The sequence below is a fragment of the Taudactylus pleione genome, unplaced genomic scaffold (genome assembly GCF_031769625.1).
Source record: "Taudactylus pleione unplaced genomic scaffold, aTauple2 ptg000179l, whole genome shotgun sequence".
NCBI lineage: Eukaryota > Metazoa > Chordata > Amphibia > Anura > Myobatrachidae > Taudactylus > Taudactylus pleione.
The window spans coordinates 304,868-376,956 of record NW_028284581.1 but is presented as its reverse complement, the minus strand read 5'-3'; the positions used below and the strand labels follow the sequence as shown (position 1 = coordinate 376,956).

General features: G+C 42.5%; 1 protein-coding gene across 1 annotated transcript; it reads right to left on the bottom strand.

Moving 5' to 3' along the window:
* Positions 1 to 36,993: 36,993 nt before the first annotated feature.
* Positions 36,994 to 66,218, bottom strand: MYLIP (myosin regulatory light chain interacting protein). The gene is made up of 7 exons (XM_088475829.1): positions 65,826 to 66,218; positions 60,581 to 60,771; positions 48,075 to 48,260; positions 44,926 to 45,123; positions 43,574 to 43,738; positions 41,595 to 42,009; positions 36,994 to 38,799 (listed from the first exon to the last, which is right to left on the bottom strand). The coding sequence occupies exons 1-7, from the start codon at positions 66,048 to 66,050 to the stop codon at positions 38,710 to 38,712; spliced, it is 1,470 nt and encodes a 489-aa protein (XP_088331955.1). The 5' UTR covers positions 66,051 to 66,218; the 3' UTR covers positions 36,994 to 38,709.
* Positions 66,219 to 72,089: the final 5,871 nt, after the last annotated feature.

The following is a 72,089-nucleotide window of genomic DNA, read 5'->3' as shown; positions in this document are numbered from 1 at the left end:
TGTGTGCAACTGAAGTACATTTTAAAGCCCATAAGAGATACTGTTTCTTAAAGGGGTTCAGATTGTGGAAGCAAAGACTACCAGTTAAGGGGAATTCTGATTTCAGTTGTCAGAGAAATGGCTGTTGATAACAATTATTTTCAGGTGGGAAGTAGTTAAAACCATATGTGCCTATATGTGTGAACATAAAAGCCCATGGACAGGAAGCATTAACCATCGCATTCTGGATGTGATGCATCCCGCCAATCATCATATGCATACCGGCGTTTAGTAACGACGCATGCATGATGATTTAAGCAAAGGACAGCTCTCCCGATAATAGCTGTCCTTTGTGGTGTGGGGACTTCCAGTTTTATGACCCGGTAGCCCCTCTGTGCATGCGCGAGCCGCAGGGGATCCCTCTACTGGAAGTCTCTCAAAGGAAGCCCATAAGATTCTATTAGGCATCTCCATCTATAGATGGCATTACCTTACCTATCGGGTCCAAGCTTGGTGCATATGGAAAATGTGGTAAAACCCCCGAAAACTGCATATTCAGAGGTTTGACTACATTTTTAGTGTTGATGCATCCCGCTCCATACAACAAATAGGAGCTTTGCTAATTTGCCCTCCCATTCCTTGCTTGTACAATAGGTAACAGGGTGATATTAGTTTAAATAGTGTTTGTAATATTGAAGCAGCAGCTGTTTGGATTTAGGTTATAATGAGGGTCCTCAAAAGAAATGAGACTTCTGAAACCTAGAGACACCCAGCTGTCTATCTGAGTGAAGGTTCTGGTTGACTCCACACCTTCAGATACAAATTGCTTGCTTTACAAATATAATTTAGATATAATCACCTATTCATATCTTTACATTTAATTATACCTTATTTTTCACCTATCCATACAAGTTTATATATCAGTAATTTATTTATTACTATTTTTAGTACCTTTTGATGACATGTATACTTTGAAAAATTTCATAATAACTAATTTCTCTTCTATTGTCCCCTCATATCTCTCTCATTGCCAATCTTGTATATCTAATAGTTACACTCACTGATCCGCCCCTCACCCCATTTAACTTTGATAGGTAATTCTGCTACCACTCTGCTCATTGGTCCTCAGCTGCACACACATGAATTCAGGAAATACAAACACACTGTATCTCTGAGCACGGCCTTCTGGGATACTTTGCAAGACATATTCTGCTCTGACAAGGCTCCAAGGAGACTGTACTGAAGTCACAATGGCCTCATGCATGTAAAAATGCACGAGGCTAAAAAGTTTCTAGTGCTTGTTCCTCTGTTGTAGGTGTTGTAGGTCCTTTGCGGCCTGGCATGGGTAAACATCAAGCTGGAGTGTGGAGATGGCAAGTGTCTAGCCCAGCCGGTTGGGCATATTAGTTTATTTTAGATCATGAAACATTAATTAACAAATATTAGTAGTCAACATGAGGAAAATCATATTCAAATTTGTTACATTTGACAGACAGTAATATGATGCTAATAAATACATAATTGAGGAGCATGAAAAAAAGGTTAAAGTATCAACATAAGTACACACCCACATTCCTCCTAAATGAAGTAACTCTTGCAGTCTCATCTCGGTATTTCATTGTGTCCATGGATTATATAGTGAAAAGTATATTGTACTGACACATATACAGTATTTGTCCAGTCACTCCAGCCTCAGATGAGCTCTCAAGAGCAGAACTTGACATTCTTACACTGCAGTATATAGTACACCCTATATTGTATTACTGCATTTGGTAGTTTTTGCACTATTTAGAAACCATATTTACCCCTTGTGAGCATCAGAATCAACCTGACGGTCTTGGGGCATACTTGTGTGTCATAGTACAAGAAATGGTCGGTAACAGTGCCATGGTTATGTGCAATAGGTGTTGCTATTTCTATCCCTGAATTACTCCTATTTTATTCATAATGCCAGCTCCTAGTTTATTAATAACCATATGCAGAGAAGATGTTCTGTGCACACATTATGTACTCTGTATTGCTTATGTACTAGTGCTCACATTGGGCATTTGAGGGAAAACAAGAACACGGTGTCCATATAATTACTATTTACAAATAGCTCATTTCCTTTAAAGATAAAACACAGTGCTTGATTGTTACTATTTATTAATAACACTGTTCACAATACAACACTGAGACAGAGTAAGCAAGCATTGCCACAGAATAAAGGACACATCTATACAAAAAGTGCTGTGCAACAACAAGACTACTTTCATGCATCTCTTTGACCTCTGCTAGTAGTCTGAGTGGTATTAGCTAAAAAACTATTAGCACACATCATAAATTTGCAATTTTATTTTATGGCCTTATTCAATTACAGGCGAAAACCCATCTTTTTCGCCTATTGTAATTATGTCCGTATTCAATTACAAAGACTTTTCGCCTGTGCGAAAAGTCTTTGTAAAAAATGGGGATAAGTTTTCTCCAGTGTTTAGCTGGTGAAAAAAAGTGCAGAATTGGGGTTTAGGGGTGCAGGCTTAAAAAAAATAGACTGCACCCCTGGGAATACCCCCTAAAAACAATGTGTGTTAAAAAAAAGTAAAAAAATAAAATCGGAACACCCCAAAAAACATATTTTAAATTTTAGGGTTAAAAAAAAATAAAAATAGGGAAAAAAAGGTAAATTCAATCCAGAGGGGTTCCAAAGTATGCGGCAAGTGTTTTCTTCAATGCGGGTGATAGCGGCAGGTGCATTTTTGCAGAAATTTTAAAAAATCATTTTAGGGACTTAAAAATATGCTTGCACCATTTTCAAGTACCCCAAATTTGATGGGCATAGTTATTTTTCCCCCAAAAAATTGCTAAATGCTCTTCTGCATCACTTTCTTCAAAGCTGCATTTATGCACCTGCCACGGCTGTTTAAAAACACGACTTCCCTTCTGGATGCAAAAACGGGGGTACCCATAGTGATCCCCCATGTCTGGACATCTTTAGGGGGGTCCAAGGATGATTTCCCGCAAATTTCCATTTTTTTCGCCGCTCCCAGTTTTGCCGGGTCCCGTTTTCGCGTCCTTTGAAATTGAATACGGGGATAATCGGGCACTCTCGTGATACTTTTCTGCCTGGAAAACAGGCGAAGGAGGCGAAAAGTCCAGCAGGCAAAAAGTCTGGACTTTTCGCCTCAAATTGAATACGGGCCTAAATGAGCAATAAAAAAATCATAAAATGAAACAAACCCCATAAAATTAATCAGGTGGTACAAAGAAAGGTGATCTAAAGAAACACATTTAACCAAATGTTGTCTTTGTAAAATATCACCTATCACTGTATAATATAACCAAGAACATGTTAAAAATACAACACAAACATCTGGTTACATGATTTATATATTTTAAACTCACAACATCTCAAAAAAAATAATCACAACTCTGTAACAAGGTTTTTTTCTCTGGCACTGCTAATCCACTCCCACCACCACCATGCTGTTTCCACTATATAAAGGAATGGTCTCTTAGTAATACACCTACCTCCTTGCAGGTGCACCCTTATCAAAGCTTGGAGAGAGATAAAGTACAAACCAATCAGTTCCTAACTGTCATTTTTCAAACACAGCCTGTAAAATGACAGAAGCTGATGGGATAGTACTTTATCTCTCTCCAAGCTATGACAAATCTCCCCCTGGACATTGGTGTAGCTACCATAGGTGCAAGGGGTTCAGCTGCTATGGGCCCAGAGCTGAGGGAGGCCCATCTTCCTTGTCAAAGTTACATGTGTTTTCTATATTTGTCACCATTGGGTGGTACATAGGGGGACTTACAAACTTTTGCTATGAGGCCTTCCAATACTTAGTTACACCCCTGCCTCTGGATAATTAGTACTTTGTGTCATCTTCCATGGTTGAAACACAGGTGACCCTTAGCCACTTATCACGTTAATATTTTTTTCAAAAACTGCTCAGAAATTGAAGGGCTTTATGAATGAATTAGATCAATCACATCTATTTAAAACTATCCAACATAATTTTATTAAACAAATGTGTTTTTGCTTGGCGATACATCGGAATATCAATCTTTGGGACATCGCGACTTTACATGATCAGCAGCATGGCAGTCACTGAGGGAGGTTGCAGGGATACAGTGGAGCCTGCTGGAGGATTTTATTCCAGCATTCGCCCAGTGGACATTTCTGACTGGTCGCATTGTTTGCGACCATGTCAGGTAACACACAGCCTGGCATGGTCGCAAACGAAACGCCCACACCAAGCAAGTGGTTAAGTGACTGTGACAACCCAAGAGACATTGTGGGTCCCGAGTCTGGTGTTAGAATTGCGCTGCAGAATTGATTCCTAACTGTTTTTGTCCACCACAGTGTACTTATTCAAATGCAATGGTTCATATTTTATTTGTACAATTATATGAATGCAAACTTACCAATAAATTACTTTTACTGAATGAATTAAATTCTTACTTCAAAATAAATGGTGGAATTGAATTAGCCTGGGGTTGACTTTGCAGCTAATTACCCACGCTGCATTGGGAAATGCTATTTAATTAAAGAGCTCACAATAAACCAGGGGTTAATGTGCACTAAGCATTAACCCCCATGTGGGGGCTTATTCGCAGAAACTTTTTCTCGTAGCTCCAAGGAAAAATCCACCTCTGCACTTTATCGCGCAGGGAAAACCCCACAAGTTGAATTTCCTGATGCGCGTAAACCCAGCGGAAAATCGCATTCCCACCAAAATGTCCATTTCCTATCCACATTTTTTGCTATTAGAAAACATTAGAATGTCAGCTCATAGGGCTTGTAAATATGACCCAACAAAAAAGCAACCTTATTTGTGTTGTTGGACTTATTCTAAAAAAACATTTCATATAACTACAATATATAATCATAGGGAAGCATGGTGATGCAATTATTAGCTTGGGAAGTCTTGTTAGGTTCATTTGCCACCAAGGATCGATCAGTGCTCTGGTTTTCTCCTACAATCCACTGGGGCAGGGACTGATATGAATGAAAGTATTCTCTGTACAGTGCTGAGCAATACTGTATGTGTGCGCTCATAGGAAAACACAGGGGGGGTTCTGGTTGCCTGAAAACCCCCATCCTCAGCCCACACCATGATGACCACAATATAAATAGCATATAATACTAAAGTAACATGTTTTTAAGATCCCCTCAGTGTCACAAATTAAATAATTAGCATCACCTGTAGATCTTTCAAAATGTGTCAGCCAATGAATACACCTGTGCACTAGGCTTGCCTACCCTCCCGATTTGGTCGGGAGCCTCCCGAATATCGGGTGCCGCTCCAGACCCCCCGGAAAGGCAGACAAGCCCCCCGGCTACCGCCTACCCCCCGGACTACTAGTAAAAAACCCTGCAGCAGGGGGAGCCCTGAATCGCGTCATCGTGGCTCTGCCCCCTGCTTCACAATGCCTTTTGTTTCGGCATTGTGAATAGGGGGTGGGGCCATGATGACGCGATCGTGTGGTCACGCCCCTGGCCCTGCCCCCAAAATGGCATCATAGCCCGGCCATGCCCCCCACAGAATGCAGGCATTCAGCTCCCTCCCGGAAGGAGGGAGCTGAATGTCGGCAAGTATGCTGTGCAGCAGCTAGGAGATCTGGAAAACATGCACAGTTAGGGGTGCACTGATATAGATCATCTATAGGATAAATTATTAATACTGTATAATAATACACTATCCAGTGTATAGGCATAAGGAGACCAATCAAATGTTCAGGGCAGTGCTACGTTCTTTTGTTGCTCCCTTAGATTCCAGAACTTGCTCAAATGATCTGGAATGGTGTTAAATCATTCAGCTCAGGGAGGATGGCCCTACTTCCGCATATAGTGGCTTATTGTGATCGCTGGTCCTGTATATGTCAGAATTATTACACTATAATTCGTATGACGTATATTATAACCGGTTAAGTGCTGATTAAGCCCTCTACATGGACTGGCCACACTTGCTTTAAAATTTAAGCATTTGGAAACCCCCTCTATAAATCCTGTGTTTGCAAATAACTGTTCATATGTAACTAATGCTTTTCTTTATTCATTGGAAGTACTGTATAATGCTGGGTACATAGTGGCCAACATACAGTCAGGTCCATAAATATTGGGACATTGACAGAATTTTCAGATTTTGGCCTCTATTCACCACCACAATGGATTTGAAATGAAACAAACAAGATGTGCTTTAACTGCAGACTTTCAGATTTAATTTGTGGGTAATTACATCCAAATCGGGTGAACGGTGTAGGAATTACAACAGTTTCAATATGTGCCTCCCACTTTTTAAGGGGCCAAAAGTAATGGGACTATCAACTCAAAAGCTATTTCATAGACAGATGTGGGCTATTCCCTCGTTATTTCATTATCAATTAAGCAGGTAAAAGGTTTGGAGTTGATTCTAGGTGTGACATTTGCATTTGGAATCAGTTGCTGTCAACTCTCAATATGAGATCCAAAGAGCTGTCACTATCAGTGAAGCAAGCCATCATTAGGCTGAAAAATCAAAACAAACCCATCAGAGAGTTAGCAAAAACATTAGGTGTGGCCAAATCAACTGTTTGGAACATTCTTAAAAAGAAAGAACGCACCAGAGAGCTCAGCAACACCAAAAGACCCGGAAAGCAACGGAAAACAACTGTGGTGGATGACAAAATAATTATTTCCCTGGTGAAGAAAAACCCCTTCACAACAGTTGGCCAAATCAAGAACACGCTCCAGGAGGTGGATGTATATGTGTCAAAGTCAACAATCAAGAGAAGACTTCACAAGAGTGAATATAGAGGGTTCACCACAAGATGCAAACCATTGGTGAGCCACAAAAACAGGAAGACCAGATTAGAGTTTGCCAAACAACATCTAAAAAAGCCATTACAGTTCTGGAACAACATCCTATGGACAGATGTGACAAAGATCAACTTGTACCAGAGTGATTGGAAGAGAAGAGAAGGAAAGGAACTGCTCATGATCCAAAACATACCACCTCATCAGTGAAGCATGGTGGTGGTAGTGTCATGGCGTGGGCATGTATGGCTGCCAACGGAACTGGTTCCCTTGTATTTATTGATGATGTGACTGCTGACAAAAGCAGCAGAATGAATTCTGAAGTGTTTCGGTCAATATTATATGCTCATATTCAGTCAAATGCTTCAGAACTCATTGGACGGCGCTTCACAGTGCAGATGGACAATGACCATACTGCAAAAGCAACCAAAGAGTTTTTTAAGGCTAAAAAGTGGAATGTTATGCAATGGCCAAGTCAATCCCCTTACCTGAATCCGATTGAGCATGCATTTCACTTGATGAAAACAAAACTGAAGGGAAAATGCCCCAAGAACAAGCAGGAACTGAAGACATTTGCAGTAGAGGCCTGGCAGAGCATCACCAGGGATGAAACCCAGCGTCTGGTGATGTCTATGCGTTCCAGACTTCAGGCTGTAATTGCCTGCAAAGGATTTGCAACAAAGTATTAAAAAGTGAAAGTTAGATTTCGGATTGTTTAGTTTGTCCCATTACTTTTGGCCCCTTAAAAAGTGGGAGGCACATATAGAAACCGTTGTAATTCCTACACCATTCACCTGATTTGGATGTAATTACCCACAAATTAAATCTGAAAGTCTGCAGTTAAATCACATCTTGTTTGTTTCATTTCAAAGCCATTGTGGTGGTGAATACAGGCCAAAATATGAAAATTCTGTCAATGTCCCAATATTTATGGACCTGACTGTATCTGCTGTTTCATTGACCAGTCGATAGATATCAGTGTGTACAGAAGATTTGTCAGCCAGTGCAGCACAGCCGATGGGCAATATATCTGCAGATATATCGGCTCATCGTGCTGTGTGTACGGGCGGTCAGCCGACTGCTCGTACACTTGCAGCTGAGGCCGCAGGTAACTGACATCACAACTGGGGAGGCACATGCAAATGCCCGCCCAGTTGTGACGGCATGTAGTTATGAGACCGGCGGCCGCAATACCGTCGGTCTCAATACTGACAGGGGAATCCCGACAAGAGATTTAAGATAGGTGTCAAAATACCGATGCCTATCTTCATCTTGACGCCGAAGGACACCAGCCCGAATGAGGTAAGTCCGGGGCGCCCTTAGCGTTAGCCGTGGGTGGGGAAGGTTAGGTTTAGGGAGCGAAGCGGGATTAGGTTTTGGGGGGGAGGTTAGGGTTAGACACCCCTAGGGGGAAGGGTTAGTGTTAGGCACCACTGAGGGGGTTAGGGTTAGGTATTAGGGTGGGGATAGGTTTAGGCACGAAGGAGGGAGGGTTAGGTTTAGGCACTAACGGGGAGTGTTAGGGTGCGAGGTGGGGAAAGTTAGGGTTAGGCTACAAAAAGGGAGGGTTAGGGAGGAAGGGGGGAAGGTAAGTATACTTACCCGATCCCTGCCAGGATACCAACCATCGGGATGCCGCTGTTGGTATTCTGACAGGAGGCATCCCAACAGCCGGCATTACATACCGATTCCGTTGTGACACTTAGACAACATTTTAAAAGATTTTGCCGATAACGACACATCGTAACGATAAATTAGTTTTATCATCCAGTGTGTAAGCCCTTGATCGCTCGTGATACGCGCTACCGCGGGTCGCTAACGACATCCCCAGTCGTCTGTATTTGCAGCCCAATCTGGGGATGTCGTTAGTGATGCATGGTGCCGAATATAGCGTGGCCACACTCCTCCACACCGTCATTCCGTTGTTGCCAGCATCGGCAAGTGTGTATGCACTTGTCGATTCCGGCACCCCTACCGGATAGTGTGTACCCAGCATTACACATGTGCATAGCATTGTTTGTTTAGAAGAATGAATATAGCCTTCTAAACAATACATTTGTTTAATCCAGTGTACATCATTTGTTATTTGCTGCACTACTACAGTACAGAATACTCAGGGACCAAATTACTTTACAATACAGAATTAAATATCTTAAGCCTAGATGTTTAATTAAATTGCATGACTGAAACATGCATGTAATTGTACTTTATGGGATTTTCTTTGCTATGTGTCTTCCAAAGGTCAAAGACTATAATAAACCTTTGCTCAGCTTTTCATCTGAATCATTGTAAAATAACGTTCTCTTGTGTAACACGTCAGTTTTTTTCATGTTTCATACAGTATTTTCATTATTTATAATGGGCTTATTTACAGTTTTATTTCCGTAGCATATGCATTTACAGTATGTTTGTATGTATGTCTATACATATTTGAATATACAGTGCCTATATAAAATCATCATGTACTGTCAAAATCCTTACCTTTTGTCACATTACAGCCTGGAAAATAAAGAAAATTAAGTCAAATGTTTTCCAGCTTTATTTACACATTTCACCTTAGAACATTCAACGAATGAAAAAAAAAGGCAGCAGCTCTGAAAATTAATTAAAATGAAAAACTAGAATCACACTAGGGGGAGAGATTAGGTTTAGGGTGCGGGGAGGGAGGGATCTGACTATCAGGATCACGAGCACCGGCATCCCGTACCCAACCCCATTTGATTTACCATATATATATATATATATATATATATATATATATACATATAAAATCATATATAATCGGCAAGGGTTGCCATGGACATCAGATGCAGTCTCCATGCACATGACTTACCGGCGCTGCCTGCTGCATGATGTCATACAGGCGGGACGTGCGAGCCCCAAAACGTTGGATTCATCCGGATTCCTTAATATACTTTGTTTTTTTGGAAAGTCTCTGAGTGCCGCTGTTTGTTCTGCACAAGGTTGTCTAATTATTCCCTCCAGTGGGCACTGGAGTGTTAATACATGATACAGGAGTGCCGGGTTGAAGACGACATTTATATATCTTGTTACAAGTAAATTAAATGCTGGGGTAGCCACCAAAATAGATCCACAAAGGGGCCCAAATGCAAGTTCAGAAGAGAGAGTACACTCAACAGACGTAAACAGCGTAATGACGTTTATTCAGGAAGTCCCATCATGCAGAATACAATCGACGTTTCGGCCCCAGTGTGGACCTTTGTGAAGACAATTACATGGGATATATGTCCAAATTAAATATACACCACATATCATATAGCCGCACTCCCTAAACATTTGGGGGTAAATTTACTAAAGTGCGAGTTTTTAGCAGTGAGTTTTAAAGATATGTTGCCCATAGCAACCGACTAGATTGTACTTAACATTTAATTAGCACCTTCTAGAAGATAATAGCTAGAATCTGATTGGTTGCTATGGAGAATATCTCTTTTAAAACTCACTTATAAAAACTCTCACTTAGGTAAATTTACTCCCTTGATGTGTCTGTTTTGATCTGTGTGTGTGTGTGTGTGTGGTATTACAGCCACAATGGTGAAACTACTGTTGTACATATGGCAGTAAAGTCTGCATTGGTGAGTGTGGTTTGATGTGGTTTTTTGACAAGTTTCTTTTTCATTTCAAGCTTTTCTGAATATGACTTTGATTGCCTTGTTGAGAATTTTGATGATGTTTGAATTTGTTGTATTGGGTGATAAAGTATACACAATCCCTATTGTTGCTTGAATTCCCACCTGGAGAAGCTGTTCTTTGTCCATTTTTGCTGTGTCTGTACATGCCTGTTGTACCATTGTTGGATCACATTGCTTGTCTGTAAATTGTGTACTAAGGCCCCCATTTACTAACGAGCTTTATCACCAAAATGAGTGATAAATTTCACTGTGGGCTGGAAGTACATCCTGCCATGTCTCGCATTCCTACTGATCGCATATGTACTAATATATGCGATCAGTAGCGCAAAGGACAGCTCTTCCAATAAGAGCTGTCCTTTGCGATCTGCTCGGTGCCGTAGACTTCCGGGTTTTGCCCCGGAAGTCTATCTGCGCATGTGCAGTGTGACGCGGCGGCTGCGGGGCATGCTGGGAGGAATCTGATCGGATCCCTCATAGCAGTGCGATGCGGTAGAAGCCCATAGGCTTCTATAGGTGCATCGGAGACCCGGCGGCCAGCTGATAATACATACGAAAAATGCGGTAAAGCCCCGGAAACTGGGTTTTTACATCGTTTTCCGTTTAGTACATCCCGCCCTGTGTATGATAATGGTGCTCCAGCCAATCAGCTCCCAAATGTCATTTTTCTAATGTAGTTGACTCGTTAGTAAATGAGGCCCACAGTCTTCAAATTTGGAGCAAATCCTTCTGAGTCTCCTAAATTGCCCTTTTTATATGTTGTTGAGGCAGGTTTTAAGGTGGCTTGCTGGAGGGGCCAAGCGGGGGCCCGAGTCTTTCATCACAGCAGTGTGCTGGGCTGCACTGGGAGACTGTTCGCGGCTGCTATGAAGCAGCCACAGCAGTCTACTATGCCTGTGGGGGGAGCGATCAAGCTGATCGCGCTCCCCACTGGTTATGCGCCAGGCTGAGGGGGCTCAGAGCGCCCCCCTCACCAGCGTGTCGGCGCTGCAAAACTTGTTTTTCCCGCAAATGGGGCGTGGCCATGCATCCCGCGATTAGGCCACACCCCCTTTACCCAGGCCCGCCGCGGCTCTCAGCGGGCCTGGCTATTGACGTATATAACTTTTCCTGAATGTCCTGATGTGTACCGTGTTGTCACTGATAAATATTTCTAAATCTAGAAATTTGACTCTGGGCCTGATTCAGGGTGTTTGTTTTTTTTTAGTTTCGTCCTCCAGGCCGCTTGCATAGCTGTGGGTGACCACCCACAGCTTTTGCAGTGGCCTGGCGATGGTCGCGATCATCGAGCTTGCGAGGAGACCCTGTGGTAGGGTCTCGGGTCTCGCAAGCTCGAGTGGACTTCCTGGTCTAATAGAGCAGGAAGTCCACTACTGACATCACTAGTGATGTCAGTAGGTTCTCCCACAAACGATAGGCGTTCCTAAGGGAACGCCTGAGTTTGTGCAGCCACACCCCTCCCCACCTACAAAACGGGGTGAGCTGTCAATCAACATCGACAGCCTCCCCATCTTGTAGTGAGCCCCGGAGCGACGGAGCTGCCGTCGCTCGCTGGGGCTCGCACATGCGTACGCCGGAGCCGGTGCATGCGCAGGAGCCAAACATCGACCCGCTTGTGAGCGCTATGCGCTCGCGAGCGGGTCTGAGTCAGGCCCTCTATCTTTACTGACGTGTGTTGTGAAGACTGACGGCTTGATTCAGCAAGGAATGCAGTTGCTTATACGCACGCAATCGATCAAATCGCACTGCGCATGCATATGCATTGCGCGTGCGCGAACTAACAATTGCGATGGGAACTGCGTCTGCGGAAGCTACGCAGATACAGAGCAGAGTGATTGACAGGAAGTGCCGTTTGTGGCTGGTGACAGGGGTGGCCGGACAAACGCAGGCATGCCAGTGCGTTTCAAGTTTCAGCGCCGTTGCATGGGCGTGCATAAATTAGCCGCTGCGTTACCTGGCACCTCCTGAGGACTCATAACGTGTGCAGAAGTTAGCAATTCCTGAGTGAGGTTTGGGCTTCCTTAAATGTGCGCATGGGTCCGATGTTACCGATTGTTTCGCTATGTTGCCCTAGTATCCGGATGTGAGTGAGGGAAAGTGGGCGTCCTTATGTCAGGCTGCCTACGCAATGTGAATGCACACATTTAAATAGCACCGCTGATATTAGCAATGCAGTTGCGTGCGTATATGGAGAATTGCGATCCATGCTGAATCAGCTCCTCAGTTCTGGTTGTTCGTTTTACCTGTAGTCTAAAGATAGAGGGGGTCATTCAGACCCTGTCGCAATCGCTGAGCGCTCGCAACCGGGTCGATGTTCCCCCACTGGGCATGCGCAAGTCGGAGCTGGCTCCGACGTGCACATGCGTGAGACCCGGCTAGCGACGGGTGCTCCGACGCTAGGGGTCTCGCACCAAAGGGGGCGAGTTGTCGATGGTGAGTGACAGCTCGCCCCGTTTGGGAGGCGGGCCGGGGGCGTGGCCGGCCAAACGGAGGCGTTCCCGAAGGAACGCTTGCCGTTTGGGGGCGGCCCCACTGACATCAGCAGTGATGTCAGTGGGGAGCTTCCTGCTGGATCAGAGCAGAAGCTCCCTGAGGCTTGCGAGTGCCGAGACCCAACCTTAGGGTCTCGTCGCAAGCCCCGATGGTCGCGATGGTCTTGACCATCGCGACCATCACCCTGGTCGGTCGCTAGAGCTGTGGGTGGTAACCCATAGCTTAGCGATCGACCAAGAGGAGGGCAAGCGGCCGCCCTCATTCAGAGCGACCGCTTGCATCTAACGACTGCCTCTGAATGAGGTCCAGAATGTGTTGTCGAACCAGACATGTAATTGTGATGCAGTATGATGGATGTTATTATGAAGTCGATTTGTGTTTGTGCCTATGAGTATGTCCCTCTGTAAAAAGTGTCTGGTGATGTCCAGTCCTTGTGTGTGTTTGATTATGTTTTATAATGATGTGAAGTTGCTTGTGACCAGTCAAAAATCTGACTGCCACTCGATGATTTGTAGGGTAGTCAGTACGTTCATTGTGTCTCTAATGTATATTGGCAGGTCTGTAACTATGTCCTGTAAGAAAGAGTCAGCATATTGTGAATTGTGATACATTTGCTGTGAGTTGATACCTGAGACTGTAGGACGTCCTGGTTAATAAGTCACCCATTTGTTTTACCATTCCTTTTTTGTTAACTTAACTTAAGCCTAGAAATGAACACACTGACACATGTATGCCATTAAAAGAGGTCACAGCCAGAATTTATTAATCGAATTGAAATTAGAAATAGGTGGCAGGAAGAAAGCACTGCTCTGAGGCTACAGCCCTATGGAAATCAATAATAAATAATAGGGGCGGATCCCCGCCCCGCGCAGACCGACCTAAGGCAGTACCATAGCCCCTTAATTGGCACAGCCTTGGCCCTTCCCTTGGACAGGGACCAGGTCCCCCCTTTGGGCAGTGACCAACTTGCCGCTCTCAAAGGAAAGATGCTCCCCCAAGCAATCCTGCACTAATAATAGGCCGCCCAGGAGCACTGCTTCCCGCCAAAGCCCGGTTCATAGAACCAGGCCCGCCACCAAACTGTGACCCTTTGAGACCTACAGGAAACTGCAGAGGTCGCTGATAAACAGCTTTAGCCCCACTCCCGTTAGGTGTACCCGGTCAGTCCTATAAAAGCTCTCCTCCTCGTAACGCAAACGTGGGTGCCATATGACGCGGCCCCCCACACTAAGGACAAAATGGCCAATTTCCATATTGACCTTCCGACGAACTCCATCCAATGCCTTGCCACCCTGGGGTTCTCGCCAAAATCGACGTGGAACAATGTCCAACCAAGCGACGCCGACATTGGGCCAATGGTTAATTAGCACTTGCACCCAACAAAGAATTTATGTATGAACTTTGATCCAAGGGTGAATCCGGAGATGCATACATTAGGGAAGTATACTCTGATGATAAAAATTTTCATTTTTTCATCAAGCGCAATTATGCCCAAAAAATTTTGTTGGATATATTTCCTTGTTGTGTTACAATTTTTTTAAGGAGTGCATTTCTTTGTTAGTGAGGTTGGGACACATTCACTGATATGCCTTTTATGAATCATATCTCTTGCAGGTGCTGGAGGGCTCATGCAACAATGCACAATGATGATATTAATGTATTTTAGGGGCACCAGCGAGGCGATTCTAATTGGCTGTGCTTATGGACTCCTCCAGCTGATAGAGCATTAATATTGTGGCTCTCCTATATCTATATTTTATATTGGTGTTGACAGTAACAGATTAAGGGGTCTATTTACTAAACCTTGGACGGAGATAAAGTGAATGGAGATAAAATACCAACCAACCAGCTCCTGTCATTTTTCAAACACAGCCTGTGACATGGCAGTTAAGAGCTGATTGGCTGGTACTTTATCTCTGTTCACTTTATCTCCATCCAAGGCTTAAGGCACGCATTCACTTGCCGATTTCTATGAGCGATTGAACGATATCGTTATCGTGCAATCGCTCATGAATCATGCATGAATCGGCCACATTAATGTCAGAACCGACCAGCGATGCGCGCTCCCACTGGTCATTTCCGACATCAATCATCGACCGAACATGCTGGACAATCTGACGATAGCATTAGGTTGAGCATGTTAGGGGATGATTAATGTGCCTACATGACTGCTCGTTCAATGTAGGCTCAGCACAGACTGTGAAACAACTGCACGATTACAATGTCGTTTTTAGATCTGCTAGTGGATGTGTGCCTTTAGTAAATAGACCCCTAAGCAACAAAAACACTGTCATCTGTAATTCCACAGAGCTGAAACAGTATTTAATGTACACATTCAATTTAGCTCTGCCAGGGATGGAACGCTAAGTGTAGTACATTAATTTTGTATGCTTTTTGGTGGTGGTATAAAAATCTGGAGTTACATTTTTTTTAAATTGTACAATTAGATTGTATTTGTAACCCACTTCAGCAAGTATTACTTCATAATTATAAATGCAAATTAATCATTATTTTTTTTTTACCTCTTTATCAAAATGTATTACAGTCTGGTATCCATACCATGATCCTGGACCTTTGCTGTCAGAAGTCTAGAGGGTGGTAAAGCATATTACACAACACCTCTTCAGTTGTTTATATTGTTAGAACCTGTTGATTGTATAGGTAGCAGCGGTGTTTGATGGAGGTCAGTTCACACTATAGATAACTTAACTAGGTCTCTGGTTTATTAACCAGGTACAACAGGTTTTAAGGATGACACAGGATTAAAGCAGAAGCTATGTACAATGTACATATAATGGATGTATTAACAGAGATGGTGTTGGCAGCAGGTGATAGTGTAAACTGTCACAATGATGTGCTTATGAATTTGCTGAGAGCAGTAGTTCTCCAGAACTTAGAATTGATACACCAGAGTATAATACAGGGAGTTCGGATAGTACCTCCACAGTGACTCTGTGCTAAGTGTGTGGTAGTCCAAAATTCAAATAAGGAGTCACAGGCATTAGCTAAAGATATATCCGAGTCAGAAACTCAGGGCCTGATTCAGAGCCGAACGCTCTGACCAGAGCACTCGCTCTGAATCAGGGCCCTCCTCCATGAAAATGGAGCGGCCTCCTGGCCGCTCGCATAGCTGTGGGTGACCACCCACAGCATATGCGAGCGTCCACGATGATGGTCGCGATGGTCTTGACCATCTCGACCATCGGGCTTGCGATGGAGACCCTGCGGTAGGGTCTCGCTGCCGCAAGCCCAGGAGTGATTTTGGCTCTATCAGAGCCAAAATCACTCCCACTGACATCACTAGTGATGTCAGTGGGGCCGGCTTCAGACGGTAGGCGTTCCAATGGGAACGCCTCCGTCTGGCAGGCACGCCCCCAGCAAGCCCACCAAAGAGGGCGTGCTGTCAATCAACATCGACAGCACGCCCCCTTTGGTGCGAGACCCGGAGCGATGGAGAGCCCGTCGCTCGCCGGGTCTCGCGCATGTGCACAACGGAGCTCCCTCCATCGTGCGCATGCGCAGTGGGGGAACATCGACCCGTTTGTGAGCGTCCTGCGCTCGCGAGCGGGTCTGAATGACCCCCTCAGTGTGGAAGTTAGTGTAACATGGAGAAACTTGAAGGGAGTGGGGAGTGTTAGAAAGCAGTGCACTCCTGCACTATGGACCTCATTCAGACCCGGTCGCAAACGCTGCGCACTCGCAACTGGGTCGATGTTTTGGTCCTGCGCATGTGCAGCGGCCACACTGCGCGTGCGCAAGCCCCGGAGCAAGAGAGAATTTCTCTTACTCCGGCGCTCACTACAACAGGGCCGGTTGTCGATGTTGATCGACAGCTCGGCCCGTTTTGTAGGCGGGGTGGGGGGATGGCTACACAAACGGAGGCGTTCCTGATGGAACTCTTGCAGTTTTGAGGGCGGCCGCACTGACATCAGCAGTGATGTCAGTGGGGAGCTTCCTGCTCGATTACAGCAGGAATCTCCTTGGGGCTTGCGGTTGCCGAGACCCAACCTTAGGGTCTTGTCGCAAGCCCCGATGGTCGCGATAGTCTTGACCATCGCGACCATCACCCTGGTCGGTCGCTAAGCTGTGGGTGGTAACCCAGAGCTTAGCTAGGGACCAGGAGGCCGCACTAAAAAAGTAAGCGGACGCCCTCATTCAGAGAGAGCGATCGCTTCTTGCGACGGCCTCTGAATGAGGGCCTATATCCTAACTGTGCATACATGCTGGGCAATAGGACCCTGAGTCTGCAGAGAGGTTCGAACTCCAACCTGATGTGCTACTACAGAAGTCTCCTATACCCCTTTCAGATCGCAAGAGGCGAGTCCATCCCAGGTGCAACCTGCCTGAGACCCCTTTGGGTTGATGATGTCACCACCATTTCTGCTGACCCGACGCTTGGAGATGATCTCATCTCCAAGCGCCGGCTCTCCCTATGCAGTGAACGGAACCCGATCGCCCCAATTCACAACGCACCACATGCCGGGTCGAACTTGTGTTCAACCCTGCTCGTTACCCGGGTTGAAATGCCGGGTCGCTCGATCCAGGATATTTCAACTGGGCCCTTTCACACTGTACAGTAACCTGTGTTCATGTGCAATAACCCAGGTTACTTGATGGCAGTGTGAAAGGGGTACTACTTAGCTCTTGGTTAATACCTGCACTGCTATCCTTTTGCAGCATACACTCACCAGCTCTGCGCCAGTACTAGTGTACTGAATATGGCTGGCAGTGGGACTTCCGGTTCCGGTGCATAAAGCAGAGATCCGCGAAAAAGTATCGCCGATTGCGACTTTTCGCCTGTCGGAAACTTATCTCTGTATTCAATTCCATCTGCTTATCGCGTACGCACAAGTCAATGCAATGTAATAGGCAAAAAAGATTTGCCTCTGAATAGCAGGATAAAAGAAGTGCAACATTTTGGTTTTGGGGTGCAAAGGTGGGGGAACAACCCTTGGGACAGCCCCCCAATTTATAACTGCATCAAAAAATTCCTGAAAAAAACTTAAGAACACCCCGAAAAAGTACATTGAATTTAGGGGCAAAGAAGCACAAATTGGGGGGACAACTTCACAAACTAGCGAAATAAGGTTCTGGGGGTGCACTAAGAAGGGGTCAAGTGTTTTGGGGAGTGCAGGTGCTTTTATGAGTTTGGAAATTCACATTTATTAAAGCTTCACTATAGAGACATTAAAAGATGCTTGCACCCATTTTAGGTACCCCAAATTTGCCAGGACTACTTATTTTCACCAAAAAATACTGCTTTATGCCATTCTCCACCACTTGTGCAAAGACGCTAAATAGAGGCAATTGTGCGAACTTAAGTGCCCCAAACAGTTTTATTAGGACTAATTGGTCACTATTACATTGATCCCCAATGTTTCTGCATCATTTTGGGCGCTTCAGGCTGATTTCCCTGATTCTGACACCACTTTCCGTCTGTTCTGACTTTCGCCGTTTTCGAGTACTGTGGAATTGAATAGGGCGAATAGCGTGTATGTGCACGATAAGTTTCCGCTGCTAAAATATGCAATGTATGCAAAACTTTATCATGGATGCGAAACTAATTGAATACCTTCCTTAGATGGGGATGGCAGCAGCGTGAGGCTGCACCTCTGTGGCCGCGGTGAATCCCCTTCTAAAGCCCGGTAAAGGCCTTCCACAGCTGAACCGCCACCACCGCTACCACCGCTGACCCTAGGAACCCCTTAAGCATGGCTTGGCCATGGTGAATCCCCCCTTTGTGCACCCGGTAGCATGCTGAACTATCACCACCGATACCACCGCTGACCCGGGGAACTTTTCAGCAGTGCATGGAGAGGTATCTGCTCACCCCTCCATGCCTAATAAGCAGCAATGCCAGCGCCATGAAAAGCAAGAACGTGCCCATAAAATGGTGTCCGTGTCCCATTTGTCCTCCCATGCTGTGTCTCAACCTTCGTCCCCAACTGCTGAAACGAACAATGCCGTTACTGACCCTATTTCTCCTTCTTTGGCTTTATATGAAAACATTGTGAGGGCTATTAAATCTACTATGACCCCACTGCTGCAAGAAAAGGCTGAATCCTTCAGGTAAGCAATAAAGGAAGCCAATACAAATATCATGCAGCTTACTCAAAGGGTGCAGTCCACAGAGATTAAGTTGGGAGAAGCCTTTCAAGATGTTTTTACTTTAAAACAAGTAAACAACAATAAGAAGATTTGCATAAACAGTATTTACAAGTATTGAATAAAATTGATGATCTGGAGAACTGTTCCAGAAGGAGCAATCTACGTATTGTAGGCCTCCTGGAATCACATAAAGGGGAAGTGCTTACCCAATTCCTCACTTATACCTTGTTTGGATTTGCTTAAGGTTCCTGTACAAACATGACTAAAGAAAGAGCACATCGTATTGGTCCCCCAAGTAATACGTCTGATGCAAGACCGAAAGTGATTATTTTCCGCTGCCTTAACTTTCTTCATCGGGAGGCTCTATGTCAAGCATCACTGAAACAATGCTCAGTGGTCTGGGAAGGTCATAAGTTGCTGGTGTTCCAGGATTACTCGGACAAAGTCACCAGAGCACGTAAAGCTTTCTCTCAAATTTGCACTGGATTGGTGAAGTCTGGTCGTCGTTTTGCCCTTTTGTTTCCAGCTAGGTTACGAATTTTCACCGAAGACTCATTCGTAGAGAGCTAAATGATGATAATTTAATCCAACTGTACTGTTCTATGAACACTTGTTTGTGATGGTGATGCTTAATGCATATTAAAGGTTTACTCTTTCAGCTCTCTTATGTATTAACTTCTGACTATTTGTTTTTTTGTATATTGCTGAATTAGCTTTTTACCCCCTTTCCCTCTCCCCACTTGTTAGTGATGTGTGGTGGTTCACTGATTTTTATTTACTGCCAGAGATTTTCTATCTCTATGTTTATTTTATATAATGTTATGAAACTATTGTCTAAGTTGTAGAAAACGTCGACTTAGTATCACTGCAACCCCTTGGGTCCTTTTCTCTGTCCTCTTATTTGTTCAAGTATATATATAAAAAATGTAGTTTTATAGGAAGTTTGCACTTTTTGGCCCTCGGTACAGTTGGAGGCTCCTCCTCCCATTATTGCACTGTTCATTTTATTTTTATTTTTTATGTTTCCTTTTTTTCTCTGGTTTTTCCTTTTTCTAGCCCTACCCATACTCCTCTGGCTACAATCTTATGATCTCAATGTGAGGATCTACATTCATCCTTCATACCAATACTCTTGTTAGATGTTATTGTGATGTCTGCTTCTTTTTGCTACTGGTCATCTGGGACATGCCTGCTGCTGCCTGCGGAAGATATTTGTCTTTTATTTTTTCTTCTTTATGTGCTAGGCTAGGATTTTTGATGTTCATTGTTATTTACATATAAATCAATTTGATGGTATATAATTTTTTTCTAATAGATGTGATATTACGGCCCCTTTAAAAATGTGTTCTTGGAATGTAGGGGGAATACAATCCCCAGTTAAGGGGGAATTTTTTTTTCCATGTACATTAGTAAATTGAATTTGGACATAATAATGTTTCAGGAAACACACCTTGAAATTGAATGTTATGGGGGTACTCAATGCTATCCTCTGCCTCATACACTACCAAAAAGATATCCCCAATTCTTCACTCTTCAATTAGTGATCCTTTGGGTCGATTTGTTATTTCTGAAGCCACGTTAGCCAATGTTAAATATATGCTTTGCAATTTATATGCTCCCAATGTTTATTCTAAGCGTTTTATGCAATGTATTATAGCTGCACTGCCCTATCACAATGATGCTAATATACTAATTGGGGGAGACTTTAATTTAACAGTTTCTCCTTAAATGGATTGGCAACGTCCGTCACACCATCCCTGTCCCACTCTCTCATTGGGAATTCCTCAATTAGCCTCTTTTCTTCAACTGGTGGATGTCTGGAGAGCTTTTTACCCTACTCACAGGGAGTAGTTGATTGTGGCACATACACACCTTGGAGGTTTCCGTATTACCTGGCTAATATAGGAAGGATGTTGCTAAACTATATCAGCAGGTCCAGGCAGACCTTACCCAAGCATTTCAAGATTTTAAAAATATGCCCTTCGCTTTCCACACGAGAATTGTTTCAGAATGCTAAATGTCAGTTTGATGATAAATCAGGTAAGGTTTTATCTGATCTGCTATGGTCGCATGGGGCTACTTCTGCCATCTTTTTTTTAAAGGCTCCTAATGGTACCCGTATCCAAAAGGGCAAACATATAGTTGACTCTTTGGGGTCTTATTACACCGACCTATACTCTTCCCCATCTATAAACCATTCTTTACCACTTAACTGACAATTTTTTTTTTCAAAAAACCACTCTGAAATTGTCGTTTTTTTTAAATTACTGAATTAGGTCAAGAACATCTTTTAGCATTGATCAAGACACGGGGGACAGACAGGGCAGGAGTTATAGCCAGAAGGAGGAGCCGGGGACAGAACACTGGATAGTAGCCTGGCCAGGGGAGGTGAGAGTGGTGCTGCAGGCTGTGCAGCCCAGGGACAGAGCAGTAGCCACCGCGGCTGCTGCTTCTGTAGTTGTTTCAAGTCATAGGCAGCGGCGCCGGGGAAGGAAGGGGTTGGAGCGGCCGCGACTCAGCCACGCTGGGGGAGAAGGATGTGGAGGTCCCGCCGGCTGCCTGGGCCAGGAAGACAGCATGGCAGCCACACTGGGAGGGGGTTCAAGTCAGCAGCAGGCATGGCTAACAGGAGCCTCAGCTGCTGCTTGCTTCTATTGAAGACACGGCTGCCTGCAGCTGTGCTGGGAGTGGGTCCCGCTGGGTGTCCGATCACTGTGGCCAGCAGTGATCGGGACACACTAGAGGGGAATCTGAGTAAGCAGAGGGACCAGCAGGTCAGTCTGACATAGGCGGCTGCGGGAAGATTAACTTTCCACAGCCACCTAGAGGGCATTTCTGACTGCGACCATATCAGGGAATCCTGGTGTCTGGTGTGGTCGCATCTGATGCGACTATGCCAGGCAAGTGGTTAAAAGAAAACGACATATCCCTCCCTTTGATTAGCTATGAACATAACGCCCTTATGATTGCTCAAATATCGGTGGTTGATTTGCTTCAAGCAATTAAAAAATTGAAGTAATTAAAAGCCCCAGGACCTGATGGGTTTTCCGGGGAATTTTATAAAATTTTGAGTAAAGAGAAATGTTTTCCCTTGCTGAACACCTTTAATGCCATTATTTTAGAAGATACTATTCCCCGTTACTTTAATTCAGCAATAATTAAAGTAATACCCAAATCAGGTCGTGATCCTGAAGACCCTGCATCATATAGGCCTATTTCATTATTAGATGTAAACTATAAGCTATTCATGAAAATTCTATCTGATAGTTGGCAAAATTAATTTTAATCTATCATAGCACCTAACCAAACAGGCTTTATTTGGGGACGCCACTCCATTAATATAAGAAAGTAATCTCGGCAATTCAGTCGTCTGCTCTTTCATTGGTCTCTTGCCCACAAGCAATTATTCCATTGATGATGAAAAAGCGCTCGACTTGGTTACGTGGGACCATCTTTATCACACTTTAAGCCAATTTGATTTTCCACCACAATTTATCTAAATTTTGAAATCTTTATATACTGCTCCACTAACAAAAGTGTCCACTAATGGGTACTTATCGTCTCCTTTCACCGTGAAGCGCAGTGTTTGACAGGGGTGTCCTATGTCCCCCCTTTTGTTTACAATAGCCCTGGAACCCTTAGCTATAGCTCTGAGAAGTTTGCTAAATTTTAAAGGGATATTTATTGGCTCTGTGAAACTTAGGCTGGGTACACACGTAAAGATTTTCTGTCCAACCATAAACTAGTTGATTGGTTGGAATGAAAATCTGGTAAGGTATGAATGCAAATGACAATCAGCAATTTGCTCCCAAATGCCAGAAAATGGACAAAAACTGTTGTTTGAACAAATTGTTTAGATCAAACATTTAACAAACTTGTCTGACGACCATTTTCATCTGTTTTCTGGCATTTAGGAGCAAATTGTTGATCATCATTTACTCCCATATGTTACCAGATTTTCATTCCAACCAATCAACTAGTTGGATGGTTGGACAGAAAATCTTTAGGTGTGTACCCACCTTATGCTGCCCATCCACTAGCAGACCATAAAAACGGAAGCACGATTATGACATTGTAATCGTGCTGTCGTTTCTATGTCTGTGATAAGCCTACACTGAACGAACAGTCGTTCAGTGCAGGCTCATCAATCATCTGGCAACATACTGAACCTGACGTTATCGTCAGGTTGACTAGCAAGTTTGCCCGATGATTGATGTCGGAAACGACCAGTGGGTGCGCGCATCGCTGATCCTTTCCGACTTTAAAGTGCCCGATTTGCGGATGATTTGCTAGCGATTGCACGATAACGACGTCGTTATCGTGCAATCACGTGTCAAAATCGCCTAGTGGATGGGCAGCATTAGGCTCTCCCTTTTCGCAGATGATATGTTACCATTTGTTTCCAACCCCCAATCTTCTATTCCTGCCATTTTGACTTTACTGATTCATTTTTTTGTGCCTTTGTTGGGTATAAAATGATTTGCACAAAATCAGAATTAATGCCTCTTGGTACTAATAATATTAATTTTCAACAGCACCCAGCCTATATTCAATTTCCTATTGCATCTCAGATATTTAAATATTTATGGATATATATCCTTCACTCATTGTCCTTGTTATATGATTTAAATTTCACGCCTATGATCACTCAAATTTCCCAATTGTTGGATTCTTGGAAACTACTTCCACTGTCTTTATTGAGTAGAGTAGCATTGATTAAAAGCATAATTTTTCTGAAACTTTCTTACCCCATTCAAATGCTACCTATTGCCGTCTCTAAACTAGATATCACTATATGTGTTCGTCTATTCACTAAATTTATATGGCGTGTCAGACGTTCCAGGATTGCAACACCTAAATACAACTACCGAGAACAAATGGTGGGGTATGATTGCCAGATATTGCAACATTTGCTAAAACTGTTTTCTTTAGTTATATTAGTGACTGTTTTTTGGATAAAGAAACTTATACACATGCTATGTCTGAGAAAGCTATGTTTTTCCCATATTTACCAGCAGCCCTTCTCCATTCTCCTGTGAGCCTTATGCTGGTGCACATTATGCAGAATGTGCTCTTTCGTGATACATATTTTGTTTGGCGATCAATTTGTTTCAAATTGTCTTGACCATATTTAGTTTCAGAATATGCTACTTATTGTGACAATCCAATGTTCACTCCAGGCATTGATAATAGTTGTTTTACTCACTGGAAAGGAAAAGGTATCTGCAAAATTAAAGATGTTTTTGACCCAGGAGGTGTTATTTTTTTTTTTAACAAGGCCCATTTACTGCACAACCAGTTTTTGTATCTTCAAGTCTCTCACTATGCATGCATTAGTATGTCCCAGATGGCCGATGCTTATAATTTAGATCCTATTCATAAATTGTCACTTTGAATTTTGCATCCATATAAAACCAGGTATCTATGATCTGAAATTATTGACTTAACTAGAGATAAGCTATGGTTTCACTCTGTTTCTGTATGGAATAAAGATGTACCATCTATTTCATCACCAATATACCTACATAAGTATTATGATAGGGTTTTAAAATATCTGTTGCTCTTGGTTGCAGGAAGTGCATTTAAATACTATACATCGCACTTATATTTCCCAGACTCTAAGAAGACCTATGGTGCCAGATGAGTCAGGTGATTGTCTCAAATGCATGCACCACAATGTAATCTTTTTTGGTCCTGCCCCACAATACGCAAGTTTTGGGGAAAAAATAAATTTCATTAATAATTTATTTAAATGTTGTAATCCCTTGGCTATGTTGTGTGCCAATTTCTCTGAATGGCCCAGAGTCTTAAAACATTGTACCCCTGCTATCCATCATTGTTACAGTTGCAAAGAAGGTAGTATTGTGTAAATGGACATCCTCTGTCCCCCCCTTTCTTCGAGACAGTTAAAACACTGCTCTTGAAAATACTATATTTTGACAGGCAAGCGGTCTTTACAGCATTAGAATCAGGAGGTAAGCGGTTTTATAAATAGTGGGGTACTTATATTGAGATCCTTGATCAATCTATACAGGAAAAGATACTTAGGAGTAAATTCACTAAAGTGAGAGTTTTTAGACGTGGAGATGTTGCCCATAGCAACCAGATTCTATCTTTTATCTTCTAGAAGGTGCTAATTAAATGTTAAGTAGAATCTGATTGGTTGCTATTGGCAACATCTCCACTTCTAAAAGCTCTCACTTTAGTAAATGTACCCCTTAGAGTATTTGAAAAAACTTCATGGTACTTGTACAGGCAAACTTCTTGAATTTTGGCTAATGTTTATACCAGCTGGAGGCATGGTCACATTACTTCTATAGTTTACCTTTCTAGGAATTGTATTGTTATATCATGCAGCAAGACAACGACCCAAAGCACACAAGTCATTCGACCAAAGAATGGTTAAAGAAGAATAAATTTAAAGTTTTGAAATGGCCAAGTCAAAGTCCTGACCTTAATCCAATCATGTGAGATGTTTCATGTGACATCATGTGAGATGTTTAGTACTTATATATTAATTGGTTATACAGTTAATGATCAGATATGTATCTTCAGAGTTTAATAAGAACTGGAGGATCTTTATTACCCTCTCTTTCCCCTTCCTCTTTCTTCCTTTCTTATCTTTTTTTTAAATTTTCTTGCTTATTTTTAGGTATAGGTTTTGATGTGTATAATGTCACAAGGATCTTGTTACTGTTATCTAGATATTAAACTCTTTTGTGGCCTCACTATATTGTTGTTGAATGCACTGCTTATTGGACAGGTATATATTTTTTTGGGTCACATATACTGTAGACTTATGTGTTGCAGTTTATTCTATATGTATTTATAACCTTGTGTATCTGTTTTTTATATTTTGTTATTTTTGAAATAATAAAAAAAGATTAAGAACACTGAAAAAAAACTGGAGTACGGCTGTACCTACTATACTTCAAGAAACAACATCACTGGTAAAGAAACTGGGTTGTTCATAGTTGGAGTCAGCCGTTGGTGTGTGCCTATATAGTCTGCAAAATCAACACCCGCACATACATCATTTCCAACTTGGATCTCACTGCCTGGGCAGAGAGAGACCATTGCTTGTGATTATCAGTGCTGTGCTAAATGCTGAGAGTTGGACATTAGGTCCTTCCACCTTGAGAGAGGGAACTGTAAGTTAGTCAGAACCAGACAGGCTAGGATTTAATTTTTTGCATTGTTTATATAATGCTCTCAAATAAAAGTTGCTGTGAATATTTCTACCAACCGCTTAGACTGGTGTGCTACTAATTGGCTGCAGCGTGCAATGTGCTCTCATTTACCTCAGGAGATGGCAACCCTAACCCGATCTTGTAACATCTTGTACAGTGGTGCTTGAAAGTTTGTGAAACCTTCAGAATGTTCTATATTTCTGCTGAAATTTGGCCTAAAACTACCTCAGATTTTCACACAAGTCCTATAAAGAGAACCAAGTCAAACAAATGAGACAGAAAAGTTAGACATGCTAATTTTTTTATTGAGGAAAACGATCCAATATCACATATCTGTAAGTGGCAAAAGTATGTGCTTTCAGTATCTGGTATGACACCCTTGTGCAGCAATAACTGCTTCTAAACGTTGATTAGTCCTGGACATCAGCTTGGAGGAATGATACCGCATTCCTCTGTACAAAACAGCTTCAACTCTGGGTTTCCTCTCATGAACTGCTTGCTTCATGTCCTTCCACAACATTTCGATTGGATTAAGGTCAAGACTTTGACTTGGTCATTCCAAAACTTTAAATTTATTCTTCTTTAACCATTCTTTGGTCAAATGACTTGTGTGCTTTGGGTTGTCGTCTTGCTGCATGACCCACGTTCTCTTGAGATGCAGCTCATGGACAGATGTCCATATTCTGGTATACTTCAAAATTCATTGTCCCATCAATGATGGCAAGTCGTCCTGGGCCAGATGCAACGAAACAGGCCCAAACCATGATACAACCACCACCGTATTTCACAGATGGTATGAGGTTTTTATGCTGGAATGCAGTATTCTGCTTTCTCCAAACATAACAGTTCACATTTAAACCAAATAGTTCTATTTTGGTCTCATCTGTCAAGAAAACATTATTTAAATAGTCTTTTGGCCTGTCCATGTGATCTGTAGCAAACTGCAGATGGGCTGCAATGTTCTTTTTTTAGAGCAGTGGCTTTCTCCTTACAATCCTGCCATTCACACCATTGTTGTTCAGTGTCCTCCTGATGGTGGACTCATGAACATTAACATTAGCTAAAGTGAGAAAGGCCTTCATTTGCTTAAAGGTTACCTTGGGTTCCTTTTTGACCTTGCAAACTAATAGACATCTTGCTCTTGGCATGATGATCTTTGTTGGTCAACTACTCCTGGGGAGGGTAATAATGGTCTGGACTTTCTCCCATTTGTACACGGGGAGGTTAGGTTTAGGCTAGGGGGGCTCAGGGTTAGGCACCCCCAGGGGGAGGTTAGGGTTAAGCACCCGCCCAGGGGACTTAGGTTTAGGCTGCAGGGAAGGGGGGATTAGGTTTAGGCACTTAAAGTGGGAATTAGGGTTAGGTAATTGGGGGGGAGGTTAGGGTTAGGCACCCCTAAGGGAGGTTTAGGGGGTAGAATTAGGTTAGTATATACTTACCTTTTGCCGATCAGGATTTTCACCCCTGCAGGGACTGCCGCTGTCAGGATTTGCGGCCGGCGGTAAATCATACTGATTCCGTACACAATCTGTCTGACTGTTGATTGGTGGAGTCCAAACTCTTTAGAGATGGTGTTGTAACCTTTTCCAGCCTGATGAGCATCAACAACTCTTCTTCTGAGGTCCTCAGAAATCTCCTTTGTTTGTGGTATAATACACTTCCACACATATGTGCTGTGAACATCAGACTTTGATAGATCCCTGTTCTTTTACAAAGACAGGTTGTCCACTCACACCTGATTGTCATCCCATAGATTGAAAATAACCCTCTTATTTCACTTTCAAAATATCTGCTAAGCCTACAGGTTCAACATACTCATGCCACTCACAGATATGTGATATTGGATAATTTTCCTCAAAAAAAACCAAAAAACGAGCATGTCCTTTTTTTTTCTTTTTTTTGTCTCATTTGTTTGATTTGGTTCTCTTTATCTACTTTTAGGACTTGTGTGAAAATCTGTGGTAGTTTTAGTCCAAATGTCAGGAAAAATATAGAAAACTCTGAAGGTTCATAAACTTTTAAGCACCACTGTAAATGCCAGGTTGCCTGTCAAACAAAATGTACAGTACATGTAGCTGGAGGATGGAACATATGGCATTGCAATAATCAGACATTCAGGCTGTCCTAAATGATTAAGAGCTCAGTACAGCCAGTAGCGAGACATTTCTCAGAATATAGACAAGTTTGTCTAGCTTTAAACATACAGGGCCGGATTATAGGCAGGGCGACAGGGGCGGTCGTCCCTGGGCCCCCACACATAGGGGGCCCCCACACCCTGTCCCCTGCCACTATTACTGAGACCGGCGGAGTACAGCATTTAGCTGTCTCCGCTGCGGTCCTCCATCACTTCAGCCGGGCAGCGCTTGCTGAGCACTTGGGCTCAGAGCGCGGCGCTGCTCCGGCCGGCTGTGCAGTGGGGCTGTACAGCAATGCAGACGTGACATCAGAGGTCACGCTGCGAAGCCCCACGCCAGCCCACCCCCTCAATAGCTGCGTCTGGAGCCCGTGGAGATGAATCGAAGATAGGAGCTGCAGGTGCTGCCTCGGGTTACTGTCTGCTGTTGCTATGTTATTGCCTCGGCCAGGAGGGTGAGTCAATTAATGTTTTTTTTTTTCTTAAAATGTGGTGCTGCTGGTGGGCTGGTTGTGGGGTTGGGGGGGGCACACTGTGTGTGTGTGTGGATATATATAGATATATATATATATACACACACACACATACATATATATATACATACACTCGGATCACTGATAGGGGGCCCCACAAAGTTTGTTGCCCAGGGGCCCCCACAGACCTTAATCCGGCCCTGTAAACATACCATTATTGATCATGTATCAGGAAAACATTAAAGGCGGGGAAAAAAAAAAAAAACTACAATTAAAATCAAAGTGGATTTTTTTTTGTCGGATAAGGTTAAACCCAGAAAGCTTAATGACCAATTGTTCCTAAGTGCTGCAGCCTTTTGCCAATTTTGATGAAAACAATATTGTGAGCTGTAAAGTCGTCAAAATTGACTGGAAATTAATGTCATTGAGGTTAATACCGTTGGAACAAAAACAGGTCCAAATTACATGTTTTTAGCGGGTTTTATAATTTTGAAAGAAATCCAGATCCAAAACCAAATCCAGGAAGAGGAAGATTTAGAACCAAAACACAAGGGTCTGCGCATATCTCTACATTTATTTTAAAACTAGCTGATGTCCCTGGCGTTGCCCGGGTTTAAATCTTCAAGTTATTAAGTTTTATGTGATTTTGTCCAAATCTATCCAGTGGAAGTCCCAGAACAGGCTCCCTGGGTCAAAGTTCTGCACGGCGCACTGCGCCGTGAGGTCCAACCAACCACTCCTTTAGGCATCCCACACCAATTGCCACCCTTCTGTGAAGTTTTTGTCCAAATCCATAAAGTGGAAGGTCCAGAACAGGCTCCCCGGGTCAAAGTTCTGCCCAGCGTACACCAACAGGAGGTCTGACCGGGACCCTAACACCCCCCCCCCCCCAAAAAAAAAAAATACCTGGCCAGGATCCAACTCGACCGCCTCGCGTTGGTTTCATCCCAATCGATGCAGTGGTGTCTGAATGCATAAACAAACAAACAGACCAATGAATTTTATATATAGGATGGTTCTGATGTATTGCATGAATGCTATTATTAAGATTAAATCAGAAAAGAATGTCTCACACCAAAATGTATATTAAAGTGCCCCAGTGCTGTGACTGGGATGCAATCAGGAAGCCGGCTGACGTAAGCCTGACAGCCGGCTTCCCGACTGCATTATCCCGGCGAGGGTTAAATGACAGGCATCTAAATCTAGACACCTGTCATTTTTCCGACGCCGGGCGCCGCGAGCGGGCAGCTGCGGGGAGGGAGGGTTAGGTTTAGGGCTCCCGGGGGGGGTTCTTAGGGTTAGGCACCCCCCGGGAGGGTTATGGTTAGGCTAGGGGGAGGGAGGGTTAGGGTTAGACACCCCCGGGGGGGAGGTTGGGGTTAGACACCTCCCGGGGGACTTAGGTTTAGGCAGCGGGGGAAGGGGGGGGATTAGGGTTAGGCACAGGGGGGGGGGTTTAGGGTTAGGCACCCCTAAGGAGGGTTAGGTTAGTAGATACTTACCTTAGGACAACTGGGATTTCTAGCGCTGCCGGGCTCTGCTGTTTTGTCGGGCTGCCGCTGCCGGGATTCGAACTCCCGGACATGCGGCCGCCGGGATATCATACAGATTCCCTGTGACTGTCTTTGTAAAATAGAATGACAGGTTGCATGAGCACACTTTAGATACTAATGTGAATGATTACAATAAGATGAGCTTACACTTTGTAAACTGATTTGTTTGTGTAGGTAACCCTCTACAAGCCTTCACCTTGTCACAATAGGTAGGTGCACATTCATAGCTGTGGCAAAATGGACATTAAAAACATACCTCTAACATGTCCTGATTTGAGTGGAGCAGGACTTTGTCTTGATTCGAGAGCAGTTATGTCCCGCACTGTTTTGTGGACTTTCAATGCCTGTCTTCTTTTTCTTTAGGTTTATAAGTTCCTTCAAATCAGACATTTTTAGAATTCAAATCAATCCTGGAGATGACCCTATCTTTACAGACATTTTGTAAACCCAAATCAAATCTTAGCGGCCTTGCAGGAATTTATTAAGATTAAATTAATTACTGCACTTGTTGTTTAGTAAAAGCAGCCCTGTTTTTCATATAATACAAGTTTAAAATGTATTCAGAGTGCTACGATTTGGCTAAAAATATTAAGTAAAAGTGATAATGTAAACGCAAATAATGCAAATACCAGTAAAAATGAACTCTCAAAAACGTTGTCATTAGGATATGTTTATAGCTCTTTTTATGCGAGGATGTCTGCAGGTCCGGTTTATCTTGGTGAAGGATTTCAATGTATGCCCTTTGGAGGTGGATATACAGGTGATGTGCCCTAATAGCCAACCTTCCCTAGCTATTACCTTGATGTATCTCTGAATCTGCCTCCCCGCTGGTCTCTTCTTCACTCGTGCGACCACTTCAGGTGACTGCGCTTCCGAACTTCCAATTTCCCGCATCCTTGTAGGAATGTTCTACAGATTTTTAGGGGTATATTTACTAAAGTGCTGGTTTATAAAAATGGAATTGTTGCCCATAGCAACTAATCAGATTTTACGTATTTATCTAGCACCTTCTAGAAAATTATAGCTAGAAACTGATTGGTTGCTATTGCTATGGACAACAACTTCACTTCTATAAACCCACACTTTAGTAAATATATCCTTTAGTCTCATGACCAACCTGAAAAAGTGAATTGTGAACTAAAATGGGAGAAAAAGACAGAGGGAAAACCTAGAGGTAGAAGAGTGGTTAAAAATAAAAGGAAGGATTACTAAGGATTTTAACAATAAACTACTGTATAGATGTCCCCTGCTGCCCTCATGTAATATATAATTTTATATAATACTGTAGGTGTTGAAGGGGTAATGGAGAGGCAGGTACATATGGTGGCAATACTCTTAGATATTTAGATTATTCTTCAGTCACATCACTTTATCCAGTTGAAAACATAAACTTTTCTTCCTTTATGCCAGAGGTTCCCAAATGCACTCCTCAAGGCACCCCGAAGTTCAGGTTTTAGAGATGCCCATGGTTGAGCACAGGAGGTTAAATCAAATTGAGGAAATAATTAAGTCATCTGTGGTCAAGCATGGACATCCTTAAAACCTGGACTGTTAAGGTGCCTGGAGGACAGAGTTTGGGAACCTCTGCATTATGCCCTTCTTATACACACCTTCAATACTCCGCCAAAGCGACACCCAAACATATGTAATACTCTTCAGACACATCTGAAAGATGACAGCATTTGATGGGGGGGGGGGGGGTAGATACCCAACTAAACTTACAGCAGTAAATAACAAAATACGGAAATAATAACAGACATTCTTCACAATACCTACCATAAGGTTAATAGCTAATTACAAATGCACCTGGCTTTTGTAATATGAGACTCCTAACCAGACATTTTCATAAAAAAAAAAAAAAAATAGCGATTTGATGGAGCTGAACATAGAGGTTTGAACCAGTAACTGATTAAGGGAGCGTTTTGGTTGGAAATCTGCTTACTAACACCCCCACCTATCCTCCCACCTTTATAGATTACTTTTCAACTGAGACCAGAATACTTAGGTAAGCTGTTTATGGAGTTCCAATATCTTACTAAAATACGTAAGACAAATATTGGGCAATGTAGAAAATGTGATCAGAACAAGACCACAGTCAGTGTGTGGAGACATTTTCTGATCAGGTTAACACAGTACAATGAAGCTTGTAGTGATCGGCCTACTGTGCACGACTGTGTGACCACGCTGTATGCGGATCCTGATGCCCAACTCCTAGGCCAAGCAGCAAGGGGAACCCATGCATGGCCACCTTTACTCAGCCCATCTCCCTCTCATAAATCCAGGCATCAGCATGTGGAAGATGATGAACAGGCTGCTCAGATAGTTGAACTATCACCGGTTCACAATACCAAAGCAATTTTGCAGAATTACAAAAAATGTTCAGTGCACGTTTCATAGAAATTCAAATAGGAAATCACAAGGTCCTAGATTAGAACAAGGAAATGCACATGTACAAATGGGAAATGACATCAGAAGATTGGAAGATTTGACGTCGTTTCTGTTACTGGTTTAGTCCTTTGCCCTTGATTTTTATTTTTTTTTTCTTGACAAAAAAATCTAACTGAATCCCAAACTAAGAACACAGATTTGTACATCACATTTTGATGTTTGATAACTTCAGCTTGGGTAGCTGGACTCTGTATGTTGGATGTTATACTGCAGGTACAATTGAAAATAAAATATTATAAATATTATTGGTGAACAAGACCTGGTAATAAGCACAATCGTTATTCAGGGATACACGTATTAGTGGTTTACTAAACACTGCTATATATTTCAGAAAGTCATAGGGCAAACTGCTTCAGATTTGGGAGGTACTTATACCTGCATGTGCAATGATTGCTCCACTGTTCTCCGACTATTCCCAATAACAAAAGAACATATAGAATGAGACACTTATAACTACTAATCATTAATAACATTACCATGTTAGACAGAAGAGTTCTAGAGAGGGGTTTCCAAAAGCTTGATTATAGAGTTTGGACAGTCAATGAAGACAGCATAATTAGCACAACCAGCTATAATATGCGTGATACAAAGTGCAGTTCATAATTCCGACATATATATAGGGCCAGTGATCACAGTAAGCCACTAGATACGGCAGTAGGGCTATGCTACATGAGCTGAATGGTTTTATTTCAGATGTGGCTACAATTCCAGAGCATGGGAGCAAGTCTGAGAGAGCGACAGAAGAACCTACCACCAACCCAGATATGTACACATTGGCATTGGTATTCTTTTGCACTGGATACTGCATGTTACAGAGTTTTAATAATTATCCCTATAGATGGACCATGGCACACCACTAACAGTGCATATTTTTCAGATCTCTTAGTTGGTGCACAGGTATGTACTTACCAACACATTTTAAATGATCAGCCAGACTTGTTTAATCCTTGCTGAGCATTCCTAGAGTTATTTGTAAACCTATTCTGCTGGCATCAGTCACCAGACAAAAATAATTTGGTATTCATAGAATTAGATTGCACTCTCCAGAATCCTGTAAGTTAAACTATCTCAGGAATTGTTTCACCTTTGCCAACAGTAGAATATGACTGTTGAAGTAGCCCTAGTTTTTTGTATTCCAAAAAGAAAAATTTCTCTGAAGCACTCATATGAAACTGAGCCCAAGGCAGCAATTGAATGGCTGATGAAAAAACGTATACATTGCACAGATTCTTTGGCTGTGTCTTTAATTGCTCCCATTATTTTGGCTATTCTCTCTGTTGGTCAGGCTAACCACAGTTTTCAACCCATCACCAAACCTAAAAAGGTCCTTATTGTAACCTAAAATTTAGACTATGCTGTAAAAGGAGGGTATTGAGTATTCCTTATGTCTTTATCAATCTCAGGGGTCGATCAAATTAGCCGCAATGATCTCGCTGGTGCGAGTCATCGCGGCAATGGCTGCACTTTGCGGCAGCCCAAATTTGCTGAATTTTGCAACATTCCACGAATTTGGGCTCAGAGCAGGCCGCGAAGGGTGCGAGATGCCAGTCAGTCACCGGCATTTTAACGCCGATGCAACGGCAACTCACACCCTTCCAAGATAATTGGATTGACTGCAAGACATTTTTTCTACATCCTCTAATTCCTCACTTGAGGAATTTAATACTACTGGCCCCTTTAAATCCAGCAGCCAAAACGGCCGAAGATGCTTATTAAAGTTATTCCCTAGAATGCTTAAAGGCCCCCATACATCAGCAATTGATTGCAGCAATCGTGCAATTTGCAATCTATTGTGGCAATTCTGCAATCGGTTGAAAAAGGGAAAGATTTTTATACACAATCAATTGCAAATTGCACGATTGCTGCAATCAATTGCTGATGTATGGGGGCCTTTAGTGAAAATAGGTCTTAAGTGACAAATATATCCTCCATTGCCTTTTCATTCATTTGAACAATTTTGCATAATGTATAGATGGCTTTATCTTTCAGTTTACAGGTAATACAAATGGCTTTGGTAGCATATTCATACAGTGCAGTATCTAATTATTTTTAGATTTGCTCCTTTTTCCCCCATATATTTGTGCAGGTAGTGGGAAAATTAAAAACTCCACTGTCTTTGGCACCACTAAAAACTTCCTCATTTGGTTTCTCCCATTAGACTTCAACCTATCCACTGTGATAGACAATTCCTTGATAGCCTTATTGCATCTCTAGCTTCTCCATCTCTGACCATAAACACCTTTCCTCCATTCCATCAGCCACATTTTACCTTTTGCCACACTCGCACTCCCATCTATATGCACATAGCGGACAGCCAAATACACTCATCCCCATCTACTACTCATCTCTGCTAAACTACTTCCTGATATAACAACTACAAAGTCCTATACTGATCTAGTTGCCTTTTTCTACAAAGCCACCTAGGCAGGCTCAGTCACTATACACAGTTTCCAGCAAACAAAATTTAGTTTCTGGCACACAACACATCCTTTCATCTTAGAAACTGAACCCAAATAGCTTAGACTACTCTGTTCACTGAAGAAACATTGTTTGTGGTGCAGTAATATACAGGCTCCAGTATTGCCGGTAGTCTGTTGTGCTACTGTACTGCACCATCCATGGAAGAAACAAAAAGGCACATTTCAAATGTCAAAATTCTTTCAAGATGGAATGGGTGATGAGAGGGATGGTAGAATAAAACCCAGCTGCACAGCTCTGCCAAAAACTTATTATGTCAAATTAGCATGTTAGAATATACAGTATATTGTTTCAGTATCCAAATCCCAGAGCTAAGACATCTCTTTGGTATGTTGCTACTTGACATCAGGAATAGATTTATATTTTAGTGCACCAATCTGGCACTCTTCCATTTGGTGACTTCACATTCTTGTCTGGGATTAAATCTTACCAAACCTCCTAAATACATTCCTTAAAAAAAAAAAAAAAAAATAGGTCAAATAATTTAGGTTACACATTGGAGCAGGTTTAAATCACCAATTGAAACTACTGCATAAGTCATTTGGGGTGTGTATATTTAGACATAGCATTTAATGACAGCATTGTGTGTGTAAATTGGCCAATTTAACTCATCATGGGTAATTAAAAGTTAGAAAGTTGATGACTAACATCAGAACTTGAATAGTGGGTTTTTCAGTCTACATACAACGGACGTAAAGTGATAATGAGGTGGAACACATTTTACACCAAAGCCACAATTATACAAAAATGTTTGTATGTAATTTACATACTTATTACTCAGGTCATTGAGCTCCATGAGCCTTACCACTACCAGTTTTCATTTTCCCTAGTTGAAATGGAAAATACCAAAAACAGTTGATGTTCAAGTTGTTACCAATTATCTACATCTGCTCAGGACATTGCTACTATAAAATAGATATAAAATGCATACCCGTGTCTTGCCTAACTCATGTTCAGGATAGGCAACTTTGCACACATTATTACATAGCATAATGTACTGCTGCTTAGTACCCCATTGTCTCTTTCCTGTTGCATAAAAACATTTTGACACCCCAGGAAATCTATCGCTGGTAACCTTTAGCCTGTTGCAAATAGAGCAGTAATAAATATCATTGACCAATTACTTTTATGTTTAGACTATTATTTATCCCATAAGGAAACAGAAAAAATGCCCATTACTTATCTATGAACCCTTAGTAGCCTTCATTACCTGTGGGGACAATGAGGTGATAAAAAGTAATAGTACCTGCATTACTAACAAGAGGAGATGGCTCTGCACTCCAGGTTACTACGCCAACAACCCTTATCCTAATCCAACACCGGGGTGCTGCCATTTTGGCATGTATAATTAAGATAAGTCTCATTTATATTCTATGCTTTGAGAAACTGCCAGGTTCCCATTTTGGAATACACAAGTCCATTGTAAACAGTTTTAGATCTGTCATCTTGGTTGACAACCGTGCATTTTCCAGTGTAAAGCTGTCATAAAGACAAAGGACGCATAATAAATGTATTCTATGGAAGCAGTTATTTTTGTGGACTGCACCACTAATCTGCATATTTGCACTGTTAGACACAATCTCAGCAACAGATCTTTGATCTTTTCAGTCTTATAAATTGATGGAATATGTGAGGGCCGTTTAGTATAGTAGTAACCAGGAACATGGTGACAGATAAATCCAGCAGGAGAAAAACACACAACCACAATCTCTTCAGAAATCCTTTATTTAATTTAATAAACTAAATATAAAAAGACAAGATAATGTCTACCACACTATACAGGATATGACTCCATTGCTGAATGTGGAAGCAAAATCCATAATTTTACAAAGTGAAAAAATAAATATCTCTTGGAATATGAGGCTATACATCAATGTGCCATACAAAAGTAGATCCATCTCAAATTCATTTTGACAAAATGTCTGTGCAAAGAAACAAAAATGCATAAGGAACAGATTACTGCTACATTAAGGCAATAAGAAAGGTATATAAAGAACATCTTTCCATAAAGTGACAGTGTAAATTTTCCCAGCTTTTGGGTATTGCACCATAATGGCCACCTATCTACTGTATCGGAGTAGATCAATGTCCAACACTCACTGTGGCAAGAGTCCGGCTCATTAGAAAGGAGTATTTTACCATTTCCAAAGTGATCTTCAGTGAAGACAATACCAGACACACATAGTGAACTTCCTGCAGGACCATAATGCCCAAGATCAACATAAGACAGAGGGTTATGGAGAACATGGTACAAAATAATAAAATACACATTGAAAACACAGAAAAAAAGGTAGCTTGTGATTACTAGTGTATAAACATATGAAGTCTGTAAGAAAGTAAAAAGGACTGGAGGACAAATACTGAATAACAATGGTTTTACCATAACGGCCATTCTAGAGGTGTGACTTAGGTCTAACCTGCCAGCAACCAACATTATGTCCCTTGACCTACTTATGGAATATCTCCCTTTTTTAAAAAAAAAAAGAAAAAATAAATAAATCTAAAAACAAACTAAGAATCATTGGCAGACTAACAACAGCTATAGGAGCTTCTAATACTGTTTAAAGGAGATACAATTCTAAGAATTTAAGAATCAAATAAAAATATTGAAGTAAAGCAATTAAAATCAAAAGAAACATCCCTAAAACAACACTTTACCCTAAAACACAACAATTGCTAAGAACTGAATTGTTACTAGATTGTGTTGAAATTTCAGTCACACGATTATTTGTAACTCATTTTGGCTTATGCACTTCCTCCTAAACTTAGAACCAACTTTACTAAAGGAGAAAGACATATGTAAATTAAAAACTGGCATGTATGTTTAGAGTTTGCACAGATTGTAGCCATATTTACAATGGCAGACATATATGCACATATCTACACCTTTCTTACTAGCAAACATCACTGGTCACCTAAACAGTTACCTGTTCAATAGGAACTAACCTGACATTGCACGGATTTCTAATATATTGATAGGCTGCTATATTGGTTCAGGCCATCACAACGTCTGCCTAGCGTGAGCTTACCTGATAATGGTAAAACCCACCCATTTAAAAACAAAACAGGCTATATGTCAAACACAAGAATTACCATAAGACCCTCTCTAGATTTAGCAGTACAACTGGAACAGATCTGTGCTATATTTAGCTTGAAGAAAATAAAATAGTTTATCATCCTGTTCTGTTTCAATGAACAAAATTTACAAGGCAAACTGAAGTGAAAGAACACATCTCATTGTAGAAGCGGTCTTCTTGCAGATACTGTAGATGCGTTTTATCCTCTTCAACACTCTTTAGTTGTAGCAAAATCAATGGTTGTAGCACTTTGTAATGTAGTTTGTGGCAAATGTACATAGATACACTTTGTGTGTTTTTTTTTTCCATATAAAGTGTCTTAGGCTTCATCTCCTATTCCCCATCCTCTCAAATGACAGTCAGATTTAACAAGCTTGTGTTCGTTGGTAAATAAACGTGCTGAACATGATCCACCAAAGCCCTGCATACAGGACAACACTGTGAAGAAAAAGAAAGAATCTCAGTAGTAGTACGCACTTGGCCTACACTTGTTCTTACTATAGTACAGCTTAGGGGCACAACACATTTTTCTAAAGCATACTACTACAAATTCTCCATGTGTTTGAACATGAATTTGCAGCTTTGCTCATCACTTCATTGATTATGAAGACACGTTGGGCCTGATTCAGTAAGGATCGCTATTGTGAGCGCAATACCGATACGCACGCAGTCTCACTGTGAAGATATGCTAATGATTGCAATCGCAATGCTGTCGCAACCTAACATAAGGACGCCCACTTTACCTTACACACACACATCCGTAATACTTAGCAAGTCTGCGAAACCATCAAGTAACATCGGAGCCTCATGCACACTACTTGCACAAGGTCTGTGCTTACTCAGGAGTTGCTAACCTCAACGCACACGGTGAAAGGCCAAGCTGCGTATGGCAACGTAGTGGCTAATTTATGCACGCCCCTGCAACGGCGTTCAAATGCACTGGCACACCTGCATTTCGACGATCACCCCCCCCCCCACACCTCCAAAAGGTACTTCCTCTCTATTACTCTGCGATGGGTCTGCATAGTCACTGAGATCGCAGTCCCGAACACAGTGGAGTGTTCACGCACTGCATGTATACGCATGGGTAGAACACAACAATTGTCCAATTGCATGCGTAATCCCAGTTGCGATCGGTAGTGAATCAGGCCCATTGTCAAGTATAGCAAGAATCAGCCATTTTATGTTATCCTATCCAATACAAAAGCATTTCCAAGGAGAGTGAGGTCTAAGTAACATATCGCAGTTACCATAGAAACATTTAAAAAGGTATTACTTTTCATATTATACTTAAGTGTTATGACAAGTGATCAAATATACCAACCACTTAGATATGGATGTGTAGATTTGCATATTTCTGTTGTACACACTGGAGTTTTGCATTTTTATTGTAAGTACAAAACGCATTAATGTTTATAGATACCTCCCAACATTTAGACAAAATAAGCCCTGCCCACCTAAACTATGCACTATTCAGCCAGAAACGCCTATTTTCCATCAAATCTTATCTCCTTTTGGGGTCTGCAAATCAGATTGGAAGTACTGTGTGCGTAATCTGTAGTAAAAAAACCATTTAACTGTATACATGTCTGACAAGACATTATGTTCAAGCCAAAAACCATATGTCATAGCACTTATACCATTCTCTCAATGTAACGCATGATATTTAACAAGCAACTTAAATAAAAACAATGTACATAAAATAGAATTGTGTGTTTGGTTTCATTTGTTAAAATTATTTTTACTTTCATTTTTGATTACATGCACTGAACATGCATTAGAAAAGCATCATGTTAACACCAGTGTGTATTTACGGGTTGGGTATGAAATCCCGGCTGCCGGGATGCCGCTGGTCAGAATACAGACAGCTGCATCCCGACAGCCAGAATCCCGACACCCATAGGAGGTCACGGTAAGTATTTTTCTAACCCCTACCCTATCCCACCCCGATGCCTAACTCTAACCTCCCCCCTTAGTGTCTAAACCAAACCTGCCCCCCTAATGCCTAAACCTAACCCTCCCCTACCCGCACCCTAATCATAACACTCCATACCTGGTGCCTAACCCTAACCCAGCTACCTAACCCTAACCTCCCCCTAACACCCAGATACTTACCTTCGGGATGCCGGCGGTCGGGATACTGGTGCCAGGATTCCGGCTACATCCCGTATTTACCTTACACAGCAGTTTTAATCCTTTTAGACAACAGCATGCGATAGGGATATTATAGTCTATCGTATAGAAGTGATATGCTAACTCTGGGCCTGATTCAGACCCGCTCGCGAGCGCTGAGCGCTCGCAAGTGGGTCCATGGTGCCCTAGTGCGCATGACGGAGGGAGCTCCGTCGTGCGCAAGCGCGAGACCCGAATAACGACGGGGTAGCCGTCGTTATGGGTCTCGCACCAAAGGGGGCGTGCTGTCGATGGTGAGTGACAGCACGCCCCCTTTGGTGGGCGTGCCAGGGTCGTGGCTACCAGACGGAGGCGTTCACATGGGAACGCTCTGACAGACCCAAAATTACTCCAGGGCTTGCGGTCACCGAGACCCTACCGCAGGGTCTCGTCGCAAGCCCGATGGTCGCGATGGTCTTGACCATCGCGACCATCATCATGGATGCTCACATAAGCTGTGGGTGGTAACCCACAGCTATGCGAGTGTCCAAAAGGCCGCTTTGAAAAAAAAAAAAAAAACCACACGCCCTGATTCAGAGCGGGCGCTCGTTCAGAGCGTCCGGCTCTGAATCAGGCCCTCTGTCTGCACAGGAAGTATAAAGATGCCGTGATGGATCAGCAGGACTTCTGCCATATCCATATCAAAAAGTTAACGACCACTTCAACTACTCCCAGGTTAGGTAGCCTACCAATGGTACCAACCTTTTAACAATACCACATTAAAATAACTTATACTAAATGAAAACCTTTACAAATAATTTAATAGTTAATGCTTTCTTACGATTTTCTAAAACGTCAAAAGGACGAAGTCTTTCATCATGGTTCTTTAAAATTAAGTATGCAAATGAAGTGGAGAACAGGATGTTCAGGCTCTACTTTAAAGTTAACCATTAATCTGCTCCTTGGATTATACATGCAAGATTGTTCCAGAACGTTTAGATTTTCAGCTATTATCCGATTTCCCTTACTAATATATATTTGAACATTCTATAGATCTTACAGCATGAAATGACAAAGCTGGTTATAACAAAACCAAATGACCCTTAAAAAGTAGTAGTTACCTGTAATTGGGTGGCACATCCCTCACAGCACACCATATGCCCACACGGGCAGAAAGCAGAATTGATTTCTTTGTTACAGCACAACATGCACAGCATTGCCTCTTCCAGTTTCCTCAGCCTATCCTGCAGTGCCCTTGTTTGCTGGCAGCCAAGGCTCTCACAGCTGTTACAGTTCAGAGTACTTTCAGACGTCTTCAGAGGGGAGCTCTGCCCGCTGTGGTCACTCCTCAGATCCATAATGCCGGCATTGTACAATGTTCTCCTTGCATGATCGTAAGCCTCCTTTGATGTCCTTCTGATATCAAACACATACTTCTTACCGACATTAATATCATCATTCAGGAAGAGCGATGCCAGGTGTCCTTTAAGATCTCTGCTGTATTGCATCATAACAGCATTCGTAACTGTATCACATCTTAAACAAAGAGAAACAAGAAGAGGGAGCCATAAGGCATAGTGTGTCAGCAAATTCCACAGGTACTGTAGACTAAGGGGCTGATTCAGATGAGAAAGTAAAAAACAAACCATGTTGCACTGCAGGTGGGGCAGATTTAAATGTGCAGATAAATGTATATTTGGGAGGAGCATGTCCTAGCGGGAAGCAATCGGGGAGCCGACTGCCTAAATACCGGCAGCCGACTTCCCGACTATCATATCCCGGCAAGGGTGAAATGCCGGGCGTCTAGATGTAGACGCCTGCATTTCCCCGACGCCGGGAGACCGGCGCCCCGATCGTAGTGATGCCATGCGGCCGGCGGTATTTCATACCCATTCCGTCCTAGCAGACCTCTAAATTACAGTGTAAAAATAAAGCTGTTCGATATTTACAAAAAGCAGCCAGTATTTACCCTGTAATCAGAAAACAAAATGTAATTGTGCCCCTCGCTGTGCAGCATGGTTAGTCTAGGTGCAGGAGCTGCTCCTTTGTTTGCTTTGCTCCCTACTCTCAATCATCCCCTAAACCCATAAAAATGTGTTAGGCCTAGCAGTCTCTTGGGAAAGGCTATATTTAATCTACGATTAACAAACAAGAGATTGCAGGCAGGGTCTGTCTGTCTGTTATTACCCAGTTTTGTTCTATTAATGTTTCCAATTGTGAAGCGCAACGGAAAATGTTGCGCTACATAAGAAACTTAACTTAATTATTAATTCCTATTTATTTATTATGTAATTGTTAACTTATATAACATTATCAATGTACAAAGTATGTAATCATTTGGTAGTAATTATCTACGATTGCAATTAAGGGTCTGATGCTGAGTTGTACGCTGCAGCTGTGCTAAAAAATGCAAAAAGCAGCCAGTAATAAGATGCCATCTGCCGTCTAGTCCGGAGACACAGCCACCTGATCACCTGGTGAACATTGGTCATCTGAGTAGCCTATAGGTTACGCAGGATGGCCGTATGTTTCACGCTGCCAGGGCCAGTGATGCCGCATCCAAGGACGCAGCAGCTGGCTTCGGCAAGTCCAGAAGATGGGGCAAACACTCCCTCATTTTCTGGGACACTGGCTGTCACTGCCACCTTCCCAGTCCCTAAACGGCTGCAGCAGGTCAGTCATGATGTGGCTAAGAGGGCACTGCGAACACCATGGCAGGCACATATCTGCACACGTGTGGTACAGATCCTGCGCATGCCCAGAATGCCAAACATCATAGTTGTATGTAACCAGACGGTTTACTTACAACTCTGAATCAGGCTCCAAGTTAACATTTGTTAAAATGTATAAAAATAAATTAATAAAAAAAAAACAAAAAAAAAAACAGTATGGGGTAGATGTACTAAGCTCTGTAAAGTGATAATATAGAGAGAGTGATAAACCACCATTCAGCTCCTGTCATTTTTCAAACACAGCTTGTATAACATGTCAGTTAGGAGCTGAGTGGCTGGTAGTTTATCACTGTCCAATTTATCACTCTCTAGAGCTTTGTACATGTGCCCCAGTGTGTTACCATGGTTGGCTTGCCGGGCATACTAACCTGTAGAATGCATGCGTTTCAGTTATCGCCCTGTATAGTCCGCTGGCTGCTCTGGTGCTGACCACTTTAAAGAGAAGGACCAAACTATTTGCAGACTCCTTTGTTATCGTCAAGTACACATTCTTCCCTGATTGAGTTGCCATTTGTATAATTGGATAGGTAATCCTAATAGATATGAACAAAAATAAATATACATCACCTAGCAGAAATGTACACATCACTTCACGAGGCAGTAGCATGTTCTACCACCAAGAATTCAGCTCTATAAGTTCTGGGCCAGTGTATTACTTTGCTTTCCCAGACATGGCTACCGGGACACATCCAGAGGTATCTTGCATCTTTCAGCCCCTGGCAGTTGTTGCCCACTCGGATTTCTCATTACAACACAAAAGTAATTTTCTATTACCTATTAAATTCCATCATTCACAAGTCTGCGATGGCATACAATTTGGGGGAAAAAAATAACTAGGTTCTTTTGGGTAAAATTACAAGTTTGGCAGCATTCCATTAAGTGGAAAGTGAAAGAATAGAGATTATAAAAAAGAAAAATAGAGTACATGGTGCTTTTGAATGCACTTCCAAGAAAAATCAAATTTATATTTATATTCTTAAATGCTAAAAAACAAAATCACATCACAGAAATTATGGTGATTAATAATGAAAAACTACTACACTTCCAATTGGACACAACGGATTGTACTGTATGCCCAGGTCACTTAGAGCGCAATTCAATTGTTTTATCGCGCCGGCTCTCACATCCTAAAGCGACGGGAGACTGCGGGTTGATATTAGATTGCTATCTTCCTGTCAGTTGCGCACAAAGAGGTCAGATTTAGCTACGTAAATGGGCTACACCCGACCAAAGTGCTGGGCACGATCACGAAAAGTGCCACCTGGGTCGCTTTTCACGCATTTCAACTGGCCACTCCCAGGGTGGGTGTGAGCTGAAATGCCGGCGCTGGCAGCTGTTCGCGCCCGACGGGTGCAACATTTGAATAGCTCAGTCGGGTGCGAAGGGGGCCACAAACAACTGAATTCCGCCTTTAATGTCTAATACAAACAAGTCAAAGTTAAACAGTATATTAAAAAATAATGTAGCTAGCAGAGCCAAAACATACTATAAAAACAAAACTTTCAAGAACTGTACCCTTTTCTCAGTATGTATAAACAGAGACTTAAGGCGTCAGTAACTGTACTGTTCTGTCCTCAAATAAACCAAAACAGGAAGCATTTAATATATACATACACACGCACACATATTTACTCCTTTTATTTTTAACAACCCACAAATGCCAGGTGGAAGTTAGGAACAATAATACAGTGTTCTTCCAAGGGCAATACATAATAACTACCTATTAATTTGGCTGAAGTCTTCTCTGCAGATGGATACACCTTCAGGGCCGATGCCGATTACAAGCTTTTGTCCCTCTGCATCTCTCACAGAATGCCACTCTACCCCATAGTTCTCTTGCGTGGATACAATCTGAAGAACCTGGTATTCCCCAGAGGCCTGGCTGAGTCCTTCCAAACTCTTATGCTTTTTAATAATACTGTAATGATACAAATGTAGACAGGGAGTTTAGTCTGTACTCACACACATGCAGTAAGCTTAATGGCAAAAACTGTTGTTTACTAGTTAAAGTAAGACGTAACCATGTTGAGGCTTGCTGACAATGTAAGATGAAATGATAACTAATCTATGCGTGCAGATTAGCTATATAAAAGCAGCATATATTGTGCATTTTCTATTAATCTTCTCATGGATGGCCTACACTCTTACAGTGCACAGCATGAAAGTATTGCTATAGCATAATCTTATTACTGCAACAAGAGATTTTGCTAAGTAGATAAACTAGAAATGTAGACACCATTTACATTCCATATGCACATTATTCCTAATCCATTTTATTTATTTTTGTAACAGTATTAACAGTAAAATAAAATAAGACGACTGCAAATGGTTATCAATAGAGTAAACCAGAAGTGTGCAATACAAACTGAGGAGCTAATATGGACCCTAGTATTAACTTCACTGGACAAGATCATGGCCAGAGACGTAGCTTTTGACAATTATTAAAAACAAACAAAAAAAAATGTTTACCATTCAAGTCACTAAGCCTTCTACCTGCAAGTGTGGTCATCAGAACTCTGTAGTTTCCTCATTTGAAGTGATTATAAAATAAGTAATGACATAATGGAATAAGGTAACTAGATACTAAATAAAAACCTTCAAAAAATAGTTAAAATTGCAGATACTTGGAACATATTTACTATTGGGTGGTTTGTCAAAGCTGCCAATGATCAATGGCTTTAACCTATAGTTTTAAAGCAGCAACAGAAATAAATGCTATACCTGGCTGGTTTGCCGCTTTAAATCTATCGGTCAATGTCCTCGATCATTGGTGTCTTTGACAAATCACCCAATAGTAAATATATCCCTTAGTGACAGATTACCACTTAATTTCCCTTAGGTCATCTAATTGTATACTACAAATATGGGGTGTGTGTTCCTTAGGAATGAGACTTCCAGCTCTAAGAGGGTGTTACCTAAGGATGATTCTCACCATAGTACTAGGTCATAAAAATAAATAGGATGTGCACTGTGTTTACTGCTTACTGTACACATCGTCCGCTCCAGTTTTCCACACCCGTGTTTAGGGTGGCTATTTGTACAGAATACATTTCCTAAACAAATACATTCTGCAAGGCAATGTCTTAAAGCGGATGTAAGTTATGTAATTAGAACTAGGACAGAACAACTTGTCTAAATTTAACTACCTGCCTACACCTTCCAGGATTAGATTCATGTCAGGTTTATAATTCAATCACAACATACTTATTACAGCCTGAAGTAACAGAATAAGTAAATATTATCTTGTAACAGAGACTAAGAACATTATAATGTGTGTGCTCTGTGGATATGTGCTAGAAACACCCAGACTTATATTTAGTGCATTGCTTTGTTTTTTTTTATCATAAGACAACTATGATTGAGTAAAACTATTCTAAATACATCTTCTAATGAGATATGAAGGACATGCGTAAATAGGACTGATATTTGCATATGTACATGCAGGGGCATCTTTAGAGAGGAGGAGGCCAATGTGCATCCCCCGTCATGGGCCCCCTCCTCTAACTCCGGTGTCCGGCAGCCGACTGACACGGCTGGCCGGACACCGCAGAATCAATAGACTGGGGAAATGGTGCGGCCGCCATTTTCCCGGCGATCTCACACCGCATGCGCAAAACGCCGTAAAAAAACCCTCCATTTTCCAGCGTTTGAACAGCGCTGGGAGACCCGACACTGGACTTCGGAGAGGTAAGTATGACAAACTATGGGTGCAGGGTGTGACCCAGGGGCCGTGTGCATCGCCCACCCTCCACCCATTATAGATACGCCCTGTGTACATGTTAAAAACGTATATACAATGATGGGATTCAGAATATACTCTCTTTGTACTACTGGTAAATACAGTAATTGGATTCTAACAACTTTTTAGGCAGTAATGTATCATATTCTATTACATCAATAAAAAGACCAAGTTTTGTGCCATTTTTAACTTTTGAACCTAAAATTTGATGCCATCATAGGAGCCAGATCTGGGCGTGTTTGAGCAACCCCAATATTCATGCAGACACCAACATTCCCCCCCATCACACCTAATCAGTAGTTGATTAATAGGAGGAGGTGCACCAGTTGGAAGGGAAGTGAAATAAGCAATGGTGGGGGGACAATATACATCATGAGCAGCCCAAACAGGAGGAGGAGGGCAGACAAGAATTATTGGAGAAGAATAGGAGCAGCCAAGAAAGGCTACTGGTGTTATTTCATATTTTACATCAGGGTCCATTGCCTTCTAACTTAACACAAAGCCATTTAGAGGATCATATCCTTCAAACATGAATTAAACTAAGCAGAGCACAGGAATATAACATTCCTGTATATGGCATCCATAGGAGCCAATTTTTTAAATCATTGGGGTGCTCTCGTCATGCCACCTCCCCTCTTTATTGCAGACAAATGTCATACACAGAAATGCTCAGTGCCAGCATGAATATTGGGTTCCTCCTATGAGGTCATAACATTTTTGGTTAAAAAAAAAACAAAAAACAGAGGGTCATTTTGATTTTAGAATAATTACATAATGTATTGAATCTCAAAAGAGTTGGAGGCCTTGCACAAATAAGTATGTTAAGCATGTGAATGCTTTGATGCAGAGAACTGCAAATTCACATGTACATGCACAGACAAGCCTTAATAGTGACATTCCTGGCAGTATTAATGAACGATAATACTGTACAACATCATACAGTTCTATGGGAGCATTCATTAAATATAGTCAACTATGCTGCAGAGATGCTTGGAATTATAACAAACATGCATCCAATGTGCTGTTAAAACAGACATAACCATGTGCATTGTCTTCACTTTAACATGTGTAGTCTTCAATGCTTGTGTGCATGGGCCTCGAGGGGTAGCAAATAAATAGAGTCAGTCTACCTTTCCAATGTGGAAGTTCCAAGCTCCCTTGTGCAGAAATTCTGGTAGCTATATTGGGCAGTGTTCTGATTATAATCTCCATACTCCATTTGGGCCAGCAGGGCACTCAGCTCCACTGCCTGCTCTGGAGAACACGGCAAACGGCCAGCCAGTAGATCATCCTTTATGTGCAGGAAAAACATGTGTCTAATAGAGGACAAAAAAATAAAATACACAGACAATTGTTACAACAAGGCAGACTAATACTTAAATAAAATATGCAAATAATCCATCACTAAAATAGTCACAGTATATTTTATCTATTAATCAGACATAACATTACATTTTGCAATCAAATCATAAGAAATGGCTTTAGGTGGAGGTGGGGTTGGTCCTTGGAGGACACTCCACAACAAGGCACATACAGCAGGAAGACTTTCCCAACCACAGGCATAAGTGGATATGGTGTCATCAGAACCAATACCAATAGGTTCCATTCCTGTTTATGGGTTTTCACTAGAGGTAAACACTACTAGAAACATAAAACTTGTGAGTTAGTGGCATATGAATCACTGCCTCATAGGTGTTTAAGGCTGACCTTTTGGTTTAGCTGGCAGAAAACTAAATTTCTTATCCTACAATTTTAAATAAAAAAATGAACTTGGAGAAATTATACAAAAAAAAAAAAAAAAAATTATAAAATGACAAGTACATATTGTTCCCAATGACCACAATAGAGAAGCATAGAAACAGATCATTAGTGTGGATCATTGACACATTATTTTGAGAAAAAACAAATGTGGCCGGCTCCTGGAAACGTGGAATGAATAGTCACACACTGACGTCCGGTTATGACAGACTTCTACAAATATTTAGTGTAGAAACATAAACAGGAGAATTTCAAAGAGAAGCACACTGATTTATTTTGTAATTGTGTTATGTTACAAACAAGGGACCACGTAATAAAGCATACCTGTAAGAAATTGATAAAAACACAATGGCATCACGGGACATTACATTAACAGGATGCTTTTGCCATGTCAGACTTATGTAATAGGACAAAAAGAAAACCACATACTGTAGAAGAGACAGTCTGGAAGAATACTGCAGTGCTACATTTGGCATTAAAATAGGCCATAGTAAGGCTATATATCTGGAAAGCACGTTGACATAATGGTTAGCACTGGGGCTATAGGTTTCATTCTTACCAGGGTACTTCCTACCAGTGTGGAATTTGTATGTTCAACATACTGTGGGCCAGATGTACTAAGCTCTGAAAAGTGAAACTGGAGAGTGATAAACCTCCAGCCAATCAGCTTCCAAATGTCATTTTTCAAACACAGCCTGTAACATGGCTGGTTCTTTATCACTTTTCAGAGCCTAGTACATCTCCCCCTGTATTTGTTGGACTGGTACTGCATTTGTATAGTAAGTTCCACTGTCTCAGGGACTGATGTGGATAATCAAATAGTATCTGTAAAATCTGTGTAACATAAGTAGGCACTATATTTATATTATATATATAAAATATATATGTTAATAAATGAGTACACATCACCTTTTCAAATCAGATATCTATGCACAAGCACAAAAGTCAGTCAGTTTATAACAAGCATTGGCACAAGGGATGGGTATGGGATGCCGGTGCTTGAAATCCCAGAGGGCAGAATTCTGATGCCGGCATCCCAACAGGGTTAGGATACAGAGACCTGTCTGTTGGTATCCTAACCCTCCACCTCTCCCTCCCCAGTGCCATAACCTAACCTGTCCCACTAGTGCCTAAACCTAACATCCCCGCACACTAAACCTTTCCCTCCTGCTAGTACCTAACCCCCCCTTCCTCCGCAGTATTTACATTCGGGATCCTGGAGCCGGGATTCTGGCCGTCGGAATCTCCGCGGTTAGGATATAGACCGCATCGTTGGCACAATTGTCCGTACAACTAAAAGTAGGCTGACTACACATCTTCTCTTTGTTTAGATCAAATATAAAGTATTAATAGATAACTAAAATATTCAAATTTAAGTAACTTGTTTTAATTCCAATTCAGCCTGAAAAGTATAGTGTGCTCACAGAAATCTATCCATCATAACCCAGCTGTAAGGCAGGTCTGCCCAGCACCCAGTTCCATTTCAGACATTTTTTTTTTTTTTTTTTTTAAACCTGGCAATTCTTCTTACTTAAAGCTAAAAGTTTTTGAAGATAACCATGTTCTACTGAAAGGTTTGTGGAGCAATTACAGATAACACACAATTGGTCTAGTCATATAGCACAAAGAGTGATATTCCACTGCGTGTGTGTGTGTGCCTGTGTCTGTGTCCCTGCCATTCAAGGAATATACTCCATCTGTACAGATCCCGAAAGTCTACATAGTATTTATTACAACCAAGTAACAATTTTAGGCTCCATCAAAAGTTTCTTAAACAAAATGTATAATAAAATATTGAAGGGGTTTTAATGAGTCATCTCAGTATTCCACACTAGATTATACAAAAATTTACTTAAAAATATAAATTTTTCAGTGTGCGGCAACTTGTTTGAAAGTCATTCCCTGGTAAAGACATACTGCTGATCATAATATGGCCACTGTGCTGGACACTTATTGTCATTGTACCCTACATGTTTGTTGGTCCTCGTGGCAGAAAACTCTGCAGTGACATTTAGTTGCCAGCAGAAATGTAATAAGCTTGGTATGACATCTCAGGTGCCTATGGCGCTAGCCTGGTTAGCCTTGAGACGTCCAAGACCCATGCTTACATTACATTTTTTGTACTATGGACTAAATGTATACTTTAAAAAAAAAAAAAAAAAAAGAAGTATATCTATCCAAAGATTATGGCATTATCTAATATAATCTGACATAAAAGCACTCACACAAACTATGGCTCTCCACAAGAGGAGAGAGTGGATGTAAAAATATTTAAAAAAAGTCAAACGCAACAAGGCATTTTAGTTGTCTGCATCCTTAGCAGCAGGAGCACTGTAAGCTTCCATAGCAATGTGCTTTGGAGCATGTTGGCAGTTTTATATTCTAATAAATAATCCGTCGCATGCATATCACAGCGCATGAGACTGTGGTAGAGCTTTGAATATGTATTGTTAATATGATGAATGCCCAAGACATCATGGACTACCACTAACACTTACATAAACCCCCCCCACTGCAGCATTTATTAGTGCAAACACCAATAGGTTAAGAGCTCCCATGTCGCTGATGAGAAAATTTAATTTGCATAAATAACTTCTAGAGATATATTTATTTTTTTTAAAGTAGAGTTTCAAGGTTAGTTGTCTGTTGGATATCCACTATAAGATATAAATGTAAAAAAAAACAACACTATTCTCAGTTCTAAGTCAATAACACACAAACACATCTTTGAATTATAACAGGCTTTTAACTAGATTGTTATGAACAGATTAAGTGAGCAACATTTTAGTCTCAGTCACTTATGCCGTGTTGTGATGAATTACTATATATGAATTGTTCAGTTTTCTCATATAGAAACGTTGCAGTTCTGCCCTCCCATTAACAGATTATTTGATGATGTTATTACATGTGAAGTAAAAATCCTTTTCAGGCACTTTCAAGAAGTGATAAAGTTAGCTTGGGTGTGAATCTGCATCTGTTTCACAGTTAAAACACACACACACACACACACACACACAAATAGAATTACTTTTATGCTTTTACTTCATGATAGGTAGCCTATGTTATTTTGAGTTAGATTTATAATGTTCACAGTTTTGACAAGTTGGAAGAAAAGGAGCATTGCAACAGGAAGGTACACCAATTCAAGTTAACTACAAAAGTCGTCTAGTTACAATATTTATAAAAAGGAGCAACATTTTACACAGCACTGCAACATTAAATACACACAATATTGAATATATAAAGTGTATGGCTAGAGGCAGGGACGGACAGACCTGATTACAGCTGGGAAAGCAGCACATTTCTCGTGCGCCTCCCTCTCCCCTTACTTCAGTTTGAGCCCAAGTAGAGCGGATGGATGGGGTTTTATACTCTGTGCTGTGCAGGGTGTCTGGCACCCTACATGTCAGCGTACCATGCTTAATGATCGGCCAGCGCTGGGAAGAAGCACACCTGTTGCAAAGCACCTAGGAAAACAGCTGACACAAGTTAGATAACTAGTTAGAAGGGGTGCATGAGAAAATGTGATCACAAAAATGATTAATTATAAAAATTAATCATAATAAACAAAAAAGCACTAATCCACGGCACTCACCATTCCTAGATTTGGGGTGCAACATGGTATGTGACCACATTGTTTAAATAGAAATCACAGGGGCTCTGCACTCACCATAATAACTAATAATAAACATAATAAACTGTGGAGTTTTGGTTCATGAATTGATCAATGCATTTAAGCTTGCAGCCCGCGTCACGGGACCCCACTTTACTGCAAGTTCCTACTCTATTGCTCAGAATTATAATATGGACATAGCCATCACATTAGTGTTACACTCAGGGTATGCTATCAAGGTTTAAAGCTCACAGCAACTTTGCTTTTAAATGTGAGACAGTTACCAAGCATACCATATTATGTTTATTATTATTATTGTTAGTTATTATGGTGAGTGCAGAGCCCCTGTGATTTCTATTTAAACAATGTGGTCACATACCATGTTGCACCCCAAATCTAGGAATGGTGAGTGCCATGGATTAGTGAGATATATATATATATATATATATATATATATATATATATATATATATATGTCTCTAAAACAATTTGTTGCCTCCAAAGTGCTGACAAATATGCAGCACTTTAAATCGATGTAGTCCAAGAACACATATAAACGAGAATTTCTCTGGGCAGAACTTCATACATATAACTAAAATGGTGCCCCACACATCTAACTAACTTTTTCTTTAGACCAGCCAACTTCTTTCCAATTTGTGATGTCACAGAGGTAGGCGGATAGTGTCTGCCTATTTCTGTATGTTTTGAATAAATAAAAATAGTTTTTTGTAAACAACAACAAAAAAAAAAAAAAATCTATCAAGCTCCGTAAAGGTTTTGCTTATGAAGCTTGATAATTAGGACAGTCCCAATGGTCCCATACATTCTATAGACTATGGCCTGTTCTGAAACTTCCAGTAACATGGAAGATATCTACAATAACTCCTGCATTACTACATTAAAAAATAGGACCTCTGTTACATAGAATTGCATCAATCATCCAGAAACTGCACGATTGTTGCTTATTTTTTTTGCAAGCCCTAAACTTAACTAAAAACTTATATATGGGCTGGCAATGTAATATAGGGCGAGCAAAGATACCAATATTTAATGATTGGCGATATACGAGCGGAATTACCTCTGTGCAATTAGCAGTGGGGCAGCAGTCTTAGACCATTCATGTCCTCCCATATAAAATGCAGTATATCAAGCTGCCAAGAAGGGTAAAGAGTCACAAATGGAAACTGTATATTTATAGGATATCTAACAGTACAGCTGTATTACCCTACCTTTGTTATTTCGTCTGTGTATATAAATGTAGAAATAAATATATGTTGCCCGTGCTGGTCCCCACCTTTGGAACTCTCTCCCTCTCCCCATCAGACTCTCCACAATCCTTCAAACGGGCTCTCAAGACCCACTACTTCATCAATGCTTTCCAGCTCTCATCCTAACGCTGCTATATGCTCCCTCCTCGTCTTCCCCATCTGTATCATGCCCATCTGTCTGCCCCTCCCCTTGAGAATGTAAGCTCTTGCGAGCAGGGCCCTCTACCCTCTTGTGCTTCTCCTTACTTTATTTTCATCTACTTCTTACTCACCATTAGGACACCTAACACTTGGTGCTTATGCTCTGTTGCTTAATTGGGTGTTATGGCCACCAATGTATATTATCCATATCCTTGATTGTATTGTATTTTACTGTAAGTCACTTTTTTGATTATGTACCTTGTAAGGCGCTGCGGAACACTTATGGCGCCAAATAAACAATATTATTATTAATAATATGTACACTGGTGAATTTCAAACTTTTTAGAACTGAAAAAATAAAAAATATCTAAAAATGGAATGACACTTATGCATTACAAGGGGAAGAGTGCTGTATGCGAGTGTGCATTACGAGGGGGGTGGCTGTATCAGTGTGCATGACAGGGGGGGGGGGAGAAAGAGTGCAGTATGCATTACAGTGGTGTGTGTGCATTACAGGGGGGGGGGAAAGAGTGCTGTATTAGTGTTCATCACAGGGGCGGGGGGGGGAGAGTGCTGTACGCGAGTGTACATTACGGGGGGGCTGTACGCGAGTGTGCTGTAGGCTGCTGTGCATTACAGCGAGGGAGAAAGTGCTGTATGCGAGTGTGCATTGCTGGGAGGGGGGGGGGGAGAGAAAGAGAGAGAGAGAAAGAGTGCTGTATGCTGTAGTGAAGAGAGCTGCTAGCTGTTGCAAGGAGTTTCAAATGAAGGGTACCCCATGGCTGCTTTAAATGCTATTTGGAGCTTGAGTTTTTTTGCCGTTTTTCGGCATGAGGGAGCAAATGAATAGTTATCATACTCTCCTACACACTGCACTGTTATTGTCCCAACCAGCCAACTACTTGGCTTGTTGGACAATATCACTCTGATGTATGGCCAGCTGTACAGTACACATTACTAAATCTCAAATATAAAAATTGTAGAGTTGTTGCTATTGAATAAGTTAAAAAACAGATTTTCAACTTCAAATACAATTGAAACACTTTAGGAAAATAAAATATTTTAAATTTCATGTATTTAAAAACAATAAAAACAATCACCACAGAAACCTGCAAAACCCACTACCTAACCCAGTGGTTCTCAAACTCGGTCCTCGGGACCCCACACAGTTCACGTTTTGTAGGTCACCTTGCAGGTGCACAGGTGTAATCATTACTCACTGACACATTTTAAAAGGTCCACAGGTGGAGCTAATTATTTCACTTGATTCAGTGTGGAGACCTGGAAAACATGCACTGTTTGGGGTCCTGAGGACCGAGTTTGAGAACCTGTGACCTAACCACCTCCTGGTGAGAATGGTACTGCCTTCAAAAAAAAAAAAAAAAATATCTGTCCACATTTAAGTTGCGTGTATGTGGAAAATGTCTAAACAAAAGCAATGCAGTTTGTAAAAGATACATCAGCCACTGCCAAAATAGGAGGGAGGAGGAAGGCTCAGTGCACCTGGTGCTCTCCAATTACTATCTCATTGTCTGTACTGTAGTAACCTTTACCCTACATTATAGAGGGTAGGTCAACACTGTACAATTCATAACTGCAATCAGCTGCTGTAATCATCAACGACATACAGACAGAGAGGCCCATCACTCTATACAACTATATAGATGACAGATAATCTACAGGCATAATGCAGACCATATGAGGAATACCACAAACATTTACAAAGATACAATTTTATTTTTCACTAACATACAGTCAGAACTTACAGGAAGCTAGTAAAACACACTAAACATGTATAACACTAAAAAACATAGTCATATACAATGGGGAAGCCTACAATATGCTCTAAAAGGCATTTAATCTGTGTAAGAAAATATATACCCCTATTAAAAACAAAAGCATTGTTTAAAAAAAGCCATTTTTTTAATTATCAAGTGTAAAAACTTGCAAGTTTTTGCTTCTTAAGGTTTAGAATGTATGCAACCTTGTGTGTATAATGAAACACTTTCTTTTCTGCATAGAAACAAGAACTGCTGGCCAACCCAGGCAGTTTCCTCTTACAGTAATCTATATTCTACATTACCAGCTATTATGGAGAGGTTACTCCGAGTCAGTGACCCATTGTTACACCATGTCATCACATATTGAAAATTCATGTGACTTCTCCAGAGACTTGCAGAAGTAACAAAGCTTGATAAATATTTAGCCATGTGCTGCACAATTTAGCTAGTACCAACAGACAAAAGATGATGTGGTTTGAGTTTCTTACAGAGAAGGTAATAAATGTACATACAAATGTTTCATGGTCATTTCCAGTGGTAGAAAAATAAAATGAGGCCTGTTGCAGTTTATACATTTACATTACAATGGTTCACTCCTCTATAAAATAGAATTTCCATAATTCAAAACCAAATTTACTATACAAAATATTTAGAAAATGTATGAAAGTATCATTAGAGATAATGGTAAAAAATAAAAAAAGATACAGAATGCCAATGGACTGAATTGTACAGCGCAAAATACTTCTGAACAAATGCCCACAAAACTTATAACAATTTACTAATGTACTCCTAATTACTATACAATTCAACATTGTCACAAAATACATCGGGCCAAATGTAATAGGTAGTCTGTTTTGGTAAATTGCGAGTTTGGTGCTAAACTCGCAATTTTTCACAACTCTCCAATGTAATAGGGTGTCTGTTCACTAAAACTCGCATTTTTCAGAGTTACTAAAACTCTCCATTCTCAAACTCGCATCAAGATGTTTTCACATTGAAAACAATCAACTCGCCCAATGTAATAGAGTGTCAGTTTCAGACTCGCAAAAAAAAAAAAAAGATTACCAAAATTCCCCAAATAATAGACCTGCTTCAGGCTAGCGAGTACATCCTGAGCAGGTCAGATTAACACAGAAACATGCACATATCCATGAGATATGTACATGTTTCTGTGTGTACTTATGTTAAATGTTATAAAAAAAAAAAAAAAATGACGCGCACCCCCTCCCCAAAAGCATAACCAGCCCCGAGCTTTATAAAGCCTGTTCTGGTTCTAAAAATACAGGGGCCAAAATGCGTAGGGGGCCCCTGTATATTAAGAACCAGCACAGGGCTTTGTTGAGCTGGTCCTGGAAAATCAAAGGACAAAACGAGTAGGGGTCCCCTGAAAATTCCAGAACCAGCACCGAACTCTGTCTAGCAGGGGGATAATGCCACAGCCAGGGAAAACCTTTCACCGGTTTCCCCGGCCAAAGCATTATCCCTGACCGCTAGGTAGTCCAGGCCGGGGATCCCTGGGGAGTTGAGGACCCCCCCAATAAAGGGGTCCCCCTCTCCAGGGAACCCCAGGCCTACACTGATAGCCCGGGGCTATCCCTGGCACCCTAGGGCGGTGGGTGCCGGGTTGATAGTGTAAAGTGTAACATTTAATTTTCCATATTGTCTTTATTTGTAGAACCACAAGTACCAGCAAGCCTCCCCTGCATGCTGGTATTTGGAGAACCACAAATACCAGCATGCGGGGCATTACGGGCCCGCTGGCACTTGTAGTTCCACAACTAAAAAAATACGTAAATAAACAAACTGACACCGTGAAAGTATAATTTTAATAAAACATACATGCACACTCACACATACTCACCTAGTATCCGAAGTAATCCATAGGGGTGTACCTGAAAAAAAAAATCCATACTCACCTCTCCTATGCGTCGATCACGTCCTCTTCTGCAAGTAGGCAATCCAGGGGTTAAAATAAAAATAAAAAAAACGCAAAAAAAACCGAACCATACGGACCGAGCAAAGGTATGTGTGTACACATACCTTTGCTCCGCGTAAATGACCGGGGCACACGTGTGCCCCGTCAGTGAAGGGGCCGCCAGCCAATCAGGGAGCATCTCCATCGGTTGATGTTGATGTCGCGACATTGTATCATTGATGTAACCACTAGATTAACATCAATTAATCTTGCGGCTACGATGTAGCGGTTCCCACCATAGACTTCAATGGGGATTTCTCACCATAGACGTCTATGGGACACACAGGCTGGCCGCATTCAGCTAATCAGGGAGCTGCTCCGACGGAGATGCTCCCTGATTGGCTGGCGGCCCCTTCACTGACGGGGCACACGTGTGCCCCAGTCATTTACGCGGAGCAAAGGTATGTGTACACACATACCTTTGCTCGGTCCGTATGGTTCGTTTTTTTTGCGTTTTTTTATTTTAACCTCTGGATAGCCTACTTGCAAAAGAGGACGTGATCGACGCATAGGAGAGGTGAGTATGGATTTTTTTTTTCAGGTACACCCCTATGGATTACGTCGGATACTAGGTGAGTATGTGTGAGTGTGAGTGTGAGTGTGCATGTATGTTTTATTAAAATTATACTTTCACGGTGTCAGTTTGTTTATTTACGTATTTCTTTAGTTGTGGAACTACAAGTGCCAGCGGGCCCGTAATGCCCCGCATGCTGGTATTTGTGGTTCTCCAAATACCAGCATGCAGGGGAGGCTTGCTGGTACTTGTGGTTCTCCAAATACCAGCATGCAGGGGAGGCTTGCTGGTACTTGTGGTTCTACAAATAAAGACAATATGGAAACTTTAATTTAACACTATCAACCCGGCACCCACCGCCCTAGGGTGCCGGGGATAGCCCCGGGCTATCAGTCTAGGCCTGGGGTGCCCTGGAGAGGGGTACCCCTTTATTGGGGGGGTACCCAACTGCCCAGGGATCCCCAGCCTGGACTGACTAGCAGTCAGGGATAATGCTTTGGCCGGGGAAACCGGTGAAAGGTTTTCCCTGGCTGTGGCATTATCCACCTGCTAGAAAGAGTTCGGTGCTGGTTCTGGAATTTTCAGGGGACCCCTACTCGTTTTGTCCCGATTTTCCAGAACCAGGACCAGCTCAACAAAGCCCTGTGCTGGTTCTTAATATACAGGGGCCCCCTACGCATTTTGGCCCCTGTATTTTTAGAACCAGAACAGGCTTTATAAAGCCCGGGGCTAGTTATGCTTCTGGGGAGGAGTTGCACGTTTTTTTTTTTTTTTTTTTAACACACACAGAAGCCATCACGGATCTCACTGATCTGTGATGGCTTCTCTAAAACTCGTACCTTTTAATGCTACTCGCATTAAAAGGTGTCAGTTTACATAGTCCTAAACTCGCCTGCACTCGCAAATGCAGTAGCCTCGAGTTGAAAAGTTCGCAGGCTATTGAATTTGCGAGTTTCAGTACAAACTTGCACTTTTTAAAAAGTGCGAGAAAGTGCGAGTTTGTACTGTTACTAAAACTGACACCCCATTACATTTGGCCCATCATGTTTTAAAAACAAGCTGTGAATGCAGTCATCGTGTCTAAGTAAAAATATAAAAGTTGGACGTATTTAAAAAATGAAAAATAATAGAAAGGACTTTGACATGTAGGCGCAAAATGTTTAATGTACTTCCGAAAAAAACATCCAAGAAAAAAAAAAAAAAAAGTTGTCTGGCACATGGAGCTTGGAAAAAACGCTGAGCAGTTTAGTGGGAGGGAGTTTCCTGTTCTGCTGTACTTGTGGTTTGCAATGACCTATAATAACAGTCTCAGTTATGAGGTTACTACAGGGCAGAATGTCTTCTGTTTAAGCAATAGAAGCAAAATAGAAAAAGTGTAAACTTAACTTGCTTTCCTTAACTGTACCTTAGCGTCTAACGTAAAAGGTTTTTAATAATTTTACCAACAGAAAAAGTGCATTTTTACATTAGGGTCACTGAATACTGCATGTACAAGGTATTGTGAGCCCTTGTTGTTTCAGACTAAAGCCGGGTACACGCCACAACGGCTATGTTGCTGACGATGCGCGTCATCAGTGACATAGCCGTCGGACCATGTCAGCAGGGGCTATGCTGCCGAATACAGCATGTCCTTGCTGTCGCTCCCAGCATCGGCAAGTGTGTACGCACTTGTCGTTGTTGGCAGCCCGCCGCTAATGAGTTAGGTACACACTAGACATAGTCTAGTGTGTACCAGTCTTCAGGGTTCTCTGCACTGCACACTACGGGTCAGTGGTTCCCAAACTTTTTCAGTACGAGGCACCCTTAGGGTCTCCATTACTTTTTTCAAACCACCTCTAAGCCAAATTAATTACCGAGCAGCCACAGTTTTGAAGTATATTGAAATAAGTTAAAATATTATATCTATTCTTACCCATCTCTCTCCCACTGCCCCCTCCGTCTCTCTCCATGTCCCCCACCCCCCTCCTTACTTACCTTTAGTTGTGATAGTGCCGTTCTGCAACATCGCTAATCAGATCAGACACTTCCTGTCTGATCTCCCACAATGCACTGTGTTTTAGGACCCATTCAGCAACAGGCAGCTTCAGGATTCACTGCCTGTTACTTTACAGTGACAGCTCTCCCCCCGTTCATCGGAAACCCCTCTCCCAACTGTGCAAAAAACAAAACAAATATATATATATATATATATATATATATATATATTTTACATTAGATCACTGCCTGCCGCGGCACCCCTGTGACAGCGCTGCCGCACACAGTTTGGGAACCACTGCTATAGGTACAACTTGCTAATACAATGACATCTGTCAATGTTACCAGTAACTCACACAAAGCAACTGACATCTAACAAAATAAAAAAAGAATGTGGAACAGTAGAGGGGAAAGAATAGAAATAATCAAAAGGAACACAGTAAAAAAAATAAGAATGCACAATATATATTATTTAAATAATACAAAGTAAAAGTACATTTATTGTTACAGATTTAGAATACTGACAAGCATCAATATATTTAACATTACATCAGTAGCACACACAGGTATACTTAACTTAAACTACCATGCCTATATTAGACCCCGTCTTACCTAGTCTGCTCCTGGAGAATAAGATGGGGCTCCACAAAGAACTTGACTCTTAATTTCATTCTAAATGGAGCCAAGCTGCCCATCTGCTGAGATATTCGGTTTCGCAGATTCAGCCACAAACTCTCTCCTTTATTACCACTGAACTGCAAACCAAAGTAATCCGCTTCAATAATGCCAAGCCTTTTGCACACCTAGAAAGCAAAAAACAAGTGACAGTCATAACAAAGTAAATGTTTAAACTTAACATACTCTTTTAATGTATGTGACAAAAATAAAATGTAAGGTAAATATTTATTTGAAATGCTAGAGGCCCAACATCTTTACAACAACGTAGCACAGCAGCTAAGCCTCACTTAAATATTTCTTACGCCATCAAATCTGGCCTGTAGATTACTCCGAGTGCAATGGGTACATTCATAAAATAAAGCTTTGCAGATTGCTATGCCCACCTTATGGCGATGTTCCACTTAACTTAAAATAAGAGTCGCCTCAAATAGCTACAGCAGGCTTCATGGTACATATACAATGATTTGGACTGCCAATGATGGCGCTTTCAATATAAGTACCCATTAATCGATATTTGTTGCTGTTCGATGGTCAGGCCAAATAGCAGTTTAAGCCAGTGAACCACTTTCTCGGTTTAGAATACCTGATAATATCATTGCTTACACTAGCTGCATAGAGAATGTTTACATTACATACATACTTGTGTTTAGGTTATTAGCATTCCTTTTGTAGAAAGGACTTTTGTTTTAGGGATTACAGACCTTTAACTACAAAATCCAGTTTGATAATCATGTCTCTTTAGCTAGTGAAGCTTCTCAAATAAGGATTATCCATATAAACAGAAAAGACAACTACTCCCCCAGAGCAAAACCAGAGCAGACATATTATCAGCAAGTCCTGAAATAAACATTTGGCACATGCTCAACCATTCAGCATGTGTGCAAACATACCCTTTATCAAATAAAGTATTGCTGTAGTCTGTTAACATAAAAGGTATGAATTTAAAGAGTATTAGAGGCCAATAACCTCCAATATGTACCTAACAGACAGTTTAAAGATAGTCTTTGATAACCAATTCAGATTCCGAACAGCTGCCGTTTGCCTTGGAATACATGGTACATTATGCAAAAATTAACAGGGAAATTGTCAACTACAAGTTGCAGGACTGCTTCACTCTGCAAGTGACAACTGCATCAGCTTAGAATGCATATAAACTGGGCACCATACTGACAGCTGCTTGTTAAAGACAGTTACTGTCTGCCATAACAACTACGAAAAAGGAGGCTCTCGACTGTTGTTCCAATTACCAAGTAGTGCAGAGGTTCCCAAACTCAGCCATTACGGCCGAGGATATCCATGCTTGAGCACAGGTAACTTAAGTACCTCAGTCAATTCGATTTAACCATCTGGGCTCAAGCATGGATATCCTTAAAACCTGGACTGTGATGGCAGAGTTTGTGAACCTCTGCAATTGTGGATTAAAGGGTAATACAATATAAGAAATGCATATAATATTATTATGATACATGTATTAAAACACAAATATGGCTTTTTGATGTGTAAAACTACAAAAGGTAAAGTGTTTTGAAATATGTACAATTTTCCAACTTTGTGCAAACACAATTAACCAGGTTATTTAGGGGTATATAAATGTTTTAAAGTAGCAGTTATTTAAAAGGCAAAACCAGGTTGAATGATTGCTACTTAAAAACATTGGGCAGTCTTGCACAGGACTCGACGATGCTTGGAGTCCGCAACCTATTACATATACCCCTAAAGGCCCCCATACACGGGGCGATATAGCAGCCGATCCGACCGATTGGTGCGATTTGCCTGCTATATCGCAAAGTGTATGGCCCTGATATCGTGCCGAGCGTGCTCCTGCGCTGTAGTACATCGCACCCCCTGATCTGTCTGCAGTACCATGAGATCAGGGGATGCGATGTGCGATCCCATGGATTGCTATGCGGGTGAGACAGAGGGGAGCCGGCATATCAGGCACTCGGCCACCCGATCGCACCGTGTGTGCGGACTGCACGATATGTCGGACAATGGATCCCCTATCGCCTCGCATGGTGCGATCGCACAGTGTATGGGGGCCTTTAGTATCAAGAAAAGCGCCCAGTGACATGGAGTAGGGGGGCACAATACAACTGTAGTTGCTTTTTTTCTTCTGTCAGTGAAGTTATATTTCAGATGTTTGCTCAGAATCTGGTTTGTGTAACTTTAAAAAGGAACCTGGAGTACAAAGTGGTAAATATAAAATATGGAGGATATAGTTCATGTCCATGGCTCATAGTTTAATATTTTTTACTGCTCAGTGAAATGGTCTATAGCCACAAAATTATCCATCACTTATGTAAATGTGTGTTTAAGCAGGCTATGGCCCTGATTCAGAGTTGTACGCTTATGCACATAGTAGCTTGGTCTTTGGACGCAGTTGCTGTGTGCACATGTACTAATGCTGAAGGAGGCATATGTAGGAAACAAAATGTCTCCTGCCAGCATAGCAGATCAGAGTGCTGTGTCGGAAGAGGCATCAACGGATCACAATTGGTCGCAGCCAACGGTCATCAGAGTAAGCCTAAGCTTACTCAGAACTACTGCGGGAACTGCTCAGCCAGGGTCAGAATATCTGTGTCAGAAGGCGCAGGTCCTGGCCTTGGCATGCCTACAAAAAGGGGGCGACAACCCAGTTTATAAAATGGCCAGTGTTGCTGCCCCAAATGTAGGGTAGGGGGTACTGCAAGTAATCTCACGGGACTGGTTCTGCATGTCTACAGAGTGGGTAATGCGCAGTTGCAGTGCACCCGCCATCAGGTTTGCATACAAGTCTGATTTAGACCCTATATAGTGTTCACTCTAGGTCTGGTGCCGGGCACCGGACCTAGAGAAAGGGCACATCACGCGAGCCTTAGGCAAAAAGGGGCATCACTCTTGGTGGCGTGCCCGGCACTTACGGACATACCGATCTTCCCCAAGTGATGCAGTCAGTGTGAATGGGTGCCGGGTGCTCTGCTACCAATACGCAGAGTGCAATTCTACAGCTTTACTACTGGAAAACAGATCAGCATGGCGGTGCAGTGATTAGTAATGCCATCTCACAGCACCGGGATCATAGTTTTATCTCCAATCAGGACCCTATCTGTGTGAAGTTTGTATGTTTTCCCCATGTTTGTGCGCTTTTCCTTCAGGTACACCTCCCACACTGTAAAAACAGAATTGGTTTCTGACAAACAAAAATAATCTTAGCATGAATCCATGTAGTAGGCAACATAGATTGTAAGCTCCAGTGGGGCAGGACCTGATGTGTAGGGTGTAGTAGATATTACCCGACAGTGGAAGCCCAGCAGGGTTGAAAATCCTGATAGTCAAAAGGCAAGTATTAACCCTCTTCTACCCCCTAACCCTCCTTTAGGGGTGCCTAACCCTAACCTCCCCCCAAGTGCCTAACCCCCCCTCTAAGTGCCTAAACCTAACCACCCCTTCCCCACAGCCTAACCCTAACCTCCCCCGGGGGTGCCTAACCCTAATGCCCTGTTCCCCTAGCCTAACTCTAACCTCCCAGAGGGGCCTAACCCTAAGTCCCCCCCGGGAGCCCCTAACCCTCCCCGGCTTACCTTCGATCGGTAAGCCGGGTGTCGGGCTCCCGGCGTAGGTCTAATGACAGGCGTCATTAGTACCACGCCGGGATTATAAAGCCGGGAAGACGGCGGTCGGGATTTAGACCGTCGTGTTCTTGACTACATCCCGATGTGTATGCCTGTATAATTCTCATAAAGTACTGTAATATGTGTACACTATATAAATAACAGTTAATAAGTAATTAGAAAATAATTATGCAACTGTCTCAACAGTTTACTTAGTTATTATTGAACAGCAGAAGAGGTATTTTGTAAAAGGAGCAGACTATGTTCTCAATAACAAGTCACATTACATGCAATTTTTTCTACAGTTATGTGAACATTTCCCGTAAACCAAAGTGAAAACAAGGATCAAACCTACCATGAAGCAAGATATTTGCATAGAGCAAAAAAGCCAACATTGTTTCTTTCATGTTTATTAACAATTGCATGCCTGAAGTACAGTACAGCAGTTCTGTACTTTGACAGGCCACATAGAAAAATAAACATGACTACATGCTACCTTGCTAAAGTTGTTGTTTTTGTGTGAATGTTTTACATTTTGACTGGCATGTATCGCTGTAGTAGACTCTTAAGCCATATTACCATCACCAGACTTTAATTCACAGATTAGATATATTTGAAAACAAATTATACTATATCAAAAAGACAAAATCCAAAACAGAGATATGTAAATATTTACACAGGTGTATGTGGTGAAACTAAATTAGAACACACAAGTATGCAAGCTGTACCAGAAGTACATCTAAACAATGCTCTGTACAAATGGGAATACTTTATGGAAATTATATACAAGTACAAAACTTGCATATAATATGGTGAACGGGCAGCAAACAAGTTAAACATTACATACATATTAAGGCCAAAAAAGAAAAAATAATTTTCATACAGGAAGCAATGACAATAAAAAAAAAAAAAAAAAAACCACACCACACCATACATATCAGACTATTAACCCTTTTAGCACCATAAACACTATTTATATCTGTGCACTTCTTCCCCCAAACAGAACCAACGAAAACATTTTGCCCTGTTATTTATGTAAACAGTAACAGCCACTTCACAAAAATAAACGATGTGAAACAAGCAGATTCTATTCATATTAAAACAGCAAACAAAAAAACCCCAGACACTACATAAACTGCTGCTTACAAGTGATCAACCAAGAGCAAGAACATACATGTGCCCGTGACACAACCTTAAGGTTTAACCTGGTTCCCGACAACTAAGTCGTCGTGAATCAGGTTGTAGTGTTAAAAACAAGTGAAAACTTATTTTTAACACACCACCAGGAGACATAAAAGCCCCCAGACACGCACAATATGTTTCTGAGCAGCTGTTACATGTGCTGTGTATGGGCAAAGGTTCTCTCCGTTCCTGTCTTGAAAGACAGCTACATAGGGGGATCCAGCGCAAATCGCACATAGCCCCCTTATACCGCTCATGCTGGCACAGACATAGGGTGCCCCGAGGTATTATATATTATACAGACAGGGTTCAATCAGTAAGAGGTCATCCATACAGATAGTATGAGGCTGAGCGCCAGGCACTGCCATGTTACAGAAGGTCAGTCACTGAGGACCATCATCGGTTACCTGATTTAGGCAGTCCTCCCCATTAGCCTTGGCATCTACCTCCACCTCCATGACCACTGCATCCGGCCTCGTCACATAGCACAGCATGGTAGCAGCGGCGTAGCCCTCCCTCTGGCCGGGCTGCAACGTATAGAAGCTGGGTAAGCTTTTGTCCCCTTGTCTAGAAGCCCTAGGACCCGGGAGCGCCCTCGCTGCCAGCTGTGAGCCTCCTGTGGATATCTGCATGTAGATGAGGGAGCCCGGAGTGCAGGCTGCTTGCGGCAGCTGTTGGTGTGGTAGCAGCCTGAGTCTGCACTAGGGAACAGAGAGGGTCCCTGTCTAGAGACACATAGACCCGCCCTCCGATGTAAAGCACTCCCACACTCCCTCATTGGCTCACTAACAGCTGGGCAACTTTGTCTCACTCCTTCCGATAACCGCCGCCAGCCTCTCCTCCTCCATCTCCTCCGGCAGAGGCTCCTGACTCCAGTCCAATCTCACAGACATGAGGAAGTGTGTGTGACGGCCGGGAGTCCTGTATCACCACTGCTTCTGCTATTTTAGCGAGATTCATAACGTATGGGGAGATGTACTAAGCCTTTGAGAGAGATGAAGTGGAGAGAGATATTTACTAAGCATGGGCGTTTCTAGAGAGGAGGGAGCCGTGTGCAATCTCTGACACGGGCCCCCTCCTCTCTGTCCGGCGGACAGCAGCGCACTGAGCTGTGCGCGGCCAGTGCCGGAGTTATAGACTCTGGGCACTAGAGTGCGCCCAGAGTCTATAGAGGATGCGCTGGTCACCGGGAAAATGGCCGCGGTGGCCATTTTCCCTGTACTGCGCACGTGCAAACAACGGGAAAATAGCCGCTGCAGCCATTTTCCATTAGTTTTATAGCACCGGACCCCTGCACCGGCGTGGGACTCCAGAGAGGTAAGTTCTTCTATGGGTGCAAGGTGTGTGCGGTGCGGGGCCCCCCTGGACCCAGGGGCCCGTGTTCCCCGCACACTCTGCACCCATTATAGATATGCCCCTGTTACTAGGTCTTGGACGGAGATAAAGTGAACGGAGATAAAGTCCCAACCAATGAGCTCCTGTCATTTTTCAAACAGCCTGTGAAATGGCAGTTAGGAGCTGATTGGTGGGGACTTTATCTCAGTTGACTTTCTCTCCATCCAAGGCTTAGTAAATAGACCGTAAAGTATCAACCAATCAGCTCCTGTCATTTTATAGGCTGTGCTTGAAAAATGACAGGAGCTGATTGATTGGTACTTTATCTCTCTCCAAGGCTTAGTACAGCCACCCCATATAATTGCTCAGCAGCTATGGTAAATGTTTAATGATTAAATCCAGGCAAGTAGGGTATTTGCACACTGGTTCTATTTACTGGTCATGATTCTGTGTCGCACGGTTGTGCAGATGCTTTTCTCTAGGTAGTGTTTAAATTCCCTTTGTGGAGAGGACCCTGACGTCATAAGCTACTGTCCAACGTCATTCCCTACCATCCACGTGGACATAGAGGGGGAATACAATCTTGTGGCGAGCGTAGCAAACCTCCATACCTGAAGCGTGACCAGCGAAGCGAGCCCGTGAGGGGACAAATTTCTTCTCTAGGTGGACTATATGGGCATGGGACCGCACTTCCGCCCTCACTGCACGTCACTTCCAGGTCCCTACCGCGAAGGGGAAATAAGCTCAACCCTTTTTTCCCTATGGTCACAGAATGTGAATCATACAAACAATGGTTACAAGATAAGATAGATACTACTACCCTCTGTGGAAGCCATCGGTATGCAGTCGGGAAGCCGGCGGACCTAATCCCGACTGCTTTATCCCGGCGAGGGTTAAATGACAGGCATCTAAATTTAGCCACCTGTCATTTTACCGAAGCCGGAAGACTGTGCCTGGCATCCCGATCGCAGGGATGCCGGACGTGGACAGCTGCGGGGGAGGATGGTTAGGTTTAGGGCTCTCGGGGGGGCTTAGGGTTAAGCACCCCCCCCAGGAGTTTAGGGTTAGGCTAGGGGGAGGGTTAGGGTTAGGCACCCCCGGGGGGGGGGGCTTAGGTTTAGGCGGCGGGGAAGGGGTGGTTTAGGGTTAGGCACCCCTAAGGAGGGTTAGGGGGGGAATTAGGTTAGTCTATACTTACCTCAGGGACGATCAGGATTTTCACTCATGTCGGGCAGCCGCTGTCGGGATTCTAACCGCCGGACGTGCGTAAATCATCCCGATTCCAAGCCATCACGTGATGGAGAAATGCGTTAGAATTGCTACCTTTTGTCCCGCCACTCTGCTCACCGATCAACTCTGCAGAATTTGCCTAAATAGCAGCTTTGGGAATCCATTTGCAGACTGTGCTGAGCGGCAGAAGGTAACTCTTGGATGCTGCACCATCCTCATTCACTCAGCCATCAGCGAAATCAATTTGGATGCTGTGCTGGGCATCAGCGGGAAATCACTGGATTTTGTACTATTTCCATTCTCTTTGCCCCCAGCAAGTGTTATTGACAACAGCGCCCTATTTAGGACTGGAGTCTATGTGATCACCGGACCAGCAAGCACCCCCACTAATACTAAGAAGAGGTCGGCTGGGTAAATATTAGAGATGAGCAGGTCCGGTTCTCAGAGAACCGGACCCATCCGAACTTCCTATTAGGAAGAGAGGGCCTAAATTCAGACCCGGTCGCAAGCGCTTGCAACCGGGTCAATGTTTGCCCAGTGGGCATGCGCACGATGGAGCCGGCTCCGTCGTGCGCATGCGCGAGACCTGGGTAGCGACGGGTGCTCCGTCGCTACAGGTCTCGCACCAAAGGGGGGCGAGCTGTCGATGGTGATTGACAGCTCGCCCCATTTGGTAGGCGTGTCCGGGAGGTGGCATCACAAATGGAGGTGTTCCCAAGCGAACGTCTGCCGTTTGTGGGCGGCCCCACTGACATCACCAGTGATGTCAGTGGGAGAGCTTCCGTCACTCTATTAGAGCCAGAAGCTCTCTGGGGCTTGCGGCCACGAGACCCTACCACAAGTGTCTTGTCGCAAGCCCGATGGTCTTGACCATCGCGACCATCAACCTGGCTGCTCGCTATAGCTGTGGTTACCCACAGCTATGCGAGCGGCCGGGAGGCCGCTCCAAAAAAAACCCCAAAAACGCCCTGATTCAGAGCAAGTGCTCTTTCAGAGCGTCTGTCTCTGAATCAGGCTCAGAGGGTTAGTCTGGCAGATTTGAGTCATACACAATTCTAAGAAACGATGCTTTAGGGGGACACTGCCTAGAAAGTTTCAGCACGGTGCGGCCTTTGAGCCGTGTAGCAACCTTGAGGGTTGAACCATTGGCAAATAGCGGCCTATGGTCGTAAACAAGATACAGCCTTTGGGCTGTGGCAGCCTTGAGGGCTGGCTAGTTGTGGCAGCATTGAGGGCTGGTATATCTTGGCTGGTTGCGGCCTGTGAACCAAGGGCCAAATGCAGCCTCTGGGCTGTGTGGCAGCCTTGAGGGCGGGTATGTCTTGGCTTGTTGTGGCCTGTGGGCCGATGATAAGAAGCAGCCCTTGGGCTGTGTGACAGCCTTGAGGGCTGGAATATCTTGGCTTGTTGCGGCCTGTGGGCCGAGGACAAGATGCAGCCTTTGGGCTGTGTGGCAGCCTTGAGGGATGAAAAGTCTCTGGTTATGGTGCGCCGTATTGCGCACTATTATGCTGAGATGTGACCAATGTCGCCGGGTTGACACTGGCGTTAGTACAACAGATTGCGCACTTTGGACACTGAGGTTCGGCCAATGTTGCCGGGTTGACACTGGCGTTGGTACACTGGCTTGCGCACCTTGTAGGCTGAGGTGCGACCAATGTTGCTGGGATGACACTGGCGTTTGTACGCTGGGTTGCGTACTCCGGACGCTGAGATGCAGCTAATGTCGCCGGGTTGACACAAGCCGCTGGACACTGGATTGCGCCCTAGGATGTGAGTGCACTCTGTGCCGCTGGGATGACACTAGCGGCTGAGGGCAGAGATGCACACCGTGCCGCCTAGATGACACAAACGGCAAACAACGAATGTTATGCGGACCGTGCCGCCTGGATGAAACAAATGGCAGAGAATAGACACGGCAAACTGGAACTCGACTGAACAAACAGGAGACTGGCCACAACCAAAAAAACGTGAAAACGCTATCACCGGCATCGGAGCAGTGTTCACAGCAGCAGGATATGGACTCAGGAGCCAATCCAGATCAGCCCCAGAATGACAGATAGGAGGTAGGCGGAGTCTCAACGAACGCTGGGCCGGCATTTGCCTCTCACAGCATTAGCAGTGCGGCAGCTTGTGACACTTCCATATCCGAGGCAAGAAACGAGCTAGGCTTGGATTTTCCCACATGACTCGGATCTCAAAACGTCATCCTTCCGCTGTCGAATTCTCGCGGGTATTGGATTCTATAAAGGTCCCGGTGATCGGCGCCATTTTCACTCCGGGTGTGGAAGGTGAACTGAACAGATGTGTTGCTGTCACTGTCTGTGTCAGTGTGTTATCCAACTTTTAACTGTCGGGGTCTGGGGCTGAAGGCAGCTACTGTGTTGTCCATAAAGGGGCTGCAGTATATAAAGGGGGGCTACAGTGGGTGCTACAGCTGCTGTCACTTGTCCTGTCAATCAAGGGGCTGCTGCTGTGTTATTATATTATACATAGGGGCTGTCTGTTGTTGTCCTGTCCATCAAGGGGCTAGGGCTGTAGTCCATAAAGTGGTGGTGTATTGTCCAGGGGGGGTGCTCTGTCATTCAGGGGTGTTCTTCCCCAGTTTATCGTCCACATATTTGTGACTCTGTAGATGGTCTGTCCGCACTCAGCAGGGGTGCTTTGTTGTGCATAAAGAAGGGGTGCTGTCTGTGTTGTTCATCAACAGGCTGCTGCCTCTTTCAGGGGTGCTAATCCCCAATGTAAATAAAGTAAAAGTGCTTTTTGTTGTGTGTGTGTGTTAGAAACTTAGCTGCGCTATTATTGTATGGTGACACTGCTGCAACTTATCGTCTACATATTTGTGACTGCAGGTGGTCTGTCCGCAATTGGCAGGGGTGCTTTGTTGTCCATCAAAAAGGGGGGCTGTCTGTGTTGTTCATCAAGAGGCTGCTGCCTCATTCAGGGGTGCTCTTCCCCAGTGTGAAAAAAAATTAAATGAAATTAATAATATCAATCCACAAAAAAAAAAAAAAAGATTTTTTTGTGTGTGCGTTAGCAACTTAGTTGCGCTATTATTGTTTGGTGACACTGCCAGCCAGACCGCAGTTGTGACACTATTGACTGGAAACGAGTGGAAATTAATATTTTTAAGGTTAATAATGCTGTAGGAACAAAAAAAATGTGATTTTAGCAGATTTGATAAATAAAAAAATACAGATCCAAAACACGCAAGGGGTGGTTTTAGCAAAACCAAATCCAGATCCAAAACACAAGGAGATACAGATCCAAAACACAGGGGTCAGTGCTCAGTGCACATCTCTAGTAAATATACCGGGACTCCTATTTAAATACATCTACTTACTAATCAAAGCTGTTAGTTCACTAATGACTGTGCTAAATTCAGTACAGCTAATATATTTGTGACTGCAACATATTTTAAAAGTGTTTACATCATTATTATGAAGTGGAGATTACTTACATAAGTGAGAACAATATGTATTGGGACTAAGGGGTCTACAGATGTGCTCGGCTAGTTTGCTGCTCATAGCGTGCCATTCAGGCCTCCTGTGTCGCGCCATGGAACGTTATGTGATGGCTATACTGTGATGTACCATGGTATTCTACAACAAAAGATAAGCCATGGCATGTAATACACCTCTTAACCTCTAGGTGGCGAGTGCTCCACTGATAAAATTTGTACTGCGGTGGGATGTTGAGAGAAATGCTTGCAGTTCAGTAGAGTTCTTTAAAATAACAACTTCAGTTGCTCTGTCATTTAATGCTTAGTGTGCGTCTTCTGATCAATGTTACCTACTGTACGGCTGCTTTATTGGTACTCGGTACAGTAATATGCATCTACTGTAGGGTCACTTTTGGGGGGACAGGTACTTTGCAGCACAGTAATAGAGATGTGTCCACATACATCTATTTGTTCGCTACAAGTTTTGCTCACACATAGCACAGGAGTGCTGTGTGACTCTGCAGCGCCGAGCGTATTTTATGCATCTTTTTACCCTAAAATGTACCTTATTAGCACAAGCAGCTTCTGCTGATTAAAATGATATTCAGCATGCCTATGTTCTGTGAGCCAGTACGGGTGTATCTGCAAGCAAATCACTACT

Coding starts and splice junctions, on each gene's coding strand:
- MYLIP (XM_088475829.1), bottom strand. CDS start 66,050: ATGCAGATATCCACAGGAGGCTCACAGCTGGCAGCGAGGGCGCTCCCG. Junction 48,261..60,580: donor ATTCTCCAGGAGCAGACTAG/GTAAGACGGGGT, acceptor GTCCTCTATTAG/ACACATGTTTTTCCTGCACA. Junction 45,124..48,074: donor GGAACTTCCACATTGGAAAG/GTAGACTGACTC, acceptor GTATCATTACAG/TATTATTAAAAAGCATAAGA.